The following is a 60,948-nucleotide window of genomic DNA, read 5'->3' as shown; positions in this document are numbered from 1 at the left end:
TAGAATTGGTTATAGCAATCAGCCAATAGGAAATCCAACCAGGCTGATTGAACAGAGGCAGCCACAGGAGGAGCAAAGGGGGCTGGATTAAGGGAATATAAGTGCTGGCCATAATGGCAGGAGGCCAGGCCAGAGCTTGGTAACCATATACCACTGTGCCTCTCATTTATTTGTCTGACAAATAAATTATTATTTTAATTTCTCTGTTGCTGCGTTGAATATTTCATTCCAGCTAAGCGTTAACCACAAGCAGGGTGCTACAAAACCTCTATTTGCATGCACCCAGTTTAACACCCAAAAGTCTGGGGAAGAGGTAGAGTTGCAATCCTGCTCCTACTGTTCACAATTAGCCCTGCCCGCCCCCCAGGTTTTGAAGGTGAGAACGTGACAGCTGTTAGGGTTGCCATGCGTCCAGAATTTCCCTGACACAGCTGGCAAGCTGCTGTCGGAAACTGTCCAGGCAGAAATTGGCTAAACATCCAGGGAAATCTGGCCAGGGAAAACACCTGCTGTCCGACATGATTATGAGATCAGCAGTTTGCTCTTCCAGCTTCTGCTTATCAGTCCACAGCAGTGCTGGCCATCCAGGTCTTGCTGAAATCCAGTGGCTATCAGCCCCAGCCAGTAAGGAATTGTGGGAGGTGTAATTCAGCAAAATCAAGAGGGGGCAGTATAGGGTATTCATCCCTGTCAATAGTTACTGAGCTGGTGTTTCTCCCTCTCTCCCTCCCTCCCTCTCTCTCCACTTGAATTTATTGCAGGGTTGGGAAACTTGATCAGGAGAATGGGCCAACTTTGATGGTGGGTGGGTGTGCTGCCCAACGATAAATCAGCTGATGCCCCCATGAGGTCAGGTGATCCATTTTTGCCCACATAGTATGAATTCAAACATGGAAGGCAAAGGCACAGCATTTTGCAAAAGCTGATTGGTGCTTTGCAGTTTTCTGAGTTTATGGATCGCTCAGTTATCACCTTGCAGGTCTCAAAATCTTGGCAGGTTTTAAAAGTGAGAAAGTTGGAGTCCTCCTTATTTTCTCTCCCCCAGCTGCTCTGTCTCTTTAGATTGCAGACTTGGAGTCCTTAACTCCACACACACACACACACACACACACACACACACACAACTGCTTCTTCTACTACTACTACTGTCTTGTCTGGGTTCAACCTCAATTCCTTGACCACCATCCATCCTCCAACCGCCTCCATGCACTCAGCCAGGACATTCACTGCTCTCACTGGTGCCTACTATGAAGGGACCCAATACTTCTGAATCTGCTACTGTTCACCAGCTGGGCTCCACTCTCTGGTTTATGTCCTGGAGCTCTGCTCGTGCCTCTTGCTTGACAAAATGGAGATGTGGATAGGAGCATAGGCATGGCTGGAATGGTAGTGGGACTTGCTTCTGATTTGGGGTTTTAGTTTCTTCATTTGTTTTAATTGAGATTCATCTCTTTTATATATAGAATAATCTTGGACAGACATAAGGAGTATTGCTTTGCCCCAGACTGACCAAATCACTTTTTGAATCAATACAAAGTTACATTAGGAAGAAACACAACATTCTCCTCTGTAGACTCACCCGCGCCACCCCACGCAACCATGCAAGAACCCTCTGACTGGGACCTCCCCTTAGTGCTAAAGCCTTCTTAAAACTCTTATTGACTGCCATCTGGAAGAAACAAATAGAACCGTTTTTGGACTGAATATTCTTTATTTTTATTTAAATAATATTTATTAAATTTTCCATTTTAACATTCCAATCAAATCACATCTTATATTCCAAATTATACAAATTATTCAATAATTAAACAATCCAAATATTATGTCAAATTATAAATTTTTCGGGGAGACTTCCCCATGCTCTGAGGTCGGAGGGGATCTGATCATCTCATACTTCTACTGCTACTCATATTCATTTCCAATGATTCCCATAAGTCATTTGATGTTAATCCTCATTATTTTCCACAGGCTCTGAGTTCTTCCAACAAGTGAGATAAATCGAACAATATGTTTTTGTGTGGTTTTATATCCAGGATTCCCCCATATAGGTTCACAGCATCTCTTCACAGGCTGGTATTTCTGCCAAATCAGTCCAAGAATCCTCCCATTACATGCAAATGCAGATGTCCAGTCTATTCTGTCCAGATAAAATCCAATCAAGGCATCTGCCCTATACTTTTCCCAAACCAGTTGTCATTCAAACGTTAGCATTTCCAGGGAAGGAAGGGTTTTAGTTAAAAATACAAACATAGAATATTGAAGACTCACCTCCCCCATGACTATACACTTTAACAAGAAACTGGTCTGCACTTCCATCCATAATGGCGGCCTATTAAGACTGCGTCATAAATCCCGGGCAGTCATCCCAAGTTCTTCGGCGTCTCTCCAGCGAGATCTTGCTTCTATGCCAATACTGTAAATCAAACCAGGAAATCTTTTTCCAACAAGCCAAAGTCAAAACCCTTAGTTTTTTGTTTAAAATAATTGTTGTTTCCACACAGTTGATGATTGTTAAACCCACTTTATATCAATAAATACCAAACTTTTCAATCTCACTTGCTTCATAGTTAATCAAGTAGCCAAACCAGAAGTGATTTTGCAAAGTAACATAGTAAAACAAAGCATAATGAAAACTATAATGCTCACCCCCCCTTTCCGTTCCATCATACCTCCACACAAATAATAGTCCTTCTTCCGATCAAATCCTTTTTTAGCACCTCAGTGGCTGGCAATTCGCAGAATATTTCCCCCCTCCTCACTCAGAGCATGTCCATAATTTAAATCCAATTTTTCATCTTAAGAAATGGAGGTTTGTCGCTCACGGAGACAGCTTTGTAGAGTTGCCAAGAAACGCACTGTGCTATGCATCCAGCGCCCCCCGGCCCCTCATTCCTTCCGAATTTGGGGCCAGGTGTTGGGCAAACTGTGGATGAGACTGCCCCCCCCGAACCTGGGGGGGGGGGCTGGGAGGCTGATTACTCCCATCTCAGCCTCTAATTACCAGTGGGAGTGGCTTCAATGGAATTTCAGCCATCTTGGTGGGGACAAGCCGGAAGTCCCTGATTATTCTTTATTGGGCCTGCAATCTTTCATTCAGAAAACAGACGGGAACCCTGGGGAAAAAAACCTGGAGGAGGATTGGGAGGCATCTTGGTCCCCAAATTGGGATGAGAAAGGAATTCAATTTTGTCCACATATTAATGAGAAACTAACTCATTTGCACTTCCCAGATCAACACACAAGCTAAAACTCAGCCTTCAAATTTCACATTTCTCAGAATTTTGCTATGTAGTTCATAAACCAAACGGTGTATACAAAAATGTATTTATGTGGAGAAAGTGCCAAAAGTGCATATTTCGGTAATAATATCATATACAGTGGTACCTCGGGTTACAGGCGCTTCAGGTTACAGACTCCGCTAACCCAGAAATAGTACCTCGGGTTAAGAACTTTGCTTCAGGATGAGAACAGAAATCGTGCAGAGCAGTAGGAGGCCCCATTAGCTAAAGTAGTACCTCAGGTTAAGAACAGTTTCAGGTTAAGAACGGACCTCCGGAACGAATTAAGAACTTAACCCGAGGTACCACTGTATACAAATGCATTATATTAGGGAGAAATGCTGGCAAAACTCTATACTGGTTAAACTGCAATTACAAATTGTGTTTATTAGGAGAAATTTATGCTAAAATGTGGATTGATTTTCAATAGCTTTTTTTTTAAAAAAAATGCAGATTGCTGTAGTATTGTGGAGAAAAGAATTTAAGATTTTTTAAAATGAGAAACTTCAGAGCACTGAACTTGACAGATTTCTCCACTCGGGTGCCCAAAAGCACATGGCATGGATCCTACAAGTTGCCTGGCATGTAAAGAGAGCTCAGGAGAGAAACTTCATAAAGAGAATGCTGGAGATACTGGGTAGCAGGAGGAGGAAGGAACTCTTCCCCAGGATATGGTTGGTGCTGGAGGATTTGGCATTCTCACAGGCTGCCTCTTTCACTGAGTAGCTGGTTCCATTAATGAGCACCTTTTTGCCCTTGAATTCACATACGTTTCTTGTTCCACAACCCTTCAGGGTGAAATTGGCACCTGCAAGTAGACATGGTTAATAGTCATTGACAGTCTTATCCTCCATGAATCTGTCCAATACTTTTTGAAAGCCATCCAAGATGGTGGCCATCATCACTATGTCTTATAAGACCGAATCCCATCATTTAACTATGCACTACGCGAAGAATTTTGAAAAATAAAATACAACTAGTCAAACATTTTCCAATATATCTTCCCTTGGTAATCAACTTCCCTTCCAGCCTTCCTTGGTTTCTTCAAATTATCTTTTGCTGCTGCATATTGTAATTATTCTATACCTTCTTTCCTCCACCTTATTATCTGAATAACTTTTACTGCTAAGCTTACTCCAAACCTGCTAGCATTTTAACATGTTTACAATATTTTTTTAAAAAAATCTACAAACATTTCCCAATCCTCCTTGAGTGCTGTCTTGTCTTGTTCTCTAATTTTACTAGTTAAAATTGCTAATTCAGCATATTCCATCAATTTCAACTGCCACTCCTCTTTCTACAGCATCCTCCCACCATTTTGGAGCATCTAGTACTCTCACTGCCATGGTCACATACAGAAACAAATTCCTTTGATTCTTTGGTACATATGGTCCAAATATTGCTAGAAGAAATGCTTCTGGTCTTTTTGGGAGAGTCCTCTTAATTTTTTTTTTCATCTCATTGCGTATCATCTCCCAAAATCCTTTAGCTGCTCTACAATAGAAATGTGCCTTCTATTCCTTTACATGTACCTAATTCTGACTCATACAAGACTTCCTTATTTGGCCAATCTGAACGTTCCAACATTTAGCTTGATAATCTCATCTCAAGGTTCTACTCATTTGAAAATGACATGTGAAGGTGCCCAAATTCAACCCCTCACCCAAGACATTTTAGTGCACCAAAGGACAATGCACACGAGTCATTAGCACCTTATCATGGATACAATTCCTGCATGCTCTGGCACAGCGCTTGTTCATTTCAATGATGTTTGCATCAGAGAACACCCTGGAAGATTGTTACTTGGGGTGCAGGGCAGCAGGTCTCTTGCTCTGCCACCTGAGGTGTCCATCTCATCTTGGCTCATGGTTGGTCCATCTCTGGATGCTCCAGAGGCAGCATTCCCCTCCCCACCTGCTCCCTCTACCCCATGCAATCCCTCTTCCTCCCCTGATAAGTACCTTCCTTAGGGCCATAGTTCCCTGTTACGCTGATGCAAGTATTTTCTGCATCTGTGCATGAGACTTTTCCGCCTTTGCAGGGTTCCTGTGTCTCAGTGAAACATCCAGTTGAGCAAACCAGCCCATTCTTTCTCGAAGAAGCTGGAGGAACTAGGAAGCAAAGAAGAGAGAAGCAAGTGGTGTGGGGAATTTCTAAATAGCATTTTAAGAAGAGGCCTGATGGTTCCTTGAAAGGCCTGATTCACACACGCACCTGTAGCAGCCAGTGTGTTGGGGTGAAGCAAGTCTCCTAATGCTGGCATTTCTGCTGTTTACCTGTATGGAGCTTTGCCAAGCATCCAGTCTTCTCTTGCACATGATGGAGCAGGAAAAGGATGCAGGAGGTTAGAGTTGTGTGAATGCAACAGCGGGAGCCCTGGACTGGCTCACCGTAGACCCACATCTTTCTGAACCCACCCTAGTCCCTTTCAGGCAGGCCACAGAAACACCATTATTAGGAGGTCAGTTTCTCCCCACACAATCCTATCCCACACTCAGAGTTCCTTCTTCCTACGCCATGTGTGGGCAAATTTTGGCCCTCCGGATGTTGGTAAACTACCAACTTGCAACATCCTTTCCCATTGGCCATGCTTGTTGGGGCTGAGGGAAGGTGCAGTTAAGCAACATCTGGAGTGCCAGTGGTTCCCCACACATGTCTATCAACACCCACTTGTTATGGACGCCATTCCCAAATTGAGGGGGTAGTGGTGGTTGGCAACATGCAGGCACCCACAGCAGTGGTGGAGCTTCATGCTACAGATCCGGGGGCGGAGAGCAGGTGGGGGCGTGACTGGTGTGCATCCCGGGGGTGTGGCACGCATCCTGGGGGCATGGTGTGCTACCCGCAGGGACGTAGCGCCCAGTGCAGGAGGGCAGCCGTGATTGCACACCACCGGGATCGTGGTGCCAGGAGCGGTGCGCTCTCTCCGCCCCCCTCTTCCTCCATCAGTGACCCACAGAGACCTTTCCCCCACAAACACTTTATTTTGATGCTGTTTTCTTTAAACATTTTCTTTGTCAGAAAGAATGAGGTCCAGAGATAACTTTCATCCCTCCCTTACATTAGGATGAGAACAGGTAGAGGGACTAAAATTTCATGCACTCCATGCTATTCCTACCAATTTCAAATGCAAATTGTGTATGGACTCAGCTACATTAGTAAGGAAAGAGGGTTTTATAATCGTTATTACACTGTGACACCAGTGGCACCATAGAGCAGAAAACTTTTCTACATGATTTTACATAGAGGTTTTTTTTCCCGTTATAACAATTTCTAATTTCTTTTTGCAGTGTGTTCTTGAAACAATAACACTGCATTAGTGGCAGATTTATCCTGCATTCATTTGTTCAGTGATGCTTCCCCAGTTCTATTGCATCATTATCACTGGCTGGAGGGGCTGGCTATAGAGCAACAAAAGTGGGGGAAACATAAACCAATACATTTGTAGAATGAAAAGTTAAGGGGGTTCCACAGGAAGTAATGGGATGCACACTGACTGGAAATGAAGCCATGTGACTAGCCCAAAACATTTGCACACACAAACATGATTGAAATGATTGAGACCACCCCAATAGCACCATGAGCAGAAATCAACCTGGGTGCACCAGGAAAATGACATTTGGAGGGACCCAGATTTGCAATTCTGTTGTCAGAGAGGGGGCAGATGACGACTTACCTCCCCATTTTAAGTTTGCATTGCAGTCAGCTGTGGTACAGCAAGCCGAGGTGTATCGCAGATATGCATTATCTCCTATGGTGACGGTGAAAGCATTGGCACAAGAATCATTTCCTCCACATGTATAGAATGTTGTACTAAATGTGACCCCTGTTTACCGGAAGAGGGAAAAGACAAACAACACGTCAAGAGACCCCATTCCCCAGAATTCTTCTATATTGTCTCTACTCTGCCTTGTCCTTCCACCTTGGTTCCAAGTTCTCCCAAGGGAATATGGCTTCCCAGAGTATAAGAGCCTCTAGATCAGACCAGAACTCAGCATAATCATAGAAACATAGGAGCATCTGCTTTCAGTGACCAAGGTCCCAGGTTCAATCCCACCTTCTCAAGGTAGAGCTGGGGGAAAGGCTTCCTGTTTGGAACTTTAGAGAGCCTCTGTCAGTCAATGTGGACACCACTGAACTGGATAGACCAGTGGTCTGCCTCAGCTTCTTATATTTCTGTCAACGCAACCAGTCATTACTTGTTACTAGGTGCATTGTAGTGTATTTTTAAGTAAAGGGATTTGTGCCATTGGCATGCATGTATGATACACAGGCCTGAGCCATCATTACCATCCAGCAGGTGGAACCAAAAACCACCTTAGGCATAACTGCCTCCCTAAATAGCACCCCTACTAGAGGCAAGACCAGTGGCATAGCGTGGGGGGACCAGAGAGGCAGTGGCCCCAGGTGCAAAATTCTGCAGACAGGCTCCGGCTTCCTCAGGGATCCCCACCTTGCCTAAGTGAAGACAGCAAAGCAGCCCGGTCCTCAGGGACTGGGTGTGGGTGGAGGGAGGCTAGCACAGTACGGCACGGCACTCTTCTTCACAAGCATCGGGGGAGCCGCCCACCAAGAGCTGAGTTGTGTGGGCAGGCAAGTGGTGTCGCACGGCCCCATTTGGCTCCAATGAGGCATCGGCTGCTTGCCTGCCCCGGGTGCCAGCAACCCACGGCACACCACTGGGCAAGCCATCGTCCCTATCAATTGTCATGCTGATTCATGATCACTCTCAAAGCCTCCAAGAGGAACCACATGATGCCAAATAGTTGTCAGGCTTCCCTGCCCCTCTCCTTCTCCCAACGCTTCCTTACCAGTCAGTGCGTTCTCGTTCTTGATGGTCACACAGGCGTCTGAACCAATTTTACAATCTGTCGGAGCTTGGGTCGCATTATAGCCTTGTATACACTTCAAGGCTGCTGGAAGACAAGAGAAGGACATCATACAACTATGGGACTGAAGCACCCTCAGGCATTGAACAAAATGGGGGAAAGCCTATGTCCCATTCAGTGCGGAATGCTGGCTGTGGGCAGCATATTCCCAAGAGTACACACCACAATGTGAAATGTGTCCTCATTCAGACATTGGCTGCGTACACACCATGCATTTAAAGTGTACTTAAAGCACTTGACCTCCACCCCAAAACCTGGGAACTGTACTTCACCCCTCACAGAACAACAGTACCCAGAACCCTAGACGAATTGCAGTTCCCGTGATTCTTTGGTGGAAACAAGGTGATTTACATGTGTGGCATTATAATGTACAAATTTTAATGGAAACTTTTATAAAGTAAGGTGCTTATCCAGCCAAAATGCCATCTTTTCAGTGATCTACTACAAGCCTTCCGAAACATGGCTGCCCACAAGAATTATTCATGGGTATGTAGAGGAAAGAAAACACTGAAAGCAGGGGAGCACAACAGTTTCTCACACCCTCCCCCCTAGAGAAAGAGAGAGAGAGAGAGAGAGAGAGAGAGAATGACTGTTCTTCTTGCCTTATATTCTTGGTTCTTGAAATGCTAGTCTAGGGTTGCCACACATCCGGAATTTCCTTAAAAGCCAGAAATGGCTCAACAACATTTGTATCTAGATTTTCACTTTTTGAAATATGGCAACCCTACGCTAGACATATACTCTTTTTCCTCTTCTTTTTCAAGCATGGGAGGGATAGTCATGCCCCTCGTTGTTCTGTGGATGCCCTGGTCCAGGAAGGTTACACACAGGGCAGGAAGACTATATGTTTGTCTTGCGCACTTGGCTTACAGAGGTATGGTGCCTCCGAAATCAGAAGGTTACATCTAGCATTTAAATTTTAGCTCACATGACTCAGAGCCGCTGAGGAGTCTCTCCTTTAGAGATTGATCTAATTCTGTTTTCATTCCATCTAAGGCGGTACCGCCATCAAACCTTGTGGCAGTATACGTATCCCTGCATCCCCCCAGAAAAAAAGCACTGGATAGATAGACGGACAGATAGAATAGATAGATCCATACAAAATATGCCTCCCAATGCTAGTCCTACTGGACTTAACTGTCCAGGGGTCCTTTTCCATTACCCCTTTTACCTACTAAGAGTAGACCTTTTGAAGTTAGTGGACATGACTTAGGCTCATCCATTGCACTACACACACACACACACACACACACACACACACACACACACACAGAGAGAGTAGAACTTAGCTAAATACTGTATATTTCAGCCAACCTACCTTTAGAACTTACAGCAGGCTTCTTAACAGATTACTACCAGTCTATGATTCTGTGATTCCCCATCACCAAATGCATCCACTCAAAAGCTAGCATGGGAGTCCAAATGCAGGGACTGATAAAAGATCAGTCTGTGGCAAGAACATTTTGAGCAAAGTTTTTAACCCCCCTAGATTAGCATCAAACGATGGCCCAGTTGATATGTCATTTCATAGTACAGGTCTTTCATTCTGTCCCTAACAGCATAGTAGGAAAATGGGTGTGATCAATGATAAATAACTTACGTGGATCCGCAGAGGCAACTAAGAGTGGCGAAAGAAGGCAGAGCACAAGGAGAGGCACCATGGTGTCGTAAGGAAGGGCTAAGATCATTGCTGAGCTTGACTGCTTCTTGCGCCCAGATTTATGTGCACAGGGCATTTTATAGATTGGGCTCCAATGTCAACATTGAATGACTTGCTCCAGTGAACTGCAGTAAAAGGATTGCTGTGCTGTGTAAATACCTGTAAAGCAACTGGGTGCAGGTGTCCCTCTTATAGTGTTGGGCAGTGTCTACCTGGGGTTCGAGGACTTCCTGGAACAATCAGTAGATTCAGACAACAAATCTGATTGCAAACATGATGCATTCCTACCTGTTTCACACACATCTTACATGTTATGACTCATTCCATTTATTCCCCTGCTCCTCTATGGATTCTCAAGCAGGCAGGCACGACCACTCTTTTATTCTAACAACAAACCTGCAAGGTAAGTTAGGCTGAGAGGTAGTGTGTAGCCCGAAGTACATCACCCTGGCAGTTTCATGGTTGAGTGGTGATCTGAACCCAGGTCTTCCTAATCCCACCATACTGTTGGTTCTTGCTTGCTATGCAAAATCATGTATCTGCATTTGAAACATTGACTTGTCCCAAACATTTCCTAATTTGTATATCTTCTCTGCTATGGATAGGCTAGGAAAACTCAGCAGTAGCCAGTGTTGTTCTCCAGATCTAGTTAGACTCCAATTCCCTTCAGCTCCAGCCAGCGTGGCCACTGGTCAGAGATGATGGGAGTTGTAGTCCCACATCAGGAGAGCCACAGATTAGCCACCACTGCCACAAAGGTAGCATTTTTAGGTCATTGTCAGGCTTGAGGAATTCTCTCCCTCCCCTGGTGACTTCAAGAAGCAGGGAGGAAACGTGAAAGGTTTTTCTTATGATTTTATTCAGTCGTTATGGTGAGAGATAAAGAATCCAGACATCCCTCAATGATGGAATTGCTCACTCTGGCTCCTCCCCCAACCTCCTCTGACTTCTCTCCCAACAGCATCTGACCCTACAGTGCCCCCCCCCGTGGTCAATGTCTCTTCGTCCATTGCTCTTGCACTCTTAACAAATGTCAAGTTCTGGAGTACGGCGGCTCATCTATGCTGTCTAAAGACGTGTCAGCTGGCTGCACACCTCCCCCTCCTTCTCCTAACACCTCGTAACTCAGCTGCGTGCCTGTCTCTGATCTGTTATCTCCCTCAGAGTTCTGCTGTAATCAGTGGCGTAGCGTGGGCTCTCAGCACCCGGGGCAAGGCAAGTAATTTGCGCCCCCTAACCCGTGGATTTTAGCACTCGAGTCTCTTCCGCGCCCCCCCCAGATGTTGCGCCAGGTGCGGCAGGCCCCCCCTGCACCCCCACGCTACGCCAGTGCTCCCACCACAAGTCTTCAGGACATCCTTCCGAAGACTGGCGGCGGGAGGAGGTCTCTCCGCCCCACTGCCAGCCTTCGGAGGAGGTCCGAGGACAGTGGGGAAGAAGTGCTGCGCTTCCCCGCTGTCCCGGAGATTTCCCTATGGGCTTTCGTCTTGCGAAGGGAGAGGTTCCCGCTTCCTCGAGGGGGGCCGGCCAAACGCGCCCCCCCCCAATGTTGCGCCCGGTGCGGCCGGCACCCCTGGCACCCCCCACGCTACGCCACTGGCTGTAATTCAATACTGTCTCTCTTCTCTGGAAGCTACAAGAGAAGCGGTGTGTACATGATCTCCACCATTCCTCTTCCTCTTCAGTCCAGTCCCTGTAGGTCATAAACATCCAAGACCTTGCAATGATGGTTCCTGGTGTGTTTCCCTGGAAAAGTATTCTACAGTCAGGAAGCCACCACTGGAAAAAGCCTGTTCTCGTGCTGCCATCCTGCACACCTCCCTCAGAGGTGGCCTAGAGAGAAGGGGCTTGTGCACTGGGCCCAGGGGTAACCCGAGTAACCGCAGTCCAGGTACGGTCCGGAATCAGAGGGTTCCGCAAGGAGTCAGTCCAACAGGGCCAAGGCAGGACACGAGGCAGGAATCCAGGCAAGGTCAGGCACAGGATCACAGGCAGTTTCTGGCAAACAGCAACATTGCTCCCACAACCTGGGGCAGGGTCCACCAGCCTTTTATCTCTGTTGGGGTAACGGCCGGTCCTTGCTGCAAGTGTTCAGATCTCTCCTTCTCTCAGACCTCAGGCTCTGCAGCTCACGAGATGTCGGTGGGTTACTAGACCCAGAGGCCGCCTCAGCCTCTCCTGACCCAACTGGTAGAGGAGCAGCTGTAAGTGATTGCCAAGCTGAAGGAAATGAGGTAATCCCCGCATCTGGAGCCAGGGCAGGCTCAGGCCCCTGACTGGGCCCAGCTGGTGCTTGTTGCAGGGGAACCTGTGAGGACTGGGGCTCTTCAGAATCAGGCCCCAGACTAGGTTCAGATGCCGCCTGGGGCAAAGGATCTGGTGCAGACTGAAACTCCTCTGGCTCCGAGTCCAAGCACAAGTCCCAGGCCATCACAGCTTGGATGATCATAGAAGCATAGAATCTTAAGAGTTGGAAGGGACTCAATGGTCATCTAGTCCAACCCCCTGCAATGCAGGAATCTCAGCTAAAGCATCCATGACAGATGGCCACCTCTTGTGGGAAAGGTGGTGATGACTGCAGGATCTTCATAGGTTTACATGGTGAAAGCTGGTACCTGGCATCATGGGCTACAGAACCTTCTAAGTCTCTATAGGTCAAAGATAGCAAAAATTAAGGGTCCCCAGAGTGAAGCAGGCAATCCTCTGCAGATGGTACCACAGAATTGGAAGGGACCACGAGGGCCATCTCGTCCAAGCCCTTGCAATGCTGGAATCATTTTGCCCAACGTGGGATTAGAACCCACAAGCCTGAGACTAAGAGTCTCACGCTCTACCAACTGAGCTAGGGTTTCCATCTAACTCATTGGAGGGTGATGAGGAAGGCAGAGCTGGCCCTCAGGAGTTGAGAGGGAAGGAAGGAAATGGATTCATCATATGATCATGCACTGAGCCAGAGAAGGAAACAGAGGTCAAGGCACCACTTCCCTGACTTCTTGGAAATGCTGACATGTTCGCTTCCTGAAACGGTGTACAGTAGCCATAATCTCAAAGAATCCTGGGCAGAGAGAGCAATGGAAAGTTTCTCATGTGGCTGATAGGAGCGTGACATAGCAAGAGGCAAATTTACTGCATGCAAGTTAAGATATAACCAAGTCTGCTAACAGATACAGCAGCCAGCAAGCCTTCCTTATCAAGCTCCTTCAATTAACTCTTAACTGCGGTAAGGAAAACACTTTTCATGTTTTATTATATCTATGCATCCAGACACAGGCCTTTCTATCTGACCCTTGGGTCTCTCCCCAGGTGAAATCCCCTTCTGGCTCACACCCTTTGTCCCTCTGGCCACACCCTGCCCTCTCCTTTTTTCACATCCTCCCAGGGTGTTTTTGCTTGCCTGGGAAAGTGTCCTCTAAGAATGACTCTTGCTTCCTGGATGCAGGATAGGGAGGGGTGAGTGAGTGCATATAGAAACTATCCCTCTGTAAGAATCACAGAGGCTAAACTAGTCAAACTGTGTGCAAGGCATGAATCTCAACTAAAGCGTTATTAAGAGCTCCAATTCATCTTGCTTGTTTCTGATACTCTATGCCTTCATTGCTCCATTTATTTTTGCTTCTGGCTTTGCCCACCAGTGGAAAGTAGCCTTTAGAATGTCAATCAGAAGGGAATGTGGACCTCAACACTTAATCCCCAGTGCTGGTTTAGATCTATACTATTATAGTATAGATCTATAGTTTAGATCTATACTATTATAGTATAGCAGAGACATCACCTTGCCAACAAAGGTCCATATAGTTAAAGCCATGGTTTTCCATGGTTTTCCCAGTAGTGATGTATGGAAGTGAGAGCTGGACCATAAAGAAAGCTGATCGCCGAAAAATTGATGCTTTTGAATTATGGTGCTGGAGGAGACTCTTGAGAGTCCCATGGACTGCAAGAAGATCAAACGCATCCATTCTTAAGGAAATCAGCCCTGAGTGGTCACTGGAAGGACAGATTGTGAAGCTGAGGCTCCAATACTTTGGCCACCTCATGAGAAGAGAAGACTCCCTGGAAAAGACCCTGATGTTGGGAAAGATGGAGGGCACAAGGAGAAGGGGACGACAGAGGACGAGATGGTTGGACAGTGTTCTCGAAGCCATAAACATGAGTCTGACCAAACTGCGGGAGGCAGTGGAAGACAGGAGTGCCTGGTGTGCTCTGGTCCATGGGGTCACAAAGAGTCGGACACGACTAAACGACTAAACAACAACAATTAGATCTATAATGTTGTTAAACATTAGCGGAAAATGTTTCTGTTCTGCCAGGCCTATGTTGGCAGTTCCCAGAGCTCCCTGTGAAGAGGGCTGTCCTCTGTGAAGCAGGACAAACACCTTCATGAATGCATAAAAAGGCAGGAACTGGTGTATAAATCATGCAGCGAGATTTTTAAAGCCGGCCCAAGAGCAGGGTAGGGATGCTTTTTTAACCAAGGGCTGAATACCTTTCTTTGCAACCTGCCAAGGGTCACATGACAGTGGTGGGTGGTGCCAAAGCAGAAGTGGGCAGTAATGCAACCAATAGCATTTTTACCTTTGCACAATAGGCTGGCTTCTACACATGCTGGCAAAGCCTTCTCTGCTCTCCAGTCAGATGAGAAACAGTTATTAGCAGCACTGAATGAAAATCTCCTCTCCAACCCTCCCCCCCCCAGCAAAAACTCTTGGAGTGCGAAGCAGTACCAGAGATGGGTGTGGCTTGGGAAGAGTTCAAGGGCCAGAGAGGGAGACTTTGAGGGCCACATTCTTCCCCAATGCCTGAAGCTCCACAACCATACCCCAAAATGTGGACCCAAATCTATTTTGGGCTTTGCTTCGGGGATGTCTTGGACTGGCACAGTTGAGAGAGGGCTGAGGCCAATGGCTTTTGCCTGAAAGAGTCTCAAATTTATGGGTGGTTCAACTCATGGTTGATCTTTCTCAAAGGTCCTTCTCTGACTCTGATGAAGACTCTTTCTCCAGTTGCTGAGACCTGAGCTGCAGTGTGTCCCTAGATCTCGCTGCTGAGCTGCCATGAATTAAGATCTTTCCCCTAGGTCCAGAGTTCAACTCATAAAACAGAAGTGCTGGGTTTACTGCCTGGCAGTAAAACTGCCATGATTGCCCATATGGCAGCTCCCTGGCTTTGTTGCAAATGCAAATGCAAATGTTGGAGCCCTTGGCATGGTCAGCATCTGAGGTTGGCATTACCAGGCACCCACTGAAGCCCACACCCCTGTTGCAGACCCATGACTAGCTCTATTCATGATGGTCAGATTACTGTCATTCTGAGTGGGGTTGCGCTCCCTCTGAAGGAGCAGCCAAGGCTCTTGAAGATAGGGACAGGGAAACATCCCATTCAACTTGTATCCCAATCTCTGTCAAGCGGTAACAAGATTCTAGATCAGGGGTCAGCAAACTTTTTCAGCGGGGGGGGCAGTCCACTGTCCCGCAGAGCTTGTGGGGGGGCTGGACTATATTTTTTTGGGGGGAAGGAACAAATTCCTATGCCCCACAAATAACCCAGAGATGAATTTTAAATAAAAGCACACATTCTACTCATGTAAAAACACGCTGATTCCCAGACCATCCGCGGGCCGGATTTAGAAGGCGATTGGGCTGGATCTGGCCCCCGGGCCTTAGTTTGCCTGCCCGTGTTCTCGATGGTTCCAAGTGCTCATCTAGGGTCTGTATTTCCACTGGAAAATGAAGACACAGTGTAGTCTGCATAGAACTTAGAGTCTTTATTCACACATATTTACACCTAAAGCCTTCAGTGGAGGGGGTACCTCTCATTGCTCCTCTCATAGCTATAGCAAGCTTGGCTCCAAAGCAGCAGCCAGTCATGGCCCTCCATTTCGTGGTGCAACCTCTCCCAGCCAACGTGCATGGAGTTCTGCGTACTTCCTCCTTCTTGTTCAAGAACGCCTTACCAATAAACGTCTGTGTAGACTCAAGGGACACCCTCCTTTACCACAGTGACATCATGTCCCCCTGCTCCCCAGGGCCTTCTACATGGTTGATGAGAGCTAATGGCTGTCCATCAGCACCATTGTTCCTTCAATGACCCACCATCACCAGGCTGGCCTCATGAGGAAATTCTCTGGTGTTATTCCCAGCCCTTGCTAAGTCCAGGAATCCGTGAGTTTGCTCAAACTCTGACCCTTCACTGGATGTAGAGATTATGGGGAGTCTGCCCACCTCCCCCTTCGTAACAGTAGATTCTGGGGGGGGGATACAAACCGAAAGTTATTTTACTTAGTATATGTGTGAGGTTTTAGTCTCAGCATCACTTTGGGTAGGTTATTTAACTGTTCATTTGTTATTTTCCCTTAGCAGTGTGAAAGGTTTGGGCATGGTTCGCCTCTGTCCCCCCTCTCTTCTCCCTCAACCTTATACTGTAAACAACATCAATATCTCACATTGAATGTAACTGATCTGTAGAAAAGACTCTATGCTCTGAAAATAGAGACAACACACACACTTTTAAGAAAAAAATATTTAAAGGAATCCATGAGTTTGCTCAAAGTTGAACCCTTCACTGAGATTCTGGGAAGTTCATAACAGTATATTCCAAAACAACACGCAAATCAAAAAAAAGGGCAGCCTTCAAAACTGGTCCTTCTCTGACTATTGCAATGGGGTTTGTTGTTAAACCGTTCTTGGAATTGTGGCACTCTGAGATGCTCTGTCACTGGGAAGCAGCCCCTCCCACTGTCAATGCCTCCTTTTGTTGTTCCCCAGACCACCAGCTCCTTCAAGCTAGGGTTACCATGTCTCCTCTTTTTCCAGGACACGTCCTCCTTTTCAGTGGTAAAATCTGAGACGAATTGCAGTTATTTGCTCTGAACAGCCATCATAACTGTCATAGTGTCCTCTTTTTCATTCTTCAAAATAAGGCAACCCTACAAAATAGAGCGTTCTTCGCTCCTGTGCTAAACAGAGGCTTAGCAGCTTGGAAGGTTCTAGAAGCTCAGAAGAGGCATGGCAATCCCCACTATGAAGGGACCCGACACTTCTGAATCTGCTACAGTTCACCAGTTGGGCTCCACTCTCTGGTTTATGTCCTTGAGTTCTGCTCATGCCTCTTGCTTGACAAAATGGAGATGCATCTAGGAGCATAGGCATGACTGAAATGGTAGTGGGGTTTGCTTCTGATTTTGGGTTTTAGTTTCTTCATTTGTTTTAACTGAGGTTCATCTCTTTTATATATGCAATAATCTTGGACACAGCTAAGGAGTGTTCCTCTGCACCAGAATGGCCACATCACTTTTTGAATCAATACGAAGAAAGGTACATTAGGAAGAAACACAAGGATCTCTTCTGTGGGCTCACCTGTGCCACCCCACCGAGCCACAGAAGGAACCTCTGACTGGCACCTTCTCTTCGTTAAACCCAAGTTGACAGCCATCCAGAAGAAACAAACAAAACCATTTTTGGACTGAATATTCTTTATTGGGCCTGCAATATTTCATTCAGAAAACAGCCTGGAGCTTCAAAAACACACTTTGGAGGAGGTGCGGGAGGTATTGTGGTACTCAAATCAGGATGAGGAAGAAATTCAATTTTGTATGCATATTAATGAGAAACTAACTCATTTGCACTTTCCAGACCAATATGCAAACTAAAACCCACCTAGCCTTCAAATTTCACATTTCTCAGAATTTTGCAGTGTAGTTCTTCAACCAAACATCGTATACGAAAATGCATTTATGAGAGTAAAGTGTATATATTAGGGATAATAACATACTATGTATATTGTTCCAACTGCCTGCAAAAGTTGTGTTTAATAGGGTAAATTCATGCTAAATGTCAGCAGATTTTCATTTTATTTTTTAAATGAGAAACTTAAAAGCACTGAAATTTGACAGATTTGTCCATTCCAGTGCCGAAATGCTCATGGCATGAAACCTTCAAGGTGGCTGGCATGGAAAGAGAGCTCAGGAGAGAAACTTCATGAAGGGAATGCTGGAGATCATGGGTAGCAGGAGGAGGAAGAAACTCTTCAACAGGAGATGGCTGGCACTAGGTATCATTGTTGCTTTAGGAGTTGTGGCTGGTTTCCAAGTTGTGGCTGATGCGGAATTTCTGGCTGGTTAAGGATTACGCAGTGTCTGCTTTTGCAGCAGGGACACATGTTATTGTTTTGATATTGTAGGGGATTCCTCCAATTGTCAATGCATAGTTTTCTACACCGCACATATTGCTTGTTCCACAACCATGCAGGACGAACGTCTTGGCACCTGCAGGTAAATATGGGGATCATCAGCAGGTGTCAGTGGTAGCTGCTCTAGGAAAACAAATGGGGCATGGCCCTTTCAATGTCAATCTGCCCTCACCCAGCCCCCACCGGCCTGCCTTCTGACTCACAACCAGTCCAACGGATGAGCTTCACCATCAGCTTCCTTTCCCTTAGGGGCATTGCCTCTTGTAGATCGGAACAGGGAGGAAGATGAGTACAAAACTAGGACTAGTTACTCTGCCTGCCATGGGCTCTGCCTATGGTCGGTCCTATGCTAATTGATTGTAGAACCTTATATTTTCAGAATTTGTATTTCTATATAGTAGTTGCCTGTGGTCCCATGGTGCCCAGTGTGTTTTGCAGAACACCCAGCCACCTTTATAGCAAACTGAAAGGAAAAACAGGGAAAGGGACCTGCCAAAAAATGAACCTGGGGCTCAGACCTGTGAGACCACGAGTGTCTGTTCATCAGCCACTGTGGAAAGAATTTTGCAACAATTGGGATCCATCCATTCTTAACCTGGGCCTGGGCTGGATTGGGGAGGAGAGGAAGAGGCAGATGAGAAAAACAGATATGGGTGAAAGTGGTTCAACTTGGGGACACTTGGCAAATTCTCATTTTTTATTTATTTCACGGGTTTCTATCTGAGCCTGTGATTCTCCCTGAGCTATAACTCCTTCTGGGGTGCAGCCTGTCCCCCCCAGACCACATCCATAACCAGCCTACTCATCACCCTCCTTTGGGGCTAGAACACTTGCTTGCCTGGACAGAGGAGAAAGATGGCTGCATGTTGTGCATGTGAAATGGGGGGGGGAACCTCAATGTTTTTGCTCCACCCAGTGGCGTAGCGTGGGTTGTCAGCACCCGGGGCAAGGCAAGTAATTTGCACCCCCTAACCCGTGGATTTGCGCCCCCTAACCCTAACCCCCAGATGTTGTGCCCGGTGCGGCCGGCCCCCCCTGCACCCCCCACGCTACGCCACTGGCTCCACCCACTTCTGATTCTGCTCCACTTATCATGGGCACCTGACCTATGGTAAGCAAACTTATATAATTGTTAAATATTTATAGCACCCTTCTTCTCAAAAGAGCTTGGGTCAGTCAACACATTCACAATTTATTTTTACATTTATTGTTGTTTTTTAAAAAGAATTAATCCTCCATCTGAAAAAGGTATCCCACCTTTACTGCTAGGAGCTCAAGGTGACATATTTGGTTGTCACAACCATCAACATCTTACAGTGGTACCTCGGGTAAAGAACTTAATTCGTTTTGGAGGTCTGTTCTTAACCTGAAACTGTTATTAACCTGAAGTACCACTTTAGCTAATGGGGCCTCCCATCGCCACCATGTAATTTCTGTTCTCATCCTGAAGCAAAGTTCTTAACCTGAGGTACTATTTCTGGATTAGTGGAGTCTGTAACCTGAAGCATCTGTAACCCGAGGTACCACTGTATTTTATGTTCACAACATGGCTGACATGGTGTCCAACTGCGCTAGGGAGAAAAAGAAACCTCTTTCCTATCCAAGCATGCATTTCCAATAATAAACCCGCTACTTATTCTCCGATGCCAAGTGCCTCCCTGTGTGACTGCATCAAAGTAAGCCTCCTCTCCTAACAAGTATTCAGAAGCTGAAAACCTCCAAGCTGTGTGCAAACTCTGCATACCAGTCAATAGTATTCAGAGTCATATTTCTTCAACACTGGTTGCAAAAGAAAGCCCATGTGGCTTATCATTATGCTGAATCTGTCTAATACTTTTTGAAGGCCATCCAGTGTGGTGGCCATCATCACTACGTCTTGTAGGACCAGTTCCCATCATTCAACTATGCACTGGGTGACAAAGTATTTTCTTTTGCCCATCTGAAATGTTCCAACATTTAGCTTCTAAATGTTCCAAGTTCTACTCAAATGAGAAGGACTTATGTAAATGGGCCCAGACTCAATCCCACACTCGACACTTTAGTGCTCCAAAGGATGATGCACACATGCCATTAGCACCTTATCATGGGTGCAATCCCACCATGCTCTGGCACAGCACTTGTTCATTTCAATGATGCTTACACCAGAGAACATCCTGGAAGATGGTTCCCCAAGAGTCAGGGCTGCAAGTCTTTTGTTCTGCCACCTGAGTCATCTCATCTTGCCTGATGGTTGGTCCACCTCTAGATCCTCCAGAGGCAGCATTCCCCTCCCACCTGCTCTCCCCATCCCACAGAATCCCTCCTCCTTTGCTTAGTCCCTTCAGGGTTACCAGAGCTTCCTTCTACAGTGATGCAATTCCTTTGACCATCTGTGCATAAGACTGGTCCACCCGTGCACTCTTTCTCCGTCTGAGCATAACATCCTTTTGTGCAAGTGAGCCCATTCTCAGTCCAAGGAGCTTGAAGAGCTAGGAAGCAAAGAAGAAAGAAGCAAATGATCGTATACATAAGAATCTCCAAAGAGCCCCGCTGGATCATTGACAGGCCTGCTTCACACAGACACAGCAGCCGCAGCCTTCCTGATGCATTCACATAACCACCCACTGAGTCCTCCCCCAGCTGTTTGTTAGCATATTCTTTGTCAGAATGAAAAAATGAGTTCTAGACACACAGGTTTGACACCTTTCCTGTCTTGTGTTAGGATGAAAGGTGTGGAGGAACCAAAACATCCTCCACTCCACCCTGTTCCTGCCAAGTTTTAAAGCAAATTGTGTATGTTTTCATCATTCTGAAACCAAGGGCCCCTCCAGACTGGTGTTTTATTGCGGGGTCATTTGTGCACACTGCATTAGCGATGGATTTATCCTGGTTTCATTTCTTCTGTGATGCTTCTCCAGTTCTACTGCATTCTACCGTGGGATGAAAATAAACCAGGACATTTGTGGTATGAAAAACGATGGGATTTCAACTAGAAGTAATGGGATGTGCAGTGATTAGAAATTAAGCAGTAGGACCATGCACATACAAATGGTATTGAGAATGGAATAGTGTGTGACTGCCCCAGTAGCATCATGGGCACAAATCATTCTGAATGCACCATAAAAAGAACTTCTGGAGTGGCTCATGTCTGCAATTCTGATATCATAGAGGGGTAGGTTATGACATACAGGTCCAATTTAACTTTGCGTTGCACCCATCTTCAGTACAGCAAGCAGAGCTGGAGCGCAAATGTTTCTCTTTTCCTATGGTGATGTTATAAGCATTGGCACAAGAATCACTTTTTCCACATGAATAGGTTGTTGTGTCAAACTCGGTGCCTGTTTACCGGAAGAAGAGAAAGACAAACAACAGGTCAGGAGAGCTCATTCCCCAGAATCCTTCATTCTCTGCTGAACTCTATGGTCTCCGCTCTGCCTTGCCCTTCCATCCTTTCCAAGTTCTCCCAAAGGAATATGGCTCAGTGGAGTAGAGCCTCCATCTTGCTGAAGAAACTCTGGAAGTTCCAGATCAATGGTGAAGAACCTCAGGTCTGTGGACCAAAGGGAACCTCTTTCTGTATCTGACCTTTCAGAACTGGCCCAATCCACACCCCTTACCAACTTTGTTTTACATCCTCCTTGAGTGTGTTTGCCTGGCTGGTATATGTCATTGAAATCTGATAATGATTTCTGTTTTCCTTGACTGAGTGGAAGATAGAGAGAGAGATGGGTGTTTGTGGGCAGAACCTAGCCTATAAAGCTAAAATTGGTAGAGGAGAAAGAATGGGGTGCTTCCTGTCCAAGCCTCAGTCTGCCCTCTGCTGGCATCCACCTGTTCAAGGAGGACCCACTATATTTTCCTGATGAAAATAGGGACCCCCTGTTCTATTATTATTATTATTATTATTATTATTATTATTATTATTATTAATTATACTATTTATACCCTGCCCATCTGACTGTGTTGCCCCAGCCACTCTGGGCAGCTTCCAACATATATAGAAACATAAATAAACATTTTTTTAAAAAAACCTTCCGTATACAGAGCTGCCTTCAGATGTCTTCTAAAGGCTGTATAGTTACTTATCTCCTTGGTTTGGGGGGTCGGATAACTCCATACCCTCCAACATTTATCTAGTGAAAATAGGGACGGCACAAGGAAATGCAGGACATTCCAGGGTCAAATCAGAAACCGGGGTAGCTTCTGTAAATCTAGGACTGTCCCTGGAAAATAGGGAAACTTGGAGGGTCCAACTCCTCCTTAGTCTCAGGGTTGTCCGTTTCAGAACTCAGCTGGGAGCAGGAGATGGGGATGAAAGTAGAATGATTTGGCACTGCCCATCATTGGCCTTCTTCCATACCAGTCCTAATGGGCACCAGCCTCCATTGGATAGACTGTGGCACAGCATGGAGGATGCCACCAGGCAAGGCCAACACCTCCCTTACCAAGCATTGTGCTCTGGTCCCTGATGAGCACGCAGGCATCGAAACCGCTGACACAGTCCGAAGCGTTAGAAACTTCTGCTCCTTGTACACACTTCAAGACAGCTGGAAGAAGAGAGAAGGGCATCATTCAACTATGGGACTGAAGAACCCTCATGCATTGGACAAAATGGGAAAAGCCCGTGTCCCATTCAGTACATAATGCTGACTCTGGGCAAAGTTTTTCCTAGAGTGCTCATCACAGTGTGAAATGTGTCCTGCTGGATAAGAACTTGGCTGTGTACACACCATACATTTAAAGTTTATTTAAAACACATGACACACACACACACACCCTAATCCCGGGAACTGTAATTTGCCCATCACAGAACAACAATTCCCAGCACCCTGAACCAACTACAGTTCCCATTATTATTTGGGGAATGTCATGTGCTTTACACGAAGGTTGTTGTCATAATTTACAAATTTTAATGCACATGTGTTTTCTAGCTAATCAAAAGGCCATCTTGGGTGGATAGGGGGAAGAAAGCAGGGAATTATGTCGACTTTGAACAGTCTATTTCCATTCCTTCTTCCTCCCATAGGAGACAGTGATGGCCTCCAACTTTAAAAGAGGATTAAAGAAATTCAGATAGGAGAAGATTCTCAATGGTGACTCAGTGTGAGGGCTATGCTTTCTGTCTACCGCGAAGGCAGCAATGCCTCTGGAAGCCAGTTTCTGGGAATCACAAGTGAAGAGAGTGCTGCTGCAGGTCTGAGTTGTGGGATTCCCATAGGCATCTGCCTGAGAACAGGATTGTGGACAATATGGGCTACTGGCCTGATCGTGCAGGCTCTTCCTGTGTTTTTCTACCAAACACAGAGTTAAAGGTAAAGGGACCCCTGACCGTTAGGTCCAGTCACAGACGACTCTGGGGTTGCGGGGCACATCTCGCTTTATTCGCTGAGGGAGCCGGCATACAGCTTCGGGGTCATGTGGCCAGCATGACTAAGCCACTTCTGGCAAACCAGAGCAGCGCACAGAAATGCCGTTTACCTTCCCACTGGAGTGGTACCTATTTATCTACTTGCACTGGCATGCTTTTGAACTGCTAGGTTGGCAGGAGCAGGAACCAAGCAACGGGAGCTCACCCCATCACGGGGATTCAAACTGCCGACGTTCTCACAGCGCCACCCGTGTCCCACCAAATACAGAATCTAGCCCTTAATTGATTATTGATTGATAGATTACTTAATTTCTATGCTGCTTAATATATTAAAATTATCTCTAAAGGCAAAGGAGCCAATTCCTAGAGGCTAAGGTCCCTTTGCCCTCCCCCCATAAAATATGTCGGGGGGAGGGCCCCCCCAAGAAGATGGGCATTGCCATTCAAATGCTGTGAGTGCACCATGTCATGTGATTGGTCATGCAGGGCGGGGCTTAGCTCCCCCTCCCCAATATTTTATTCAAGTTGGGGCCCCCCTTGCTATGAGTTGTATAAAAAGCCGAAACAACAACAGACAACTTAAAGAAAACATTACAAAAATACACAGTTCAATATAAAAATGTTATATTAATATAACATTACTAATATATATATATATAAATCAGTAGCAATTCCTTTCGATCTCTTTTTTTATATATATAAATTTTATTAGTTTTTTAACATATCATTTTCAACAGTAATTAAACATACTTTTACATCTTATTCAATTTTTTTGACTTCCATCAGTCCTGTCTGAAAATTTTCCAATCTAATTTCTTAGTATGCATTTCTTATTTTCCCTATTATATTTCAAACTCATAACCAATATCTCTATCTTTTTCTACTTTGAAACACTTCGTATATTTCTCCTTACAAAACTTCTTGTAGTCCTACTAGCTTAATTTGTTGATTACAGTTGCTCTTCAAATAATTCAACAATTCCTTTCATTTTCAGCCTCTCGGTTCTCATCCAGGGACCAAACACACTCTCAGCTCACCCACAAAAGTCTCGCAATCAGAACAGCGGCCATTGATCTAGTCTCTCACTATAGACTTGCTTTTCATGGGCAATCCCAAGGTCAATGGTACTTCCTTAGGCTTCCCACAGCTGTGTCCCATTCAGCTGCCCTTTCCACAACCACTTCAAGGTACAGCAGGTGCGCTAAGTCTCCCAGGGGGTCCAAAGGATGGGGAAAGTTTCTCCCTCCACTCACAGCTCTTTTTTCACCCTCTGTCCCCTCCTCATTCTCAAGCTGGCATACAGATCCTCCTGTGGTAAGAAAGTTCTCTGCAAAGTTTTTAACCCTCTGAGATTAGCATTAAACAATGGCACAGTTGGTATGTGATTCCAATTTTGTCCCTGACCACATAGTAGGAAAACAGATCCGATGAAGGATATTTGGAAAAAGAAAAAGAAAAAACTTTACGTGGCAGATCCTGTGCGTGCTGCTCCTGTGAAATGGGGTGCACAGCTGGCATTTGAGTGCTGTATAGAGATGGTGTACTAACAAACACCAGCTTTCTGCGTCATTAAGAGTGGCATATTCCCCCCCCCATGCCTTCAATGGCGCCAGTTCCACCACTGCCTACGGCACACTGAGATTTTGTCAAGAAAGCCAAGAGAAGATCAACCAGCAGTAGAAAATGACCAAGGCAATAGCATTTTGCTGGTTACACGGCAGGTGACGTAGCTACCTGGGTTGGGGTGTGTGTGTGTGTGCATGCATGTATGTATGTATTTTGTAGCTTTATATTCTGATTTTATCCTGTGAACTGCCCTGAGACCTGAGGGTATAGGGCAATACAATCAATCAATCAATCCCATGCAAAATATGCCTCCCAGTACTAGTCCTACTGGACTTACACCTTCCAGAAGTACTTTACCATTACCCTTTTTACCTACTACAAATAGACCTTTCGAAGTCAGAGAACATGACTTAGGCTCATCCATTGCAATATACATACTCCGAGTAGCACTTAGCTGAATACTGTATATTTCAGCCAACACCTTTAGAACTTACAGCAGGCTTAACAGATTACTTACTTACCAGTCTATGATTCTATGATTCCCTATCACCAAATGCATCCACTCAAAAGCTAGCATGGAAGTCCAAATTGGGGGGGGGGACACTAGATCTTGCATGCACCTCATCTCCTCCTTTTGCTAAAAGATCAGTCTGTGGCAAGAACATTCTGCTCAAAGTTTTTAACCCCCCCCCCCAGATTAGCATCAAACAATGGCCCAGTTGATATGTCATTCCATAGTGCTGGTCTTCCATTCTGTCCCTAACAGCATAGTAGGAAAATGGATGTGATCAATGATAAATAACTTACATGTATCCGCAGAGGCAACTAAGAGTGGCGAAAGAAGGCAGAGCACAAGGAGAGGCACCATGGTGCCGTAAGGTAGGGCTAAGGTCCTTGCTGAGCTTGAGTGCTTCTTGCGCACAGATGTATGTGCAAAGGACGTTTTATAGATGGGTCTCCAGTAACATCTTTTAGGGAGTTGCTCCAATGAACCACAGTAAAAGGAGTGTTGTGTAGTGTAAATACCCATAAAGAAGATGGGTGGAGATGCTTCTCTTATTGTGCCAGGACTTCCTGGAATGAACGGTGGATTCTGACAACAAATTTGCCAAAATTGATGGCAAACCTGATGCATTTCTACTTTTAGGGATGTTTGACATGTACCTTGCATATTATTACTTATTCCATTTATTCCCTCACTCCTCTATGGATCCTCAAGCAGGCAAGAAGGCAGGAGCGCTCTTTTATTCTAACAACAACCCTGTGAGGTAGGTTAGGCTGAGAGATAGTGTGTAGCCCAGGGGTCGGCATGGTTTACCTCGCATGGGCCGGTTCACTCCAGCGGAGATCCCTCCATGGGCCGGATCACGATTTTCGCTGTCTGTATCTGTGCAGATGCGATTTCCAGTGCTGCAGAAGCAAGTCCCCGTGCCACGCTGTGCCAGTTTAGCACAGTGCGCAGGGACTCACCAAGCGGGCAGCTTGGTTTGGAGGCAGCTCGAGGGCCGGTTAAATGACCTCTGTGGGCCACTTGTGGCCAATGGGCCTTGGGTTGCCAACCCCTGGCGTAGCCCAAAGTGCATCACTCAAGGAGTTTCATAGATGAGTGGAGATCTGGACCCACGTCTTCCTCACCCTGCCATATTATCATTTATTGCCTGCTATGTTCTGAGATTAGTGTAGCCAGCTCCAGAAAACAGGGAATGTTCAGAGAGGAGCCTCAAAACTCAAGGATGGCGAGCCTGTGGCCCTCTGGATTTTGATATGGATGCAGCTTCCATCATCCCTAACCATTAGCGATGCTGGCTGGGACTGACGGGAACTCCAGTCCAACAACACCTGGAGGGTGACAGGTTTTGCCACCCCACACTTGGCTCCATGCTCATTCTCCTCTGCCCTCAGATTGTTTGGAACATGAGGGGGTCACCCCCCAAAAATATGGAGGACCCAGAAGAGTGGGGGCCCTAGGATTTGGTATCCCTGGTGTGTGTGTGTTTCTGTGTATGTGTGGAGTCGTTTTGGGGTGGGATTGCTTTTTATTGAAGCAAAAGACAGGCTGAACCATGAGTGACATCAGCTGTGTCAGGGACTGGACAGAGGAATAGTGATGGACACTGCCTCCCTAGCCTGAACCTTCCAGAGAAGAAGAAGACCGTATAGATTTACAACATTGTTTTGCAGGAGGTCATAGCTCAGAGGCAGATGAAAGGCAAAGGAGGAGGCAGAGCGAGAGCAGTTGGCTGACACATTGTCACTAGGTTCAGGTACACAGCTGTGTTGGTCTGACGCAGTCAATATATATATATATAAAATAAAAAAAATGTCCAGTTGCACCTTAGAGACCAATTAGGTTTGTTCTTGGTATAAGCTTTTGTGCGCATGCACACTTCTTCAGATAGTTGTCACTAGAAAGCATTCCAGACTCCCCTTCTCTCAGAACCCGGTGGGCATTGAAAGTAGGAGAGCAAAGGACTCGGAGTCAAATGACCCTAAGTGGCCACCGTAAGGTGGGTGGTGCTGTTGACGATTGAGGAAGTTGAGAAAAGAGGCTGCATTTCTAAGCCTCTCTCTGTGAATATTGAATAAAAGCCATTGGTAAGAACTTTCCTTGTTTCCTCTGTTCCTAGCAGCCTTCTGTGGGGGGATCAGATTCCCTGAAGACTGGCAGGCTGTGACTTCAAGAACATGTGCTTGAGCTTGCTTTCCCCTCCTCCTTCCCCTTGCTTTTTCTGCATGCGATGTGTCTTTTTAGGGTGTGAAGCTGGAATGCAGGAACCATCTTAGTCATTATTTTTATAGTCCACTGTTTTGGTTAAAGGCCACGATATAAATTCCATAAGCAAACAAATAAATCTCCACCAGTGGTGGAGAGCCAGTGTGGTGTAGTGGTTAAGAGTGGTAGTCTCGTAATCTGGTGAACCGGGTTTGCGTCTCCGCTCCTCCACATGCAGCTGCTGGGTGACCTTGGGCCAGTCACACTTCTTTGAAGTCTCTCAGCCCCACTCACCTCACAGAGTGTTTGTTGTGGGGGAGGAAGGGAAAGGAGAATGTTAGCCGCTTTGAGACTCCTGAAGGGGAGTGAAAGGCGGGATATCAAATCCAAACTCTTCTTCTTCTTCTTCACCAGCCATTTTGTGGGTCATCTGGTCAGGTACGTGACATATCTACCCAGTTCCTGTTTAGCAGTCAAAGAAGTTCATTGTGTTTTTCATGGGCTGCTGTCTCTGGCTGTGTTTCCCCCATAGTGTGACATGTGTTACCAAGCCCTAGAAAAAACTAAGGGCTTATTCACACTTCCCCTTGTCCAACTGTTTTCCACTGGGGGAGCAGCTCTTTAGCACACAGTTGGAGCAAATGGCAATTGGGCTTTTTCCCGCAGATGGATGTTTGTTCTGATTGAGCACTAAAGAGTGGGTTTTCCATGCAAAAGGAGTAAGGTAAGGGGACAACCGCTCAGATCACTTGGACCCATGATTTCTAGGCAGGGAACAAGCAGATATGTGGATGAGCCCTAAACCCATGTCCACACAGTACTCTTCCCCCAAACATTTCTGGAAGTGGTTAAAGGTGCTGAGAGTTGTTAGGAGACCCCAAATCCTGACCCAGAGCTCCAATTTCTGTGTTCCCTGAGGAGACGGGTGGAGAATTGTAGCTCTGTGTCAAAAAAAGGGAGTCTCCAAACAATTCTCTGCCCTCTTAAACTATAGCCCTTTGAATTCTTTGGGGGAGGGAATGGGTGTTTGGCATCATAGTGGTTCAGGAGTGGCTTCGACTGGCACCATTGAGAAAGGGATGAAGACAGTGGCCTGTATCTGAGAGAGTCTCTCCTTTGACAAAGGATTTGTTGATCGCTCAACTCATGGGCAATCGTTTTCCAACCCTGATGCAGACCTCCTTACTTCTGCTGTGGAAAGCTGAGCTGCACTATGTCCTTGGATCTTGCTGTTACTGTTCAGCTGGCATGAATTCAGGCCATTCCTCTAGGTTCAGAGATTGACTCCCAAAACAGAAGTGCTGGATTTACTGCCTGGCAATAAAACTGCCATTGTTGCCTGTATCACAGTCCCCTGGCTTTGTTGCAAATGCAAACAGGGTTGTAGCCTTTGGCACAGTCAGCCTCTGACGCTGGCCTCACTGGGCACCTACTGAAGCCCACACCCCACTTGAAGTCCCCTGACTAGCTCTATGCATGATACTCAGATGATTGTTGCTCTGGATGGGGTTGCAGTCCCTCTGGTGCAGCAGCTAAGAAGCTTGAGAATAGGGACAGGGAAGACATCCCATTCAACTTGTACCTCAGTTTCTGCCGTGTGGTAACAAGTTTAGGGGGTTCCAGGCATTCAAGATTTGTATTTTTCCATTAGAAAATCAGGACACCGCAGAGTCTGCAATGTCTTAGAAATATGGTTTATTCACACATATTTGCACCTAAAACCTTCAGCGGAGGAAGTGCAGAATATGACACCCCAAGAGTATCTCTCATTGTTCCTCTCATAGCTATAGCAAGCTTGGCCCCACCCCATCACTTAATGGATCCAAATGGTTTCCAGGGAGTGGCAGGGGTTGGATCTCTCGGTGGCATTTGATACCATCAATCATAACATCCTTCTGCACTATCTAGAGGAGCTGGGGGCACTGTTATACAATGTTCCACTCCTTCCTCCTGGGCTGTGTCCAGAAAGTGGTGATGGGGATGAGCGGGGTATAATTATTATTATTATTATTATTATTATTATTATTATTATTATTATTCCCATGTTGATGGCCTTTCAGCTGATTCCCTGGTGACCCACTAGAATGCAGAGTTAATCAGGGCTATGAACTGTCTGGCTCCGAAGCACCCTCTCCAATTGTATGGAGCCTGGACAGCCCAGTGGTTTTCTGCAGAGCTGAGGGCAATGAAACATTCGTTGAGACGACTAGAGTGCTGGTGGCGGAAAACTCATTCTGAATCGAACCGGAAATGGGTTAGAGCTCAATGTCAAGCCTATCAAGTGGTGACAGCGACAGTGAAGAGGACCTTCTTCACTGCCTCTATTGCATCTGCAGAAGACAGCAGCAGGAAACTCTTTCAGGTGGTTCGTAATCTAACAGAACCACTTTTGCTATCGGGGCCTAGTAAGGATCCCAAGATCTCCTGCAATGATTTTGCAACTTTTTTGCAGATAAAGTATCTCAGATTCGGAAAGAGATAGACTCCACCATGGGAGCAGGGCTGGGGGAGAGTACTAGAGTCCTGTCTGGTCAAGTTGCATGAGATCAATTCCAATCTGTTACCTCCAAGGATGTGGACAGGTTGTTTGGATGAGTGAAACCAACCATCTGTCTCCTTGATCCTTGCCCATCTTGGCTCATAAAAGTCAGCTGGAAAGGGCTGGGCGATGGGCTCTGTGGGGTGGTGAATGCTTCCCTCTATGAGGGAGCCTTCCCAGACCCACTGAAAGAGGTGGTTATTAAACCATTTCTTTAAAAAACATCTTTGGTCTGGGCCAATATGGCCAACTATTGCCCAGTCTCAAATCTTCCATTCTTGGGCAAGGGGAGTGAGTGGTTGGTTGCGGAACAACTCCAGGCATGCCTGGAGGATGCGGACCATTTGGATCCCTTCCAATTGGGATTCAGGCCCCATCATGGGACTGAAACTGCCTTGGTTGTGCTGGTCTATGATCTCTAGTGGGCTAGGGACAAAGGTGAAAGCTGTTTCCTAGTTCAGTTGGATCTCTCAGCGGCCTTTGATACCATCAACCATGACATCCTTCTGAACCATTTAAAGGAGCTGGGAGCTGGGGCACTGTTATACAGTGGTTCCGTTCCTTCCTCCTGGGCCATGTCCAGAAAGTGGTGTTGTGGAATGAGTGTTCAGATCCCTGGGCTCTCACTTGTGGGGTACCTCAAGGTTCTGTCCTCTCCTCCATGCTTTTTAATACCTATATGAAGCTGCTGGGAGAGATCATCAGGGGGGTTGTGTTCATCAGTATGCAGATGATACCCAGCTCGCCTCTTTTTCAAATCAAAACAAGTGAAGGCGGTGAATGTCATGTGTGAATGTATGGAGGTGGTTGGAGGATGGATGGCATATAACAGATTGAGGTTGAATCCTGACAAGGCAGAAGTACTGTTTCTGGGGGATAGGGGGCAGGCTGGTATGGGGGACTCCCTGCTTCTGAATAGGGTAACTATGCCCCTGATGAACTATGTGCACCACCTGGGAGTCATTTCAAACTCACAACTGTCCATGGAGGCGCAGGTTAATTCTGTGTCCAGAGCAGCTGTCTACCTGCTCCATCTGGTATGCAGGCTGAGACCCTGTCTTGTCAGAGTGGTGCATGCTCTAGTTCTCTCCTGCTTGGACTACTGCAATGTGCTCTACGTGGGGCTACCTTTGAAGGTGACCTGGAAACTACAACTAATCCAGAATGTGGTAGCTAGTCTGGTGACTGGGAGTGGCCAATGAGACCACATAACACTGGGCCTGAAAGACCTACATTGGCTTCCAGTATGTTTCCAAGCACAATTCAAAGTGTTGGTGCTGACCTTTAAAGCACTAAACCACTTTCAGCCCAGTATACCTGAAGGAGCGTCTCCACCCCCATCATCCAGCCAGGACACTGAGGTCCAGCACTGAGGGCCTTCTGGCGGTTCCCTCACTGCAAGAAGTGAGGTTGCAGGGAACCAGGCAGAGGGCCTTCTCAGTAGTGGTGCCTGCCTTGTGGAATGCCCTTCCACCAGATATCAAGGAAATAAAGAACTATCTGACTTTTGGAAGACATCGGAAAGGAGTCCTGTTTAGGGAAGTTTTTGATTTTTGTTGTTTTACCGTGTTTTTAATATTTTGTTGATAGCCATCCATTGTGGCTAGGGAAACCCAGCCAAATGGGTGGGGTAGGAAGGAGGAGGAGGAGGAGGAGGAGGAGAAGTTGTTGTTGCTACTGCTGCTATTATTATTGTTATTATTATTAACAAGTCATGTCCCCCAGTCTCTCAGTGCATTTTTTACATTTTTTAAAAAAACAAAAACGTAAGGTGGTCATAGTTGCAGGATTGCACTGGAAGATTTCCAGTGCACCATCAGAAACCTAGTTTTGCATGAATAAATGGGAGTTGGAGGTTAATAACTGTGGGGTAAGGAAAGGAAGCTTGGGGGGTTAATGTAGAGGGAATGATAATGAGATTGGTGAATGGTGTCAGCAGGAAGAAAGATGTTTGTGTGTTTCTATGCTAGCCTAACCCACTTATAGTACTGCAAAAACTTTAGAGCAATGCAAACTGGAAAAGGTAACATACAGGTCTTCACCCATCCCTCTAACCACCCCACTTCCTCCTCCTCCTCTTCTTCTTCTTCTTTTTTAAAAAAATATTTTTTAATTAAAGAGTTTCTACTTCTAAATTTGAGTTTAGGTTTTCTAACTCTTTTTAAATGAGATTCCTCTCTTTTTATATACAGTGGTACCTCAGGTTATGGACATTTCAGGTTACAGACGCTTCAGGTTACAGGCTCCACTAACCCAGAAATAGTACCTCTGGTTAAGAACTTTGTTTCAGGTTGAGAACAGAAATCCCGTGGCGGCGGCAGGAGGCCCCATTACTTAAAGTGGTGCTTCAGGTTAAGAACAGTTTCAGGTTAAGAACGGACCTCCAGAACAAATTAAGTTCTTAACCTAAGGTATCACTGTATACAATAATTTCAGACATAGCTAGTGAGTTGTTTTATTTTGTATTTGTTTTTCTGCCCCAGAATGGTTGAATCACTTTTTAAATCAATACAATTAAAAGTATATTATAAAGAAACACAAGGACCTCTTTTAGCACCCCACCCAGCCATTCAAGGAGCCTCTGGTTGGGACCTTCACTGCAGTAAATTATTGCTGATAACCATCCGGAAGAAACAAACAAAACCATTTTTGGACTAAATATTCTTTATTGGGCCTGCAATCTTTCATTCACACACAGCCTGGAAATTCAAAAACACACTTTGGAGGAGGTGGGGGAGGTATTGTGGTACTCAAGTCAGGATGAGGAAGAAATTCAATTTTGTCTGCATGTTAATGAGAAACTAACTCATTTGCACTTTCCAGACCAATATGCAACCTAAAACTCAGCCTTTAAATTTCACGTTTCTCATAATTTTGCAATGTAGTGCATAAACCAAACAGCGTATACAAAAATGAATTTATGTGAGGAAAGTGCATATATTAGGGATAATAGCATTCTGTGTCTATTGTTCAAACTGTATGTAAACGCTGTGTTTATTAGGGTAAATCCATGCTAAAATGTGAGCAGATTTGCAATAGTTTTTTTAAGAAGCTAATTGCCGTAGAAATGCCGAGAATTGAATTTAAGGTTAAAAAATTGAGAAACTTAATAGCACTGAAATTTGACAGATTTGTCCATTTCAGTGCCGAAATGCTCATGGCATGAAACCTTCAAGGTGGCTGGCATTGAAAGAGAGCTCAGGAGAAAAACCTCATAAAGGGAATGCTGGAGATCATGGGTAGCAAGAGAAGGAAGGAGTTCTTCCCCAAGGTATGGTTGGCAAAGATTTTGTTCTTGCTTTAGGAGTTGTGACTGGTTTCTGAGTTGTGGCTGATGCAGAACTTCTGGCTGGTTAATTATTTGCAGCTGTTGCTGGCTTTTCGGCATCGACACATGATATTTTATCCACTTTGTAGGGGATTCCTGCAATTGTCACTTCATAGTTCTCTACACTGCACATATTGCTTGTTCCACAACCATGCAGGACGAACTTCTTGGCACCTGCAGGTAAATATGGGGATCATCAGCAGATGTCAGTGGCGGCTGCTCTAGTACAGCAAATGGGGCACGACCCCTTCCATTTCAGTCTGCCCTCACCCAGCCCCCATCAGCTTGCCTTCTGACTCACAACCAGGCCAAGCCTGACCCTCCTCCTCCCTTCCTAATTCCCTTCAGGGTTACCAGAGCTTCCTGTTGCACTGATGCAACTCATTTGACCATCTGTGCATGAGACCCGTCCACCCTTGCATTTCTCCTCCGTCTGAGCATAACATCCAGTTGGACAAGTGTACCCATTCTGAGTCCAAGTAGTTGGAAGAACTAGGAAGCAAAGAAGGAAGAAGCAAATTGTCATATATGGAAAGTTTTTACATAAGACTCTCCGAAGAGCCCCGCTGGATCATTGACAGGCCTGCTTCACACAGACACAGCAGCCGCAGCCTTCCTGATGCATTCACACAACCACCCACTGAGTCCTCCGCACTCCCAGGTCTTTGTTAGCATGTTCTTTGTCAGAATAAAAGAATGAGGTCTAGAGTCAGAGGTTTGACACCTTTCCTGTCTTGTGTTAGGATGAAAGGTGTGGAGGGACTAAAACTTCCTTCACTCCACCCTGTTCCCGCCAAGTTTCAAAAGCAAATTGAGAATGTTTTCATCATTCTGAAACCAAGGGCCCCTCCAGACTGGTGTTTCATTGCGGGGTCATTTGTGCAACATGTTCTTCAAACTATAACACTTCATTAGTGATGGATTTCTCCTGGTTTCATTTGTCCTGTGGTGTTTCCTACTGCATTATTGCTGACTGGAGGGGCTGTGGAGCAAGAGAAGTGAGACGAAAATAAACCAGGACATTTGTGGCATGAAAGGTGATGGGCTTTCAGCAGGAAGTAATGGGATATGCACTTGATTGGAAATGAAGCAGTATGACCAGCCCAACGCACATGCAAACAGTATTGAGAGTGGAATTGTGTGTGACTGGCCCCATAGCACCATGAGCACAAATCACCCTGAACGCACTATAAAAAGAACTTCGGGAGGGGTCCAGGTTTGCAATTCTGATATCAGAGAGGGGCAGGTGATGACTTACTTCCCCAATCTAAGTTTTTGTTGCACCCATCTTCAGTACAGCAAGCGGAGCTGGAGCGTAAATGTTTCCCATCTCCTATGGTGATGGTAAAAGCATTGGCACAAGAATCATTTTTCCCACATGTATAGAATGTTGTAGTAAACTTGACCCCTGTATAGCAGAAAAGGAAAAAGACAAACAACATGTCAGGAGAGCTCATTCCCCAGAATCCTTCATTCTCTGCCGAACTCTGTGGTCTCCGCTCTGCCTTGCCTTTCCATCTGTTCCAAGTTCTCCCAAGGGAATATGGCTTGCTAGAGTACAAGCGCCTCCATCTTGCTGAAGTAAGCTTTGGAATTTCCAGATCAATTGTGAAGAACCTCAGTTCTGTGGATCAAAAGCAACCTCTTTCTGTTTCTGACCGTTCAGAAACAGCCCAATCCACACCCCTTACCAACTTCATTTTACATCCACCTTGAGTGTGTTTCCCTGGCTGGTATATGTATTTGAATTCTAACAATGATTCTTGTTTTCCTTGACTGGATGAAAGATAGAGAGAGAGATGGGTGTTTGTGAGCGGAACCTAGCCTATAAAGCTAAAATTTACATTTATTGTTTGCCCACTCTTGGTGGGCAGTGGTAGAGGAGAAAGTCCTGGTATGGGATACTTCCTTTTCTATTATTATTATTATTATTATTATTATTATTATTATTATTATTATACCCTACCCATCTGACTGGGTTGCCCCAACATATATAAAAACATAATAAAACATTTACAAACTTCCCTATGCAGGGCGGTCTTCAGATGTCTTCTAAAGGTTACATGGTTACTTATCTCCTTGGTTCAGGGGTCGGATAACTCCATACCCTCCAACATTTATTCAGTGAAAATAGGGGCATCCTAAGGAAATGCAGGACATTCCTGGATCAAATCAGAAACCGGGGCAGCTTCTGTAAATCCGGGACTGTCCCTGCAAAATAGGGAAACTTGGAGGGTCTGCTACCAGCTTCCAACTCCTTCTTAGTCTCAGAGTTGTCCCTTGCAGAACTCAGCTGGGAGCAGGAGATGGGGACGAAAGTAGAATGAGTTGGCTCTGCCCATCATTGGCCTTCTTCCATACCAGTCCTAATGGGCACCAGACTCCATTGGATAGATTGTGGCACAGTGTGGCACATGCCACCAGGCAAGTCCAACATCTTCCTTACCAAACATTGTGCTCTCGTCCTTGATGACCACACAGGCATTCAAACCACTGGCACAGTCTGAAACCTCCGAACCTTCAGTTCCTTGTTGACACTTAAGGGCTGGAAGAAGAAAGTAAAGGCTGAACAAAATTATATCAGAGTGAAGACATAACAAATATAATGGGAGAAGTTCTGCTGTGGCTCTGTGATTGGAGGAGCCTCCCCCCCCCCTTTAGTGGACAATTAGGACAATGGGGGAGGTTAAATAACTCAGAAAAATAAGGGGGCAGATGACAGAGATAAATATACATACAAAAATTAAATATTTGGGAATATAGTCGATAGACAAGAATATTAAGATATTTAAAGACAATTTTGAGAAAATTTGGAAAAGAAATAAAAAGGAATTTAGAAATTTGGGGAAGAATGAATTTGTCATTGTTAGAAAGAATTTCAGTGACTGAGATGAATGTATTGCCAAAAATGTTGTTTTTATTCCAATCAGTCCCGGTGAGAAGCAATTCGAGCTGCTTCAAAGAATGGCAAAAAGATATTTCAAAATTTATATGGAAAGGGAAGAAACCAAGAATAAAATATAAACTACGTACTAACAGACATCAAAGATAGAGGAGGTTTCTCTCTACCGGATTTAAGATTATATTATGAAGCATCTTGCATCTGCTGGATCCAGGATTGGATAAAAGTAAAAGATACAGATTTGCTAGATTTAGAAGGCCATGACAATAGATTTGGCTGGCATGCGTATATATAGTACCATAAGGCAAAATTACATAAATGATTTTGGAATCATATAATAAGAAAATCAGTTTTTTAAGTCTGGGAGAAATATAAAGATCTATCAGAACAAAAAACAAAACAAAACACCATGCTAGAAGCAATATCTCTTAAAAAAATGAATCTGAGGACAAATTGGTCAACATATAGATAATCAGTTAAAATTAAAGGAGTTTGTAATTGGTTACAATATTTTCAGTTAAATGAAACCTTTAAAAATGATAAAAAGAAAGGATTTAGCTATGAAGTGTCAATATTTCAGAGAGAGATAATAGACCATCTCAAATTACTGTCAAAAATGTATAATCTGCTCTTGGAATGGAATACCAAAGAGGAACAGGTCAAAACTGTCATGATAAAATGGGCAAAAGATGTGGCACACAATATACAAATGATAGACTGGGAAAGGCTCTGGAAGAGAGATCTGAAATTTATGGCATGTACCTCATTGAAAGAAAACCATATGAAAATGATGTATCGGTGGTATCTAACCCCGGTTGAATCAGCAGAGATTTATTGAACAAGATTAAATATGTGTTGGAAATGTAAAGAAGTAGAGGGTACCTTTTATCATATGTGGTGGAAATGGAAGGTTGGATAGCAATTCCTTTCATTCTCAGCCTCCGGGTTCTCACCCAGGGTCCAAACACACCCTCAGCTCACCCACAAAAGTCTCACAATCAGAACAGCGGCCATCGATCTAGTCTCTCACTATAGACTTGCTTTTCATGGGCAAGCCCAAGGTCAATGGGTAGGTCTTAGTTGTGGGATTCCCATAGGCATCTGGCTGAGAATAGGATTGTGGACAATATGGGCTACTGGCCTGATCGTGCAGGCTCTTCCTGTGTTTTTCTACCAAATACAGAGGTAAAGGGACCCCTGACTGTTAGGTCCAGTCGTGGACGACTCTGAGGTTGCGGGGCTCATCTCGCTTTATTGGCCGAGGGAGCCGGCGTACATCTTTCGGGTCATGTGGCCAGCATGACTAAGCTGCATCTGGCGAACCAGAGCAGCGCACGAAAATGCCGTTTATCTTCCCGCCAGAGCGGTACCTATTTATCTACTTGCACTTCATGCTTTCAAACTGCTAGGTTGGCAGGAGCAGGGACCAAGCAACGGGAGCTCACCCTGTCATGGGGATTCGAACTGCTGACCTTCTGATCGGCAAGCCCTAGGCTCTGTGGTTTAACCCACAGCCCCCCCTTGCTATGAGGTGTATAAAAAGCTGAAGCAACAACAGACAAAGAAAACATTACAGAGTTACATATAAAAACATTACATTAATATAACATGCCTAATATATATATAATCAATATATATTTGCTTTCTCTTACACGGGAAGACACCCGAAGACACCAAAACCTGCAATCAATATATATATATAAATCAATATATATAAATCAATAGCAATTCCTTGCGATCTCTTTTATATATATATATAAATTTTATTAGTTTTTAACATATCATTTTCAACAGTAATTAAACATACTTTTACATCTTATTCAATTTTTTTGACTTCCATCAGTCCTGTCTGAAAATTTTCCTTCTTAGTATGCGTTTCAAATTTTCCCTATTACATTTCACACTCATAACCAATATCTCTATCTTTTTCTGCTTTGTAACACTTTGTATATTTCTCCTTACAAAACTTCTTGTAGTCCTACTAGCTTAATTTGTTGATTACAGTTGCTCTTCAAATAATTCAACAATTCCTTTCATTTTCAGCCTCTTGGTTCTCACCCAGGGTCCAAACACACCCACAAAAGTCAGCTCACCCACAAAAGTCTCGCAATCAGAACAGCGGCCATCGATCTAGTCTCTCACTATAGACTTGCTTTTCCTGGGTAAGCCCAAGGTCAATGGTACTTCCTTAGGCTTCCCACAGCTGTGTACCATTGAGCTGCCCTCTCCACACCCAGTTCAAGGTACAGCAGATGTGCTAAGTCTCCCAGGGGGTCCAAAGGATGGGGAAAGTTTCTCCCCCCACTCACAGCTCTTTCTTCGCCCTCTGTCCCCTCCTCATTTTCAAGCTGGCATACAGATCCTCCTGTGGTAAGAAAGTTCTCTGCAAAGTTTTTAACCCTCTGAGATTAGCATCAAATGATGGCACAGTTGGTATGTGATTCCAAAGTACTAGCCTTTCATTTTGTCCTTAATAGCATCATAGGAAAAGGGATGTCATCAATGATAAATAACTTACGTGGATCCACAGAGGCAACTAAGAGTGGCAAAAGAAGGCAGAACACAAGGAGAGGCACCATGGTGTCGCAAGGTAGGGCTAAGGTCCTTGCTGAGCTTGACTGCTTCTTGTGCCCAGATGTATGTGCAAAGACATTTTATAGATGGGTCTGCTGTAACATCTTTTAGGGAGTTGCTCCAATGAACCACAGTAAAAGGAGTGCTGTGTAGTGTAAATACCCATAAAGAAAATGGGTGGAGATGCCTCTCTTATTGTGCCAGGACTTCCTGGAATGAACGGTGGATTCTGACGACAAATTTGGCAAAACAGATGCCAACTTGAGGCATTTCTAGCTTTAGGAATGTTTGGCATGTACCTTACATATTATTACTTATTCCATTTATTCCCCCGCTCCTCTATGGATCCTCAAGCAGGCAGGAAGGCAGGAGTGTTCTTTTATTCTAACAACAACCCTTTGAGGTTGGTTCAGCTGAGAGATAGTGTGTAGCCCAAAGTACATCACCCAAGGAGTTTCATGGATGAGTGGAGATCTGGCTCCAGGTCTTCCTCATCCTGCCATATTCTCATTTATTGCCTGCTGTGTTCTGAGATTAGTGCAGCCAGCTCCAGAAAACAGGGAAAGTTCAGAGAGGAGCCTCAAAATTCAAGGATGGCGAGTCTGTGGCCCTCTGGATTTTGATATGGATGCAGCTTCCATCATCCCTAACCATTAGCCATGCTGGCTGGGAATGACGGGAACTGCAGTCCAGCAACACCTGGAGGGTGACAAATTCGCTACCCCAGCTCAAGTTCAAAAAGTTTGAGGAACACTTCTCTCTCAAGCCTCATCTGGTGAGGATCCTATCCAGCAGCAACATAGTTTTCAATAGAAGGACTATATGGTAGAAGGTGTCTCATCCTCTTGAGAGTGAAGGCGCTCTTAGCTCTGCTCCTGAAGATTGTTGTTGGTGTGTGTGAGAGTGAGTGAGTGTGTCAGAGGGGCCAAATTGCTCTGAAGATTGGGGACGGGTGATGACACACGCATGATGTCAGGATACCAGGAGGAATCAGGGGGTGGTGTCAGGTGTCATGGAATCCGATCCCCACTCCCACCCCCCATTGTAGGCTGCCAAGAATAGATAGGACAAGGATAGTTCTTACCAATGTCTATTATTCAGTAATTACAAAGAGAGGATTAGAAATGCAGCCTCTTGGAGTAATGGTGTTGCTCTGAGTAATTTCCACCCCACTTCTCTCCTCATTCGTCAACAGCATCACCCACCTTACGGTGGCCGCTTAGGGCCATTTCCTCCGAGCCTTTTGCTTTCCTACTTTCAGTGCTCGCCGGGTTCTGGGAGAAGGCGGGCCTGGAATGCTTTCTAGTGATAACGTGTCAGCCAGCTGCTCCGGCTCTGCTTACCTCTCCTCCTCTTCCATTATTTCCCAAATTTGCCCCCGTGTGCCTCTGAGCCGTAACCTTCCTCAAACAACTGTTGTAAATCTATACTGTCTTCCTCTTCTCTGGAAGGTTCAGGAGGGGGAGGTGGTCTCCACCATTCCTCCTCTGTCCAGGTGGAGGCAAATGCAGCGGCAGTGCAGATTCAATGGCCAGCGGTTCCTCCTCTCTCATGTTCAGCCTTCTCCCCCTCCTCCCTCCGCTGCCACTGGATGGGTGCTGCTTCCCCCTTCTTCCCCTCCGCAGCAGGAGGAGGAGCCAGCCACTGAAGCCGAACCACACGTGGCTCTGTGCTCAGTCTCCTCTGCCCCCTAATTGTTTGGAACATTGGGGGGGTCACCCACCAAAATATGGGGCACCTAGAAGAGCAGGGGCCCTAGCATTTGGCACCCCTGGTGTGTGCGTGTTTGTGTGTATGTGTGGAGTCTTTTTGGGGTGGGATTGCATTTTATTGTAGCAGAAGACAGGCAGAACCATGAGTGACATTGGCTGGGCCAGGGACTGGACAGAGGAGTAGTGGTGGACACCACCTCCCTAGCCTGAACCTTCCAGAGAAGAAGAAGACCTCAAAGATTTACAACAGTGGTTTGCGGGGGGGGGGTCATAGCTCAGAGGAGGATGAAAGGCAAAGTTGGGAAATTATGGGGGAAGAGGAGGAGGCAGAGCTGGAGCAGCTGGATGACATGTTATCACTAGAAAGCATTCCAGATCCCCCTTCTCCCAGAACCTGGCAGGCATTGAAAATAGGAGACCAAAGGGCTCGGAGACAAATGACCCTAAGTGGCCACCGTAAGGTGGGTGGTGCTGATGACGATTGAGGAAGTTGAGAGAAGAGGCTGCATTTCTAAGCCTCTCTCTGTGAATATTGAATAAAAGCCATTGGTAAGAACTTTCCTTGTTTCCTCTATTCCTAGCAGTCTTCTGTGGGGGGATCAGATTCCCTGAAGACTGGTAGGCTGTGACTTCAAGAACATGTGCTTGAGCTTCCTTTTCCCTCCTCCTTCCCCTTGCTTTTTCTGCATGTGATGTGTCTTTTTAGGGTGTGAAGCTGGAATGCAGGAACCATCTTAGTCATGATTTTTATAGTCCACTGTTTTGGCTAAAGGCCAAGGTATAAATTCCATAAGCAAACAAATAAATCTCCACCAGCCATTTTTTGGATCATTTGGTCAGGTACGTGACATATCTACCCACTTCCTGTTTGGCAGCCAAACCAGGAAGTTCGTTGGGTCTTTCATGGGCTGCTGTCTCTGGCTGTGTTTTCCCCTCAGTGTAACATGTGTTACCAACCCCTAGATGAAACTAAGGGCTTATTCTCACTTCCCCTTGTCCCACTGCTTTCCCCGCTCAATTGGAGCAAATGGCAATTTGGGCTTTTTTCCAGATGGATGTTTGTTCTGAACGAGCACTAAAGAGCAGGTTTTCCACGCAAAAGGAGTGGGGTAAGGGGACGACCGCTCAGACCACGTGGACCCAGGCTTTCTAGGCAGGGAACAAGCAGGAATGTGGATGAGCCTTAAAGCCATGTTTGCACAGTAAGCTTCCTCCAAAGATTTCCAGGAGTGGTAGTTTGTTAAAGGTGCCAAGAGTTATTAGGAGACCCCTTGTTAAGACGTGGAGAGTCCTCCCCTCCCTTTGGTAACTTCACAGATAAGAATTAATGAACAGTTTATAATCTATAGTGAAAGATTATAAACTGATATGGTTGAAAGCAAAAATCCACATCGCTCCACAAGGAGAGAAGCAACATCCTGGATGCCAAGAGGAAGTTCCTCCTCCTCTCTGCATTCTTTGTTCTCTAATACAGACGAACCTTCTAGTTCTTAGGGAGGGAGGGTCCCTCACACTCTCTAATGATGTCTCTGCTGGCTGTTCCCTCCCTTCTGTTTATCTATCCATTATCTTGTAGCTAGGTAACTCCTGCTGAAGCTGCTCAGTGTCAGTATCTGTCCCTGCTTCTGAAACCGCTGGAGACCGGGGGGGGCACGTGAATCTTCCCCCTCCAACTGCTCTTCAGATAGGAGTTACTCTGCCTGGAGATACATTCATGGGCAAGACAGACCCAAAAAAGAAAATAACAGAACACCTCTAGTCATCACATACAGCTCCCAAGTTAAAACAGTACAACGCATCATCAGAGATCTACAACCTCTCCTGGACAATGACAGTTCTCTTTCTCAAGCTCTGGGAGGAAGACCTTTCATTGCCTACAGACAGCCACCCAATCTTAAACAACTCCTAACCCACAATAATACTACAACCAGACTTAACACGGACACTGGCACCAGAGCCTGCAATAAACCCAGATGCCAACTTTGCTGCCACATACACCCGGACAACACCATTACTGGCCCCAACAACATCACACATACCATCCCGGGACTATTTAATTGCTCATCGTCTAACATTGTGTATGCCATCAAATGCCAACAGTGTCCTTCAGCTCTCTATATTGGACAAACAGGCCAAACCTTACGCCAAAGAATAAACGGACATAAATCTGACATCAAGAATCACAAAACAGAGAAACCAGTAGGAGAACACTTCAATCTCCCAGGACATTCTATACAAGATCTCAAAGTAGCTGTTTTACTACAAAGGAATTTCAGAAATAGACTGGAAAGAGAAGCTGTTGAATTGCAACTCATTACCAAACTTAAAACCATGGAGAGACCTGGTCTGAACAGAGACATTGGATTCTTATCTCATTATACATGACTAAGCCATTTCTCACCTTCTCACCCCTTGCCTTTTCCTGTAAGACCTATTACAGTCGTTAAGAGTCGTCAACAGGCTCATCTCAGCTATCTGCCAATCTCCCATTCCCACCACCCTTCTGAGTAATACCCCTCCCCACCTTCTCACTATATAGAAGGATCTGGCAACTTCTGTTTCAGTGTATCTGAAGAAGTGTGCATGCACACGAAAGCTCATACCAAGAACTAACTTAGTTGGTCTTTAAGGTGCTACTGGAAAGATTTTTTTTTATTCTGCCTGGAGATACATTCATAGAATCATAGAGTTGGAATAGACCACAAAGGCCATCGAGTCCAACCCCCTGCCAAGCAGGAAACACCATCAGAGCACTCCTGACATATGGTTGTCAAGCCTCTGCTTAAAGACCTCCAAAGTAGGAGACTCCACCACACTCCTTGGCAGCAAATTCCACTGTCGAACAGCTCTTACTGTCAGAAAGTTCTTCCTAATGTTTAGGTGGAATCTTCTTTCTTGTAGTTTGGATCCATTGCTCCGTGTCCGCTTCTCTGGAGCAGCAGAAAACAACCTTTCTCCCTCCTCTATGTGACATCCTTTTATATATTTGAACATGGCTATCATATCACCCCTTAACCTCCTCTTCTCCAGGCTAAACATGCCCAGCTCCCTTAGCCGTTCCTCATAAGGCATCGTTTCCAGGCCTTTGACCATTTTGGTTGCCCTCCTCTGGACACGTTCCAGTTTGTCAGTGTTCTTCTTGAACTGTGGTGCCCAGAACTGGACACAGTTCTTGGCACCACATTCTCCAACCCTCTGATTCAGACCATGCCCTGACACCCCAATCCCCCCCCCTTGAGCTATAATTCCTAAGTTCCCTGAGGAGAGGGGTGGAGAACTGTAGCTCTGTGATGGGAAAAGGCAATCTCCAAACAATTCTCTGCCCCCTTAACAAACTAAAGCTCCCTAAATTCTTGGGAGGGGGCAATGGATGTTTGGCATCATAGTGGTTCAGGAGTGGCTTGGACTGGCACCGTTGAGAAAGGGATGAAGACGGGGGCCGCTAGGGGCGCATTGGAAGATGGCCGACAATTCCATCTCTCCGGCTCACACGAGGCAAGAGCTCAAAATAAACAATTAGAGAGAAGAAAAAGCATATTTTGAGTGAAGATCAGGAGATAAGACTGCTAATTAAAGTGATCTCTGTGAAGTGGAGTGACGGGCTGGACTCAATCATAAATCAAGAAGAAGATTCCTCAAAAGATTGGTATGTTGGAGCGGGACTGAAAGGGGGGGGGCTTTTTATTATCTTATGTGAGTACCTAACAACCCCCCCCCCAAGAAAGAATCGTTGCAATTACTGATTACAAGCAGGATGATTGAGAATTGTGTGGAAATAAATTACTAAGCAAAGACATGGCCTGTGGGAACATCGGGAAAGGAATGAAAGCTCTTTGTGACACAGTAATAAAAAGAGATTTGTTACGGCAGGCCTGCCACAGGGTGATCGAGGGGGAGGAGGACCATGGCTTGTTATTATACTGTGAGTTTGACCTAGCAGGGCCCCCTGAGAAAATTGAGGAGAGACTGGCAGGCCTGTGGAAATTAGCGGACAGACTTTGGGAATGCTTTGTACGGAGGTGCGGAAACGGCATCTGTCTATTTTGATATGGCTCTTGGAGGAGTGTAAAATCCACACAGGATATAACAACGTTTGTTTTCAACCCGCTTGTGGAGACCACCAGAGATCACAAAGAAAGGAATATATGATAACAAGAAGATGAGGAAAATAACAAAGAGAAGATTGAACAGAACTGTGAATATCATTTTGACAGAACTGTGTACATTAAAGCAGCAGCAAGAGAGATGTTTAGATCCCGTTCTGAGCTCGAAGCATGGGTACCCCCAACAAAAAAATTAACATTTGGAATTAATGTAATTTGGAATTAATGTGATTTGATTGGCCTGTTAATAAAAATTATTTGAAAAAAAGAGAAAGGGATGAAGACAGTGGCCTGTGCCTGAGAGTCTCTCCATGACAAAGGATTTGTTGATCACCCAAATCATGGGTGATCATTCTCAAAGGTCCTTCTCCAACCCTGATGCAGACCTCCTTTCTCCTGTCACAGAAAGGTGAGCTGCAGTATGTCCCTGGATCTTGCTGCTGCTGTTCAGCTGCTGTTCAGCTGGCATGAATTCAGGCCATTCCTCTAGGTTCAGAGATTGACTCCCAAAACAGAAGTGCTGGATTTACTGCCTGGCAATAAAACTGCCATTGTTGCCCGTATCACAGTCCCCTGGCTTTGTTGCAAATGCAAACAGGGTTGTAGCCTTTGACGTTGGCCTCACTGGGCACCTACTGAAGCCCACACCCCACTTGAAGTCCCCTGACTAGCTCTATGCATGATAGTCAGATGATTGTTGTTCTGGGTGGGGTTTCAGTCCCTCTGGTGCAGCAGCTAAGAAGCTTGAGGATAGCGACAGGGAAGACATCCCAATCAACTTGTACCTCAGTTTCTGCCCTGTGGTAATAAGTTTCTAGGGGGTTCCAGGCACTCACTCAAGATTTGTGTTTTTCCATTGAAAAATCAGGACACAGTAGAGTCTGCGATGTCTCAGAAATATGGTTTATTCACACATATTTGCACCTAAAACCTTCAGCGGAGGAAGTGCAGAATATGACGCCCCAAGAGTATCTCTTATTGTTCCTCTCATAGCTATAGCAAGCTTGTCTCCTAAGCAATCATGTCCCCCAGTCTCTCAGTGCAGCGTCTCCCAGCCAGCATACATGGAGTTCTGCTTACTTCCTCCTTCTTGCTTCCAGAACTCCTAGCCAAAACCCCTCTGTGTCAAAGGATGCCCTCCTTTCCTACAGAGACATCTCACACCCCTTTTCCCCTGGCAACCTTCCTCTGTGTATAGCTTCTGCTTGGTCAGTGACTTCCTTTGAGTGGCTAATGGCTGTCCATCAGCACCATTGTTTCTTCAATGACCTGCCATCACCAGGCTGGCCTCATGAGGAAGTTTTCTGGTGCTATTCCCAGTCCTTGCTAAGTCCAGGAAACCATGAGTTTGCTCAAACTCTGACACTTCACAGGATGTAGAGACCATGGGGAGTCTGCCCACCTCCCCCTTCATAACAGTAGTTTCCAAAACAACCCGCAAACCAAAAGAAAGAAACATCATTCAAAATTGGCATTTCTCTGAATATTGCATGCAATGTGGTTTGAAATATTGAAAAGATACATTTTCTATATACATTTTAAAAATTGCTTCCATGGAATCAACGACTTGGATGATGGACTCAAGGGCATCCTGATCAAATTTGCAGATGACACCAAACTGGGAGGGGTGGCTAACACCCCAGAGGACAGGATCACACTTCAAAACGACCTTGACAGATTAGAGAACTGGGCCAAAACAAACAAGATGAATTTTAACAGGGAGAAATGTAAAGTATTGCACTTGGGCAAAAAAAATGAGAGGCACAAATACAAGATGGGTGACACCTGGCTTGAGAGCAGTACATGTGAAAAGGATCTAGGAGTCTTGGTTGACCACAAACTTGACATGAGCCAACAGTGTGACGCGGCAGCTAAAAAAGCCAATTCAATTCTGGGCTGCATCAATAGGAGTATAGCATCTAGATCAAGGGAAGTAATAGTGCCACTGTATTCTGCTCTGGTCAGACCACACCTGGAGTACTGTGTCCAGTTCTGGGCACCACAATTCAAGAAGGACACTGACAAACTGGAACGTGTCCAGAGGAGGGCAACCAAAATGGTCAAAGGCCTGGAAACGATGCCTTATGAGGAACGGCTAAGGGAGCTGGGCATGTTTAGCCTGGAGAAGAGGAGGTTAAGGGGTGATATGATAGCCATGTTCAAATATATAAAAGGATGTCACATAGAGGAGGGAGAAAGGTTGTTTTCTGCTGCTCCAGAGAAGCGGACACGGAGCAATGGATCCAAACTACAAGAAAGAAGATTCCACCTAAACATTAGGAAGAACTTCCTGACAGTAAGAGCTGTTCGACAGTGGAATTTGCTGCCAAGGAGTGTGGTGGAGTCTCCTACTTTGGAGGTCTTTAAGCAGAGGCTTGACAACCATATGTCAGGAGTGCTCTGATGGTGTTTCCTGCTTGGCAGGGGGTTGGACTCGATGGCCCTTGTGGTCTCTTCCAACTCTATGATTCTATGATTCTATGATTCTATGATTCTATGAATCATGATGTTATTATTCATAGCATCGTCTATTTCTCTCTCTGATAACTATTTCTCCATTCAACATTATTTTCATTTGTTGTGGACCATATTGTGTCAAACAGGCAAGTATTGCAAATTTTTTGTATCCCTCAAACATTTTTATTGTTATATCTAGTGAAATAAAATAATGAAAAATTTGGGGAAAATAGTTTGTACCCGCACTCCCAATATCAATAATACTTTTATTTTAATTCCACTGTTCTTTCTTTCTTTCTTTCTTTCTTTCTTTCTTTCTTTCTTTCTTTCTTTCTTTCTTTCTTTCTTTCTTATTTTATCTCATGGATTTGTATAGCCTTTCTTAAATAATAATATAAAAACATTTTTTTTTAAAAAAAAAAAAAAAGTAAGGTGGTCATTGTTTCAGGATCACATTGCAAGTTTTCCAGTGCCTCATCAGAATCCAAGAATTGCATGAAGAAATGGGGGTGGGAGCTTAGTAATAGTGTGGGGGTAGGAAAGGGGGGGTAATGTAGGTGTTTGTGTGTTTCTATGCTATGCAAATACTTTAGAGAATACAAACTGGAAAATGTAACATACAGATCTTTACCCATCCCTCTAACCACCCCTCTTCTTCAAAAAAAACCCCCCACAAAAATAAAAAAATAAAAACATATATTAAAGATTTTCTACTTCTGATTTTGAGTTTTGGTTATCTAACTCATTTTGAATGAGATTCCTCTCTTTTTTATATACAATAATTTCAGACATAGCTAAGGGGTCGTTCTGTTTTGTTTTTTGTTTTTGTTTTTTGTCTTTTGGTCCCAGAATGGCCAAATCACTTTTTGAATCAATATAAAGAAAAGTGTATTATGAAGAAACACGAGGATCTCTTGTAATCTCACCAGCACACAGCACCCCACCCAGACATGCAAGGAGTCTCTGGTTGGGACTTATCCTTTATTAAATTATTGTTGACAACCATCTGGAAGAAACAAAGAAAACCATTGTTGGACTCAATATTCTTTATTGGGCCTGCAATCATCCAGAAAACAGTATGGAACCCCATAAACACACTTGGAGGAGGAGGGAGACGCATTGTGGTACCCAAATGAGGATGAGGGGAAAATACAGTTTTGGCTGCTTGTTAATGAGAAACTAACTCATTTGCACTTCCTAGACCAATACGCAAAGTAAAACTCAGTTACACTTATTTCACATTTCTCAGAATTTTGCAGTGTAGTGCTTCAACCAAGCGGTGTATACAAAAATGCATTTATGTGGGGAAAGTGCCTAAAGTGCATATTTTGGTGATAATAACATATATACACATATATATGGCTTGCCATTCAGAAGGTCGGAGGTTCGAATCCCCTCAACGGGGCGAGCTCCCGTTGCTCGGTCCCTGCTCCTGCCAACCTAGCAGTTTGAAAGCACAAAGTGCAAATAAATAAATAGGTACCGCTCTGGCAGGAAGGTAAACGGTGTTTCCGTGCACTGCTCTGTTCACCAGAAGCGGCTTAGTGATGCTGGCCACATGACCCGGAAGCTGTACACCGGCTCCCTCGGCCAATAAAGTGAGATGAGCACTGCAAACCCAGAGTCGTCCGTGACTGGACCTAATGGCCAGGGGTCCCTTTACCTTTACTTTTAGCATATATACAAATGCATTATATTAGGGGGAAATGCTAGCAAAACCCTATATTAGCCAAACTGCAAGTACAAATTGTGTTTATTAGGAGAAATGCATGCTAAAATGTGGATGGATTTTCAATAGTTGTTTTTTTAATGCAGATTTATGTGAGGGGAGTGCATATATTCATGATAATAACATTTATAAAATCATAAAAAATTATAAAAAGGCAATGCTGGTAAAACTGCATGTACAAATTGTGTTAACCAGGAGACATTCAAGCTAAAACATGGACAGATTTTCAATAGCTTTATTTTTTAAAAAAGCAGATTGCTGTAGAAATGTAGAGAATTGAATTTAATGTTCTTTTAAAAAATGAGAAACCTAAGACCACTGGAATGCAACAGATTTGTCCATTCCTTTGCCTAGCTGAATGGCGTGGAGAGAGAGTTTAGGAGAGGAACTTCATGAAGAGAATGCTGGAGATACTGGGTAGAAGAAGAAGGAAGGAATTCTTCCCCAAGACATGGTGAGTGCAAGCCTCTGATGTTGTTTTGGTACTTGTGACTGGTTTTTGAGTTACGCCTGATTTTTGAGTTGTAGCTGATGCAGGAGTTGGAGGTTTTGCAGTAGTTGGGGGAGTGTCGCACGATATTTCATCCATTTTGTAGGGGATTCCTCCAATTTTCAATTCAAAGTCCTTTACACCGCACATATTGCTTGTTCCGCAACCCAGCAGGACGAACCTCCTGGCACCTGCAGGTAGACATGTTGATCAAGATGTGAATTAGTGAAGCCTGCTCTAGTAGAACAAATGGGGCATGGCCCCTTCAACATCAGTCTGCCCTCGGCCACCCCTCACCTGCCAGCCATCAGCCCCACAACCAGTCTTGACCACCAGCTTCCTCCTCCTGAGTCTCAGTGTTGCCCCTTGTAGAATGGAGCAGGGAAGAGGATGGGGACCAAACCAGGGTCAGTTTACTCTGCTTGTCAGGGGCTCCTCCCATGCCTATTGGCAATGATCCTATACCAGAGGCGCTGGCTTGGGCCTAACATGGCGTGGGCCCAGTGTCGCACCACACAGACGATGTCACAGGCCTAGGACACCTCGCCTATGACATCATACATGCAATGCGCATCACGTGTGCGACACCAGGAGGTGGTTGAGTGCCACGCAGCTTCAATGGCTGCAGTTCTACTTCTCTCATGCTTGGCAGGAGCCACTGATGCGGCATCATGCTCGGCGCTCAGAGCATAAAGATGTCTTTATGTTGAGCATGCGAAATAGGTATTTTTTTCTGCACCACCCATCACTGGCATCTAACCTCTAAGAAGGGGATTTATTTAGTTATTGAATTTATATCCTACCCTCCCTATCAAAAGAGCCTGGGCAGTGAACATAGGCATAATTTATTTATATTTTTATTGATGCAGTTTGTTTTTTTTTAAAAAACCGCCTTCTGTCTGAAAAAGGGACGCCAACTTTACCCCTTGTAACTCAAGGTGGCATATTTGGTTCTCACAACCATCACTGCCCTATTTTATGTTTACAATGTGGCTTGCATGGACTCCAACTGAGCCTCTTTCCTATACCAGGCCTCAGCTACAGCTCCATTCCCAGTATGCATTTCCAATAATAAGCATATTACTTATTCTTCCATACCAAGTGTTTCTCTGTGTGACTGCATCAAGGTAAGCCTCCTCTCCCAACAAGTATTCAGAAGCTGAAAGCCTCCAAGCTGTGTGCTAACTCTGCATATCAGTCAAAGTATTCAGAATCATCTGGTAAAACAGCCTTATCCTTCATAAATATTTCTAATACATTTTTGAAGGCCATCCAGTGTGGTGGCCATGATCACTACAGGATCATGTACCTACGGGACCGCCTCTCCTGGTATGCCCCACGGAGGACCATAAGGTCCATAAAGAGCAACACCCTAGAGGTCCCGGGCCCTAAGGAAGTTAGATTAGCCTCAACCAGAGCCAGGGCCTTCTCAACACTGGCTCCGGCCTGGTGGAACGCTCTATCTCATGAGACCAGGGCTTTGCGGGATCTGATTTCTTTCCGCAGGGCCTGTAAGACAGAGTTGTTCCACCTGGCCTTTGGCTTGGAATCAATTTGATTCCCTCCCCCTCTTTCTTTTTCCTTTCTCCTCCTGTGAAGAGGCTGCATCCTAATGTTTTAATGTTGTATTTTAATTTTGTTTTTTAAATTGTATTTTAATCAACATGTTTTTATTATTGATTGTTAGCCGCCCTAAGCCAGGCCTTGGCTGGGGAGGGTGGGGTATTATTATTATTATTATTATTATTATTATTATTATTATTACATCTCATGGGACCCATTCCCATCATTTAACTATGCACTGGGCAAAGAAATATTTTCTTTTGGTCATCTGAAATGTTCCAACATTTAGCTTGATTGAATGGTCCCAAGTTCTACTCAAATGAAAAGGACTTATGTGAATGGGCCCAGATTCAATCACACACTCATGACACTTTAGCGCTCCAAAGAACGATGCACACATGCCATTAGCACCTTATCATGGGTGCAATCCCACCATGCTCTGGCACAGCACCTGTTCATTTCAATGATGCTTGCACCAGAGAACATCCTCAAAGATGGTTCCCCAAGAGTCAGGGCTGTAAGTCTCTTGTTCTGCCACCTGAGTCATCTCATCTTGCCTGACGGTTGGTCCACCTCTGGATCATCCAGACGCAGCATTCCCCTCCCTCCTGCTCCCCCCACCCCACAGAATCCCTCCTCCTCCCTTGCTAAGTCCCTTCAGGGTTACCAGAGCTTCCTGTTGCATTGATGCAACTGTTTTGAGCATCTCTGCATGAGACTGGTCTTTTCGCACAATCATTCACCGTCTGAGCATAACATCCAATTGGACAAGTGTACCCATTCTCAGTCCAAGTAGTTGGAAGAGCTAGGAAGCAAAGAAGAAAGAAGCAAATGGTCATATATGGAAAGTTTTTACATAAGAATCGCTGAAGAGCCCCGCTGGATCATTGACAGGCCTGCTTCACACAGACACAGCAGCCACAGCCTTCCTGATGCATTCACACAACCACCCACTGAGTACTCTCCCCCCCAGCTCTTTGTTAGCATATTCTTTGTCAGAATGAAAGAATGAGGTCTAGAGACACAGGTTTGACACCTTTCCTGTCTTGCGTTAGGATGAAAGGTGTGGAGGTACCAAAACCTCCTCCACTCCACCCTGTTCCTGCCAAGTTTCAAAAGCAAATTGTGGCTGTTTTCATTATTCTGAAACCGAGGCCCCACCAGACTTTTATTGCAGGTTCATTTGTGCACCATGTTCTTCAAACTATAACACTGCATTAGTGATGGATTTCTCCTGGTTTCATTTGTCCTGTGGTGTTTCCTACTGCATTATTGCTGACTGGAGGGGCTGTGGAGCAACAGAAGTGGGACGAAAATAAACCAGGACATTTGTGGCATGAAAGGTGATGGGCTTTCAGCAGGAAGTAATGGGATGTGCATTGACTGGAAATGAAGCAGTATGACCAGCCCAATAACTCTGCACATGCAAACAGTATTGAGAGTGGAATTGTGTGTGACTGGCCCAATAGCCTCATGGGCACAAATCATCCTGAACGCACTATAAAAAGGACTTCTGATATCAGAGAGGGGCAGGTGATGACTTACCTCCCCACTCTAAGTCTTTGTTGCACCCATCTTCAGCACAGCAAGCAGAGCTGTGGTGCAAATATCTCCCGTCTCCTACGGTGAAGGCAAAAGCATTGGCGCAAGAATTTCTTTTTCCACAGTCATAGAATTTTGTATTGAAGCTGACACCTATTTACCGGAAGAGAAAAAAGACAAATGGTCAGGAGAGCCCATTCCCCAGAATCCTTCATTCTCTGCCTAACTCCAAGGATGCCCTTCCATCCTTTCCAAGTTCTCCCAAGGGAATATGGCTTGCTGGAGTACAAGCGCCTCCATCTTGCTGAAGTAAGCTTTGGAAGTTCCAGATCAATGGTGAAGAGCCTCAGGACTGCAGACCAAAGGAAACCTCTTTCTGTATCTGACCCTTCAGAACCGGCCCAATCTACACCCCTTACCAACTTCGTTTTACACCCTCCTTGAGTGTCTTTGCCTGGCTGGTATTTGTCATTGAAATCTGACAAGTGTGCTTTTTCGTTTTTGTTTAGTGTTGTTTTGTTTCCTTTTCTTTTTTTCTGTTGTTTTTTTTGTATGTTCCGTTCTTTTTTGTTTGTATAGTATTATTTTGGATTCGATGTTTGTAATTTTTGTTATGATTATGCATTGAAAATTAAAAAAAATTAAAAAAAAGAAATCTGACAATGATTCTTGTTTTCCTTGACTGGATGCAAGATAGAGAGAGAGATGGGTGTTTGTGGGCAGAACCTAGCCTATCAAGCTAAAATTTACATTTATTGCTTTGCCCACTTTTGCTTATGACCCTGCCCAGTCAGGTGTGTGGCCCTCAAAACAGAATGTGGCCCTCAGCTTAAAAGGGAATTCTGCTCTAGAACACTGGAACATGCCACCAGGCAAGGCCAACATCTTCCTTACCAAACATTGTGCTCTCGTCCTTGATGACCACGCAGGCATCCGAACCACTGTCACAGTCTGAAACCTCAGAACCTTCAGTTCCTTGTTGACACTTAAGGGCTGGAAGAAGAAAGTAAAGGCTGAACAAAATTATATCAGAGTGAAGACATAACAAATATAATGGGAGAAGTTCTGCTGTGGCTCTGTGTTTGGAGGAGCCTCCCCCCCCCCACTTGAGAGGACCATTAGGACAATGGGGGAGGTTAAATACCTCAGAAAAAATAAGGGGGCAGATGACGGAGATAAATATACATACAAAAATTAAATATGTGGGAATATAGTTGATAGACAAGAGTATTAACATATTTAAAGACAATTATGAGAAAATTTGGAAAAGAAATGAAAAGGAATTTAGAAATTTGGGGAAGAACTAGGAAGCAAAGAAGAAAAAGCATATTGTCATTGCATGGAAATGAATGAATTGCTATGCCCCACAAATAACCCAGAGATGCATTTTAAATGAAAGGACACATTCTACTCATGTAAAAACACACTGATTCCCGGACTGTCTGCGGTTCAGATTTAGAAGGCGATTGGGCGGGTTCCAGCCCAGTCCTTAGTTTGGCTACCCATGATCTGGATGGTACAAAGTCACATTCCATTCCTTCCACTGTTTTCAGACTAGTGTACGAGCCGCAGCCATAAATAACTCAGAGTACATATCCAAACTCTGCCATTAAAATTCCGGTCTGGAGTTCTTCCTCAGCACACAGTTAAAACCATAAGAAAGCATAAGAATGCACAAAGCCCCTTGGCCTCTCCCTTTCTTTCTTGGCTGTTGTAAGGATTCTCAAGCCTCAAAGAAAACATTCAGCTACCTTCAAAAAGCCAAGCCCAGTCCTTTTGGCAGCTGATTGATTGTAGAAGAGTTTGGATTTGCTATCCCGCCTTTCACTCCGCTTCAGGAGTCTCAAAGCGGCTAACAATCTCCTTTCCCTTCCTCCCCCACAGCAAACACTCTGTGAGGTGAGTGGGGCTGAGAGACTTCAAAGAAGTGTGACTGGCCCAAGGTCACCCAGCAGCTGCATGTGGAGGAGCGGAGACGCAAACTCGGTTCCCCAGATTACATGACTACCACTCTTAACCACTACACCACACTGGCTCTCGCTAGTGGCCTATTAGCCTATTGTAGCCTATTAGCATATGTCAGTCCAGGAGCAGCTCTTGATTCATGCCAATTGTCTAAATTATGGAGGAACCAACCGCAAATCATGCCAGAGATGGAGGCTTGTGCATGGCAAGGACACTCCCAGGTTGCTCCCACTCTGCCTTTCAAGTTGGCAGACATGGGCTTGAGCGGCACAGTGGGATGCAGTGAGCTCCCCCGATCCCACTGGGGACCATTGCCAATAAATCCTGGCTTTCCCCTGCCTGAATGGCAGCATGGAGCTACTGGCATTGAGTTCGTGATATAGCCAGAAACCTACAAGGATTTATCTAATCCTGCTTTCGTTCCATCTAACGCACTACACACCACCCAACCTTGTGGCAGTGAGTTTTAGAAGGTGGCTATGGATTGTTGTGCAAAAGGAAGCACTTCTTTCGTCGGGCCTAAACTGATTGCTAATTTTCTTAATTGGGTGGCTCAAGTCAGAAATGAGTCTGTGTGGCCCTCCAGATGTTGTTGGGAGTACAATTCCTATCATCTCTGCCAATGGCATATCCTGGTCATCATTAGAGATCCTTTCCAAAAATTCCACTCATTCAGTGTTCTCCCTGGAATCTGGACTTCCAAATTACTTGTTCTTGCTCCCAATATGAAAAAGATCTGTTGGGAATTTTCCATTGTTCCATTTTTAATTTTTTTAAAAAAGAGTATTCCTTTATATTATATGGATTCTAAACTACGAAAGATTATAGCAGCATACAGCCATAAAACTTTAACAATAAACAGTTCAAGAGTTCTCAGAAATGAAATCAGATATGCATCCTTCAGGAATGTCAGCAAAAAATAGAATAAAGGTTTTAGCTCGACAAAATGTGTACGATGTCGGAAAGTGTCTAACTATCCTTCATGCACTGCCTCCAGTACATGCAGCAACACGGGGGGGGGGCGGGCGGGGGACACACCCCATAGATGGTTGCAGTGAATGGGCAGCTATATAGACAATACTAGCCTATTCCTTGGAAGAAAGCCTGCCAATCAAGCTAGTAGCTGTGGTGCCTGTGGTGGGTTGGAAGCGTGAAGTTATCCTTGGATGGCACTGAGACATGGTGATGGAAAGGTGGGGATTATACAGATGCCTCGGCAGGAGCATGGAATGGGGAACTGCATGGCTCCAATCCAGCCCAGACCTGTTCAGGTAAGCATCTTCACATGCTGCTACTGTGAACTTAAGATGCACAGCTGATATTTGTGTGCAGTATAGAGATGGTGTACTGCAAGCACCCATTTTCTCTGCCATCAAAAGTGGCATAATTTCTGCCAGTCCCAGTTCCGCCTGCAGCATGTTGAGTTTGTTGAGAAAGCCAAGAGAAGGACAACTGGGAGCAGGAAACTATCGAGGCAACAGCACTAGGCTGGTTAGATGTCAGGCAGCATATGCATCTTGAGTGGTAGTCCTACTCAGAGTAGACCCATTGAAGTCAGTGGACATAACTTAGGTTCATTTGTTGTGATATACTCTGAGCAGGACTTAGCTGAATAAAACTCACTGCATATTTGAGCCACTGCCTTTAAAATTTACAGCGAGCTTAACAGTTGTTCTAACAGCAGTGGTTTGATCTCCAGACAGATTACTACCAGTCTCCTTGTTGCCAAATCCGCCCACTGAAGTGCTAGTCTTCCAAACACAGACACTAGCCCTTGATTGATTACTGGTGGATTGATTATTGAATTTCTATGCCACTTACTATATTAAAAATTGGTGTACAAAAAGCTGAGGCAAAAACAGACAAACAAAATATTACAAAAACACACATTCATTTTCCTTCTGACACACCCTTCCCCTCAGCCTCTGGGTTCTCACCCAGGGTCCAAACAAACTCTCAGCAAACCCATAAAAGTCTCACAACAAGAAGAATTTATGGGAACAGCAGATATCACCCTAGTTTCTCACTCTAGAGCTGCTTTTTATGGGCAGACCCAAGAAGGACAGTTTTTAACCCTCCTAGATTAGCATCAAATGGCCCAGTTGATATGTCATTCCAAAGTCCTGGCCTTCCATTTTGTCCCTAACAGCATAGTAGGAGAATGGATGTGATCAATGATAAATAACTTACGTGGATCCTGAGAGGCAACTAAGAGTGGCGAAAGAAGGCAGAGCACAAGGAGAGGCTCCATGGTGTCAAAAGGTAGGGCTAGGGACAAGGCTGGGCTTGAGTGCTTCTGGTGCCCAAATTTATGTGTAGAGGGCATTTTATAGATAACGTCTGCAATAACGTAACTGAGGCAGTTGCTCCAATGAAATGCAGTAATTGTGTAGTATAAATACCTGTAAAGCAACTGGGTGCCTGTCTTATTGTGTTGTGCAATGCGTTCCTAGGGTGCAAGGACTTCCTGGAATGAATGGTGGATTCTGACAATAAAATTTATGGCAAACATGATGCACGATGCAAACCTTTAGGTCCGTTTGAGACACCTCTTACATATTATTTGACACACATCTCACATCTTCAGATATCTCATGGGCTTTCACATGGAAGATGGCGCAAGCTTGTTTTCTCCTGCGCCAGAGTGTAGGACTCGAACCAATGGCTTTGAGTTACAAGAAAGGAGATTCCGACTAAACATCAGGAAGAACTTTATGACACTAAGAACTGTTTGACAGTGGAATGGTCTCCCTCGGGAGATTGTGGACTCTCCTTCCTTGTAGATTTTTAAGCACAGGTTGGATGGTCATGGATGCTTTAGCTGAGATTCCTGCATTCCAGGGGGTTGGACCCGTTCCAGCTCGACAATTCTGCGATTCTGTGATCCAGGACAGATAGCCCTCCAACCTCTGCTTTAAAACCTCCAATGAAGGGTTAGAGAAAAGTCCTGTTGTCTGAGAGCCCTTCCACTTGAGGACCATGTTCTTTAAAACAGGACATTTGCCCACCTTAGTGGGCAGATGCAGGATTTGGTGCATGAAAAGGATAGCAAGATTTTAAAGCTGGCCACAGCTGGAGATGCTTTTCTATCCCAAGGGCTGCATTATCTTCTGGATAACCTGCCAAGGGCCACATGCCAGGTGTGGGTGGGGCACGAGAGAGGATTTTTTAGCTCTGTAGTGGAGGCTGGTTCCTTCCCCCCCTAGTGGCACACCCCTTCCTTTTTTCCCCTAGATGAGCAAGAGGCGTCAGAGCTCAAGGACACGTCCCACCTAGGAAAAGCTCTTGGGGTGCAAAGAAGTACCAGGGGTGGGCATGGCCTGGGGAGAGTTCTGAGGGCCAGAGAGGGAGACTTCAGGGGCCACATTTATCCCCTGAGCCTGAAGTTCCCCAACTCCACCCCCAACAGGTGGAGGACCTTCCATTTGGGGCTTTGCTTCAGGGATGTCTTGGACTGGCACAGTCGAGAGAGGGCTAAACCAAAGGCCTGTGTCAGAGCGTCTCTCTCCTTTGACATTGAATTTATCGATGGCTCAACTCATCTCCAGTCAACTCCTCCTCCATTTGCAGAGAGCTGAGCTGCAGTGGCTCCCTGGTCCTTGCTGCTGCTGTTCAGCTGGTATGAATTAAGACCTTTCCTCTAGGTCCGTAGTCCAACTCGTAAACCAGAAGTGCTTTGTTTACTGCTTGGCAATAAAAACCACTAGTGCTTCCCATATCACAGCCCTCTGGCTTTCTTGCAAATGATGGCAGGGCTGTAGCCCCTGGAAGGGTCAGCATCTGCGGTTGGCATCACTGGGTTCCTGCTGAAGTCCACAGCCCAGCCAGGGCCCCATGGCTAACCCCTGAGTCCCCTTGGTCATCCTCTTCCTCCTGTTTGCTACTGCCCGTTTTTTCATCATCTCTCCCACCCTGCCTCCCTTTATCCTATGTTTTTCCTTTCAAGCTATGACCTTGTTCTTTACCTCATGGGCCGCTGTATTCAGGGTCGGGCAGGGATTTTTCCACTTGGCAAATTGGCACTGGCCAACTGGCTTTCACCTAACTCAAATCAATCATTAGGCATTGGTAAGCCTTAGTTTTGGCTGGAGGGGAGGTTGTAGACTCTGCCTGCCCCACTTTGGTTAAAGCTATCCTGTTATAAAGGGATCTGCAAGGAGTTGCATCTGTCTGACGCCCAGGTGGCAGCTAGGTCCGTAAAGCAAAGGTAAAGGGACCCCTGATTATTAGGTCCAGTCGTTTACCTTCCCGCCGGAGCGGTACCTATTTATCTACCTGCACTTTGAGGTGCTTTTGAACTGCTAGGTGGGCAGGAGCAGGGACTGAGCAACAGGAGCTCACCCCGTCGCGGGGATTTGAACCGCCGACCTTCTGATTGGCAAGACTTAGGCTCTGTGATTTAACCCACAGTGCCACCCGCGTTCAAGCACTCCTCTAATGGGGACCCTCTCAGGAGTACCCCTAGATGCACTCTCAACAGATGGTCTGAGGGGGAAATAAATGGCTTCACCCAATGCCAAACATTTCACATCTGTACTTGATAAAAGTTGTGGCCTATTTGAACCCAAACTATATGCTGCTGTCTTGTCTGGTAATTTATTATCTAGGGAGCAGCGAGGTCACGGGGCCTTGGCAGGCAAGTGTAAGGTTTTAGAGATTTTAGAGAAATATGGAGGAATGGAAGTTCATGCTGAAAATTAGTGCATTCCTCCTTGAAGAAAAAAAGATGAAGTCACTGATCATGAGTAAGAAAAAACGTAACGTTATAATTCTCGATACCTCGGCACATAGGATTGTTACACAGGTGAGGATGCAAACACAGAGAAACTCAAGAAAGCAATAACGTTTACAAAGGGGGACCCAGTTAGCTGGATGGCTGCAGAAGGGACATAATCCTCAGTTTGCCCATCAGTGCAAACTGCATACTCAGTCACAACGTAGAGTTTTCCTGCATAGGGCACAAGGTCATTGACATCCAAGGAACAAGCTGAATCAGTTGCACAGCCTTTGACGGAGAAGTTTTGTTCTGGTAAACCTGCAGAGAGAGAGAGAGGAGCAAATAAGAGGAAGAGAAGGTCCCCTTTCTAACCTAGCTTGTTTTCCCCTGCATATGACGGTTTGTGTCAGAGTCTAATTGCAGCGGGGGCTTGACCCAGCTGAATCTGGTGTCTGCAGAGCCTCACAGCTCACAGGTTCCCCCAACAGCATGCTATAAAGGAGGGAAGAAGGCAGGGAGAAGGCAGCAGCCAGAGGTGAAGCATAGGTTTGGAAAGCAGATAGACTTAGAAAGCCAAGTGCGGGAGAAAGAGCAGGCATGGACCTGGAGCTCTTTCTGGGTCACCACTCAGCAGGGATGGCCCCTCTCATTTCATTGCCTGAGGTGAAATGGGAAAATGTTGCCCCTGCCCCTCCTCCAAAATCTCGCTTACTGGGGTCATGCGGCTGCAGCGATGGGAAGACAGCAGTTTGTCCAACTTCTCTCTGAAGCCCCTTTAAACAGCTCACCTGGGCCACTACCACCTGTGTTGCTTCCCTCGTCACTTCCTGCCTGCACGGCTGCCTATGAGCGGCCGTGCAAATTACAGCATGACGACAGCCTTACTTTTATATGTATATAGGAAGAAAAGGAAGATGGGACAGGAAGCAAAAATAATGATAAAGTGAAAACAAAAGGAAGGTGGGATCTAAAACTTAAAAGAAAAGAATAATAGTCACTCCGAGGGGACTTCTGAGATTTCTGTGGGGGAAATGGCATGCACCAGCCCCTGGAAGTGTTGTCTGTGGTGAAAAGTACTAGGCTGGGCAAAGTTTTGGGAAGTCTATTCCCTGTCTACACTTGCCTCCCATCCTTAATTTTGATTTGGACATTCTTTCTGGAGAAGTTTCATCCCAGCCTTACCGCTTGGTGGTAGGAGGCAAAGAGGGACATGGGGTGACTGTTTTTTTAAACACACGCACACAGAGTGGTGGTCATAAGTGTGCCCAGTGATCATAAAGTCAATTTGAGGGTGTGTAGTAAAATCACATCCACTCCTTACTTTACTTTTAACACATGCACATGCCACTTTAAGAGTTGTACCTTCCCCCAAAGAATCTTGGGGACGGTAGTTTCTTAAGTATATTGACCCCATAGAGCTACAGTGTCCAGCACTCTTAACAAACTACAGTTGCAAGGACTCATTGCGACTGTCAAAGTGGTACAAGAGTTCTTGAAATGCAGGGTGTGGCTTTGACCTAAGTCTCACAGAGTCCTGTTGCCTTTTTCACAAGCTAAGGGCTGTGGATAAAAGATTCCTCCTTGCCCCCCCCCCCCGGTTCATCCTACTTTCCACCCACAACCCAGGTGGAAAAGGAGAAAATTAAGGGTAAGGCAGAAGCCATCTTTAAGGGCTTTCAACAAAGCTCCT

The 60,948-nt window shown here is 45.3% G+C and overlaps 5 protein-coding genes across 13 annotated transcripts in view; all 5 read right to left on the bottom strand.

Moving 5' to 3' along the window:
- Positions 1 to 3,603: 3,603 nt before the first annotated feature.
- Positions 3,604 to 10,056, bottom strand: LOC309537276 (phospholipase A2 inhibitor gamma subunit B-like). The gene is made up of 5 exons (XM_082232074.1): positions 9,768 to 10,056; positions 8,090 to 8,191; positions 6,955 to 7,104; positions 5,240 to 5,389; positions 3,604 to 4,086 (listed from the first exon to the last, which is right to left on the bottom strand). Exons 1-5 carry the CDS (start codon positions 9,901 to 9,903, stop codon positions 3,875 to 3,877), a joined length of 750 nt encoding a protein of 249 aa, XP_082088200.1. The 5' UTR covers positions 9,904 to 10,056; the 3' UTR covers positions 3,604 to 3,874.
- Positions 10,057 to 17,306: 7,250 nt separating this feature from the next.
- Positions 17,307 to 25,835, bottom strand: LOC309537320 (phospholipase A2 inhibitor and Ly6/PLAUR domain-containing protein-like). The gene is made up of 5 exons (XM_082232170.1): positions 25,732 to 25,835; positions 22,436 to 22,537; positions 21,179 to 21,328; positions 20,342 to 20,479; positions 17,307 to 18,087 (listed from the first exon to the last, which is right to left on the bottom strand). Exons 1-5 carry the CDS (start codon positions 25,790 to 25,792, stop codon positions 17,948 to 17,950), a joined length of 591 nt encoding a protein of 196 aa, XP_082088296.1. The 5' UTR covers positions 25,793 to 25,835; the 3' UTR covers positions 17,307 to 17,947.
- Positions 25,836 to 33,271: 7,436 nt separating this feature from the next.
- Positions 33,272 to 39,038, bottom strand: LOC309537319 (phospholipase A2 inhibitor and Ly6/PLAUR domain-containing protein-like). Its single transcript, XM_082232169.1, has 5 exons — positions 38,925 to 39,038; positions 35,951 to 36,049; positions 34,763 to 34,912; positions 33,859 to 33,996; positions 33,272 to 33,678 (listed from the first exon to the last, which is right to left on the bottom strand). The coding sequence occupies exons 1-5, from the start codon at positions 38,983 to 38,985 to the stop codon at positions 33,530 to 33,532; spliced, it is 597 nt and encodes a 198-aa protein (XP_082088295.1). The 5' UTR covers positions 38,986 to 39,038; the 3' UTR covers positions 33,272 to 33,529.
- A 10,162-nt stretch (positions 39,039 to 49,200) lies between these two features.
- LOC309537238 (uncharacterized protein) lies at positions 49,201 to 54,338 on the bottom strand. Of its 2 annotated transcripts, XM_082231943.1 has the most exons (4): positions 53,471 to 54,338; positions 52,580 to 52,729; positions 51,702 to 51,839; positions 49,201 to 49,662 (listed from the first exon to the last, which is right to left on the bottom strand). In XM_082231943.1, exons 1-4 carry the CDS (start codon positions 53,811 to 53,813, stop codon positions 49,358 to 49,360), a joined length of 936 nt encoding a protein of 311 aa, XP_082088069.1. In that variant the 5' UTR covers positions 53,814 to 54,338; the 3' UTR covers positions 49,201 to 49,357. The 2 variants fall into 2 exon arrangements, 1 of the variants encoding a protein (XP_082088069.1); XR_014221815.1 differs by lacking the exons at positions 51,702 to 51,839; positions 52,580 to 52,729; positions 53,471 to 54,338 and adding an exon at positions 49,769 to 50,009.
- Positions 54,339 to 59,283: 4,945 nt separating this feature from the next.
- The window catches only part of LOC309537284 (phospholipase A2 inhibitor and Ly6/PLAUR domain-containing protein-like), an 8,426-nt gene continuing 6,761 nt past the window's right edge, over positions 59,284 to 60,948 (bottom strand). For all 8 annotated transcript variants that reach the window (XM_082232099.1, XM_082232100.1, XM_082232101.1 and 5 more), the window contains one exon: positions 59,284 to 59,576. In XM_082232099.1, the coding sequence (XP_082088225.1) occupies positions 59,338 to 59,576 (239 nt within the window). In that variant the 3' untranslated portion in view covers positions 59,284 to 59,337. The remainder of the gene's footprint in view (positions 59,577 to 60,948) is intronic.

This window comes from Podarcis vaucheri (genome assembly GCF_965113315.1).
Source record: "Podarcis vaucheri genome assembly, chromosome: 7".
Lineage (NCBI taxonomy): Eukaryota > Metazoa > Chordata > Lepidosauria > Squamata > Lacertidae > Podarcis > Podarcis vaucheri.
The sequence above is the reverse complement of the archived record's forward strand: the minus strand, read 5'-3'. Positions and strand labels throughout refer to the sequence as shown.

Bases quoted from the DNA above. Each gene is read 5' to 3' on its own strand.
- LOC309537276 (XM_082232074.1), bottom strand. From the start codon at position 9,903: ATGCCCTGTGCACATAAATCTGGGCGCAAGAAGCAGTCAAGCTCAGCA. The intron at 5,390-6,954 runs GTAAGTCGTCAT...TTTGCTTCCTAG, and splicing joins TGCAAACTTAAAATGGGGAG to TTCCTCCAGCTTCTTCGAGA. The intron at 4,087-5,239 runs GTACTTATCAGG...GTCTACTTGCAG, and splicing joins GAACTATGGCCCTAAGGAAG to GTGCCAATTTCACCCTGAAG.
- LOC309537320 (XM_082232170.1), bottom strand. From the start codon at position 25,792: ATGGTGCCTCTCCTTGTGCTCTGCCTTCTTTCGCCACTCTTAGTTGCC. The intron at 21,329-22,435 runs GTAAGGGAGGTG...TCCGGTAAACAG, and splicing joins GGACCAGAGCACAATGCTTG to GCACCGAGTTTGACACAACA. The intron at 18,088-20,341 runs GTAACCCTGAAG...ATTTACCTGCAG, and splicing joins CACTGTAGAAGGAAGCTCTG to GTGCCAAGACGTTCGTCCTG.
- LOC309537319 (XM_082232169.1), bottom strand. From the start codon at position 38,985: ATGGTGCCTCTCCTTGTGTTCTGCCTTCTTTTGCCACTCTTAGTTGCC. The intron at 36,050-38,924 runs GTAAGTTATTTA...TTCTTCTTCCAG, and splicing joins AGTTGCCTCTGTGGATCCAC to CCCTTAAGTGTCAACAAGGA. The intron at 33,997-34,762 runs GTAAGTCATCAC...TTTGCTTCCTAG, and splicing joins CAAAAACTTAGATTGGGGAA to TTCTTCCAACTACTTGGACT.
- LOC309537238 (XM_082231943.1), bottom strand. From the start codon at position 53,813: ATGTTAATACTCTTGTCTATCAACTATATTCCCACATATTTAATTTTT. The intron at 52,730-53,470 runs GTAAGGAAGATG...TCCGGTAAATAG, and splicing joins GGACGAGAGCACAATGTTTG to GTGTCAGCTTCAATACAAAA. The intron at 51,840-52,579 runs GTAAGTCATCAC...TTTGCTTCCTAG, and splicing joins CAAAGACTTAGAGTGGGGAG to CTCTTCCAACTACTTGGACT.